This window comes from Quercus robur, chromosome 5, assembly GCF_932294415.1.
Source record: "Quercus robur chromosome 5, dhQueRobu3.1, whole genome shotgun sequence".
Taxonomy (NCBI): domain Eukaryota; kingdom Viridiplantae; phylum Streptophyta; class Magnoliopsida; order Fagales; family Fagaceae; genus Quercus; species Quercus robur.
Window position 1 is genome coordinate 48,943,943 of NC_065538.1, and position 72,089 is coordinate 49,016,031.

Here is a 72,089-nt window from a genome sequence, read left to right on the forward strand (position 1 = left end):
AATACGAAGAGTCAGTTTTTCCAAAAACAGGGCTGGCTGGCGACTTGACCTCGCGACTTGACTGAGTCGCGAGTTTAAGTCGCGAGCTAACTTAATGGCCAGTCTGGATTTTTGTCGTGTAGTGCTCCAGGTGGCATGACTGTTCAGCTCCCCTGCATGCTCTGCACGTGAGCAACTTTTAGCGGCTTGCAAGCCGCGAGCCACCCGCGAGTCCTAGCCGCGAGTCTCTGCTTCACTGCACTGTCTTGAGCATTTCTTCACACTCTCTCACACACTACCCTTACATGATTCCCACCTAAATACAAGGTTTCTAAGTGCTATATTACAAGCAAATTTGTCATGGAATAAAGCCAACACATGGTTGATTAAATTCAACCTTACATGAAGAATTCAGAGGACAAAATCTTATGTGAGTAGACTTTAGCTAAAAGTTCCTGTTTCATATTAGTTTGTACATCCATGAGATAAATTTGTTATCATGCACAATGCAGATGAAGATAGAAGACATTCTATCAAGGTTTCTGCAAGTGACAGAAACTGATCCAACATACTTAAGATATATAATTCTTAACTTCATCATAGCTGGAAAAGACACAACAGCAACCACAATTGCTTGGTTTATTTACATGGTCTGCAAGCATCCTGCTGTGCAGTCAAAAATTGCAAAAGAAGTGAAGGAACCTACTGCATGTCTTTTCTTCATTATTTCCTCTTTAAGACCAAAATGTGCCATGTGTGTGGTTCCAGAGTAATGGTTCACCAAAATTTTTCAATACCTAGAATCACAATATTCTTCCTTTTACTGCAAAGTAACACTACATATTCATTGGTTGTTAACTAATAAGGGCATGTACATTGCCACAATTAGTTTCCCAAATGTCTGAGAGCAGTTTCCTAGTAGGTTCCCACTTATTTGACATGATTCCCCCAAATGTAATTCTAAACCTTAAATTTCCTTGCTTACAGGATGCAAATTAAGATATACTTTTCTAATGATACTCTAACAGATGGATACAGTGTGAACAAAGGAGATATGGTGGCTTACCAACCTTACGCAATGGGTAGGATGAAATTCATATGGGGTGATGACACTGAGGAATTCAGACCAGAGAGATTGCTCAATGAAGAGGGAATATTCCAGCCTGAGAGCCCTTTCAAGTTCACAGCCTTCCAGGTTAGTGTTGGGACATATTGCATTTCTACTTTTTCATGCTTTAGGCTTTAATTTTTGTGGCTAACATTGAATTGTCTTTGAAGTAACGTAAACATGTAGCTGTACAAATTTATTGCAAAATTACATATATACAATTTTCCTTTGATGCAAAGTCACCTCTAGTGTAGAAAGTTAAAAGTCTGTTGTCTTCTTGTTGGCCGGAGAAACCAAATTAAATTTCTACTGGTTTACAGGCGGGGCCACAAATTTGTGTAGGAAAAGAGCTTGCCTAGAGGCAAATGAAGATCTTCTTGGCTATCCTGTTAGGCTGTTTCGAGTTTAAAATGCCTAACGAAAATAGAACTGTCAATTACAGGACAATGATTAATCTTCACATAGATGGAGGTCTCGAAATTGGAGCCTTCCACAGGCGTGGAAAGTAGCATGGTATCTTATGAGTGTGGAAATAAATACCATCTGACAGATATATAGATTCTTTTTATTCAAAATATTTATTGTTTAATGGCAATTCTCTATTGCCAAAGTCCCTAAAAGGGAAAAGGTGTATTGTAATGTACAAAGAATGATGTAAGACTTTTTATGTGATTATATATCCTATGATCAATGAGTCTAAGCTTGCCATTATAAATAAAGAACTGTACAAATTATCAAGGCGCACTATTTCTAGAACAATTAGGTAAACAACCATTTCACTATATTCTACCCCCAATTAACTGGTTGAGTGAAAATAATAAACATAGAGGTAACATCTCTTTTTGAATTAAATACGTTAGAAACAAAGATCTACCAAGCAGCTATCTAAATTTGAATGCTTGAAACAGCTGAAACTAAAACTCTTTTCAATTCTCAATGCATCTGTTTGGCTGCATTGAACTAAAATAGAATAACGCTAAATCATTGGCTTCAAATAATTGTTCAACATCTATAGTTTTGCATGTAACTACAAATAATAATAAAAATCTTTTTATTGAAATCTTGCTTGATTATAATCTTATATTTCTCAACAAGACTAAGACTTAAAATCCAGAATTCCAATAACAAAAGCACACAAAAACCTCTCTATCTAATAGATCAGAAAATAGAAAATCAAAATTTTTGTATATAAAATCAGAATTTTTGTTTTTCTTCAAAGGTTTCAGTTTTATATATATATATATATATATATATCTACTTAAAGTACCATGATAAACTAGGCAATAACCCACACATTGTAAAGGATACGTTATTTAGACAATATTTGTTTCAAATTTTTGGAAAATGGAAGAAGGAAAATGGAGAGGAAGAGGAAAAATGAGATTTTTCAATTGTTTGGTTGGAGTGAAAAGAGATAGAGGAAAGAAATGAGGGTGGATAGAGTTTTTTCCCTGAGCCAACAATTATTTTTCCTCACAAATTCAAATTGAAAAATGATTTAGATCAAAATGAGAAGGTGAATAAGTTTTTTTTCTAAATTGTATGTATTTGTTTGCAAGTTTAACGAGAACATTCCATGAGGAAAAAATAGAAGAAAAAAAAAAGATTTCATTTGAAATGAGCTGGCATTTAACAGGCAGCTTACTAACAAATATGAATGGGAGGGGTTTTTTTGAATGTTTCATAATGTTAGAAGTACATATCAAAATTTTGATACTTTAGGGGACAGATACTTACCTCAAATTTAATGGTGTAATCTACAAATTTGTCATTTCCTAATTAATATTATTGGCAAAATTAAAAATTTTCTTTTATAAATTAAAACTCTAACAACCATTGTTTCTTGCACACATGGTGTTTGCACAAATATTAATTGTCTCGAGAAAAAATAATCCTTAATTGATTCAAAAATAATAATTAATTAATTTGAACACTTTTAAGATTATAATTTCAGTTTTTTTTTTTTAATTGACTATCCATCATAAATTTTATATTAACTAATGAAGAATTTAATAAACTTGGTTATTCTTAAATTAACATGACACTAGATTAATCTTTATAAGAGTTATATAGTAATTAAAAATATGGTGTTTATGACATCATAAAGAGCACATTCTCCCAAAAAAAAAAAAAACGCTCACACACACATATACACATTTTTCTTCTTTTAGCTAACTCCAAATGATAATTTACAAAAGTAATGTTCAAAAAGTGGCATGATAATAACTTAATTTTGCATATTTTATATTGTAGGGGCCTTGGGCCCAAAAGTTCATTATTTATCCATATATTGGGCCTGTGGCCCAAGCCGAGAACGAGGATCAACCCGAGGAGGAGATTGCACTGATAAATAAAAGGTGGGGTTTGGTCATAATAGCTCCGGAGAGTGTGCCGAGGATGAAAACTTCCTCGACTAGACTTGGCCGAGGTCTTGGAAGATGGTTTGACAGCAAGGATGACAACCCCTGAGATTCAGTTGGGGTGGACAAGCATTGCAGAGATATAAGATAAGGATGAGCCCTAAAATATCTGGGGAGAAAGCTACTACCTCCGCATTAAATGCACTGCAGCTAATCCCCTGACCGCATTAATGTAGAAGTGATACCTAAACAGTGTATTTCAGCCTTACAGCTACTACATGAGGACTTATTGGAAGGGCTAATGGGACAAGTATCAGCCCAAACCATCTAGCATACAGGTGGAAGGTGGAGATGAAAAGGAGAAGTATAGAAGAAGAAGGAGAAAACAAGATGAAGGATCAAAAAATTGAGAGAAGAGATACTGGAGCAATCCATAATCAAACTTGTAACGTTATCTAAGAGCATTATATAAGAACCATTGTCTATTGGGAATTAATTATTCTGGGGTGGGTTGGCCATTTATTTTTCCCTTTTTTCATTTGGCTATAGGAAATGAAGGAAGAAAACTGGAAAAAGGAGAGGAAAATATGTTTTTGGACGTTGTTGGGGAGTGGGGTGGGGGTCAAATAAGAATTCATGTTTCTTTAGTCTAGGCGTGCAAATGAGTAGGTCATCTTGTTACTTTGTTGTATGTAGCTATTGTACACGATTCAATGATAAACGATATTTTCCCTTTCACATATGGCATGATTGTTTTAGTTATGGTCCTGGTAGTGGTGATGTCACTATAACCTGGTAAGAAATTGAGCGACGATGCTGGGCCATAATACACCTTGTGTTCTTAAATCTCATATGCAGTTTTTCATTGTGAACAATTCGTTAACAATGTCATAGCCTTAGTTGTATTTTTCAGATGAATAACATTTTGTGATTAAGTTTTGTTTGGTTCATGATTTATGCAAGTTACTTGGTAATTGGTATCTGGACTGATTGGTTTTCTTTCATGATCTTTCTTTTTATTTTATTTGTAAATGGTTGTCTTTCATGATTTGTTTGTTCATTTGTGCGGTTTGTTATTTTGGAATGACCCAGTTGTGGTAAACATATATTTAGGTAACTGGTTATGAGTGTTAGAGATAATGTGCAAATGGTGAAGACAAAGCACAAGGAATCTTTGAAATCTAAGAATAAAGAGGAAGACGAAGTCTAACGGCTACTTCTCCAACGGTAACTTAAATGGACTCAAAACGGTGTCGTGTGGTTTAATGATTGTTAGTAAAACGATGCGTTCCAGTAAAGAAGGAAACACACGTTAGTGAAACAGTGCGTTTTCAGTAAACACAAACGTCACCATTTTAACACTATCTTCCTCACAAATTCAAGCTTCCAGGTTCAAGACTTACTTTGTTCTTCCCAGAACTCAAGGTAGAGGGAAGTTATAGACTTGATCATAACTGCCTTCCTTGATTATCGAAGATGGTTATTTGGGTTGTTACAATACAGTTAGGATTGATCTTCTAGAAGATTTAGTCATGTATGTATTCTCAGGCTCTATAAATAAGAGCTCTGTGTTATGTATTGTTCTCTGAGCTTGGATAATCAATTTTACTCATTTCCAGAAACTCTCTCTCTCTCTCTCTCTCTCATTTTCTGTTATTGATTCTTCCATTGTTAAACACTTCTGAGCTCAAAATCTTTCATGGTATCAGAGCTCTAGATCCATGGCTTCAATTGCACCTACAGAATCTTCTCAATTTACTTCGATTCCATCATCCTCTACTCACACAACTCCATCTCCATCTCCATCTCCGTTACTGTTACTCTCCAACATGTCAAACCTAATGTCTATCATGTTGGATTACACCAACTACATACCATGGAAACACCAGCTAATCATGATACTGGAAGCATACCCGTTGATTGAGCACATTGTTGGTACAACTCTAAAACCATCTCCTTTTGTACTTGATGCTATAGGAAATCCAACTTTAGTTGTGAATCCTAAATTTCAATCTTGGATTATCAAAGATAAGGCCTTTTTCTCTTTGATCAATTCCACTCTCACTCCTCAAGTTTTCTCACTTGTTGTTGGGATCACAAACTCAAGGGAGGTCTGGAATACTCTTGAACAGAGGTTCACCTCCACATCAAGGGCTAACATACTAAATCTTAAACTTGAGCTTCAAAGCCTCAAGAAAGGAAATGATTCAATGAATAGCTTTTTGTAGAAGATTAAAGTTGCTCATGACAAGCTTCTTGCAGTTGGAGTGGTTGTTGACAATGAAGAATTGATTTGCATTGTTCTTAGAGGACTCCCTAGGGATTTTGCTCACTTCTGTTCTGCAATCCGCACTGGAAGTGATCCTATCTCCTATGAGCAACTAGCTATAATGTTGCAAAGTGAAGAACAAGCAATCATGGAGCACTCAAATTCAATTCCTCACTCTTTGGCCATGTTTTCATCTAATAGCAAATCAAATGGCAATTCTCAGAATCCATCTCAAAATCATGGATCTGGAAGAGGAAGGGGCAGAAACTACTCTAATAGAGGAAGAGGTGGAGGTAGATTCAACTCCAATGGAGGTCAACAGTTCATCTTTCAGACACCTCAAGGTTTTTCCCCTCATAATAATCAAAATTCAACATATCATAGTCATACACCTGCTCATGTTCTTAAGGCTGATCGACCTACATGTTAGATCTGTTGGAAATTTGGACATTCTGCCTTGGACTGTTACCACAATGAATTTTGCTTATCATGGAAAGAATCCCCTAGCTAAACTAGCTGCCATGGCTAGTGCTACTAATGTTGCTATTGCTAATAATCAAGATCCTTGGTTGGCTAACTCTGGCACATCAGATCATCTTACTGCCAATCTTAGCAACCTTGCAACTCAATCTCAATACAAAGGATCTGAACAAGTCACTGTGGGCAATGGTCAGGCTCTACCAATCAACCATATAGGTAATACTACCCTTCCCACTAAATATCACAATTTCATTCTTAAAGATGTTTTACATGTCCCTAGGATAGTCATGAATCTCCTTTCTGTTCACAAATTTTGCCTTCACAATAATTGCTCTTGTCACTTTGATGCAAATGAATTGAAAATTCAGGATATACCTACGGGGAGACTCCTCTACAGGGGCTTGAGTAAAAATGGAGTCTATCCAATTTACTCAAGGAACTTCCTCAAGCCAACTGCCTTCCACTCTACTTCAGTCTCACCATCTCCTCAATCTGCTCAATCTTCTTGTTTTCCTACTGCTTTACATGTAAATAAGGTTAATAATTGGCTGCTGTGGCATCATAGGCTAGGGCACCCTAGTAATAAAGTGCTTACCATAGCACTTTCTTCAGTTGATGCATCTTGTATCTTACCAATCACTGATTCTGTTACACATTGTAAGTCTCAATGGCAAAATGCATCAATTATCTTTTGATAAATCTGGTTTTAAAGTTTCTAAACCTCTTGAATTGATTTACTCTGATGTTTGGGGTCCAGCACCCACCACCTCTATTAATGATTTTCAGTATTATGTTCTTTTGTTAATGATTACTCCAAATTTAGCTGGCTTTTCCTTTTAAAATTCAAGTCTGATGTGTTTGAAGTTTTAAATACTTTAAAGCTACAATAGAAAATCAACTTGACTCCAAAATAAAAATTCTGAGGTGGTGAATTTACTTCAAATGTGTTTAAAAGATTTTGTTCCTCAAATGGTATTATCCAGCATCTTACCTGTCGTCATACACCTCAGCAAAATGGGGTAGCTGAGAGGAAACACAAGCATTTGGTTAAATGTGCTTTAACTATGTTATCACATTCTCAATGACCACCCTCATACTGGTCCTATGCCATATCCACAGCAGCTCATATTATCAACAGACTTCCTACACCCAATCTTAACAATCAAACTCCTTGGGAATTGTTATTCCTCACCAAACCTGACATTTCCCATCTGAAGACCTTTGGCTGTGTTTGTTTTCCTTTACTTAAACCATACAATTCCAACAAACTTCAACCCTACACCACTTCTTGCATCTTTCTTGGTTACCCTCCTTATACTAAAGGTTACATTTGTTTAAACCCTATTACCTCCCGGATTTATATCTCCAGGCATGTCTTATTCAATGAACATGACTTTTTTCCCTCCTTGACTTTATCTTCTAATCCCACTGCACCACATACTGCACAGTCTTCTACATTTTCTTTTCTCTTTCCTGTGTCAGATACCACTGTTACACCCTCATCCATCCCATCTCAACCTCCCTTTCCTACACCTACATCTATCACTGTTACTCCTATTCCTACTGAACCTGTGTCTACACTAGTACCTACATCAATTCCTGACCCAGTATCTGCACAAGTTACTGCATCAGTCTCTACCCAGTCCCTACACCAGTCATTGCCCCAGTTATTGCACATGTTACTGCATCTGGCCCTAATCCCTCTATATCACAACCTACTCCCTCCTTATTCATTCGTACACCTATTCCTCCTGTATACCCTCTTGCTCCACAAATGGCTTTTACGTTTCAGGCTCCTTCTGTTACCAACACACATTCTATGGTTACAAGGTCTAAGGTTGGTACTTTTAAGCCAAAGGCACTTGTTGCTTAGGCAATTACTGATGAGCCTCAGTCAGTGGTCAAGCCTGCAAAGCTCTCCAAGCCTTCTTCTAAGGCCCTCAAGCCTGACTATACCTTGACTGAACCTCCCTCCAATAAGGTTGCAATCCAATTTCCTCAGTGGTGTGTTGCCATGGATGAGGAGTTTGTTGCCTTACAAAGACAAGGGACTTGGTCTTTAGTCCCTCCTTCTCCTTCTCAGAATGTTGTTGGTTGCAAGTGGGTCTTCAAACTTAAACTCAACAGTGATGGCAGCATCAATACGTATAAGGCTAGATTGGTTGCCAAGGGCTTTCATCAACAATATGGTGTGGATTTTGAGGAAACCTTCAGCCCTGTCATTAAACCTCCCATAGTTAGAATCATTCTTTCACTTGCTGTTCAATTTGACTGGCCTTTAAGACAATTGGATGTTAGGAATGCCTTTCTTCATGGTCATTTGAGGGAAGAGGTGTATATGGTGCAGCCTCCTGGGTATGTTGACCCTTCTTGTCCAAACTATGTATGCAGACTTTGGAAGTCTCTCTATGGGCTTAAATAGGCACCTAGGGTCTAGTTTGAGAGGTTTTCAACCCAACTATTGCACATGGGGTTTCAAGCTTCTCTTGTTGATTCCTCCCTATTCATCCTTCATCATGGCAATCTTGTGGTTTATCTCTTGGTCTATGTGGATGACATTATCATCACTGGCAACAATCCCAAGTTCTTAGACTTTTTGGTAGCTCAACTTAGTCAGGCTTTTGAGCTTAAAGATTTAGGTCCCCTTCACTATTTTCTTGGCCTTCAAATCACCAGATCGTCTAAGGGTTTGTTCCTTACTCAAACAAAATATGCTCAAGACTTGCTTCTCAAACTCCAAATGCAGTCTTCTAAACCTGCAAGATCTTCTCGTGCTCCTCATCTCAGATTGGTGCCCAATGAGGGCTCTTTGCTCTCTAATCCACATGAATATCGAAGTCTGGTTGGTTCACTCCATTATTTGACTTTCACCAGACTTGATTTGAGTTTTGCTGTACATCAAGTTTGTCAGTTTATGTCCTTTCCTACGAATGTTCATCTTACTGCTGCAAAACGCATCCTTAGATACATCACTGGCACTCTCAATTTTGGTATTCTCCTTCAACCTGGTCCTATCTCTCTCTCTGCCTTCTCTGACTCAGACTGGGCAGGTGATCCTTTTGATAGATGATCTACCACTGGTTTCATTGCCTATCTTGAGTACAACCCTATTACCTGAAGTGCTAAGAAGCAAGACACAGTGTCCAGATCTTCTACTGAATCTGAGTACTGTGCCTTGGCTTCTACAGCTGCTGAACTGTGCTGGCTTTGACAGGTGTTCAAAGATCTGGGCATTTTTCTTCCCACTGCTCCCAAGCTTTGGTGTGATAATGTATCTGCCTTGGCAATTGCATCTAATCCTGTCTTCCACGCCCGCACCAAACATTTGGAGGTTGATTACCATTTTGTTCGTGAGAGGGTTTTGCCTAGGGATCTTCAAGTGAAATATATTGCTACTGGGGATCAACTCGCTGACATTTTCACTAAAAGTCTCTCTACCTCTCAATTTGTTTATCTCAGGTCCAAAATCATGGTGTCTGTTGACCCCATGGTTTTGAGGGGGGATGTTAGAGATAATGTGCAAATGGTGAAGACAGAGCACAAGGAATCTTTGAAATCTGAGAATAAAGAGGAAGACGAAGTCTAATGGCTACTTCTCCAACGGTAACTTAAATGGACTCAAAACGGTGTTGTGTGGTTTAATGATTGTTAGTAAAACGGTGCGTTCCAGTAAAGAAGGAAACACACGTTAGTGAAATGGTGCGTTTTCAGTAAACACAAACGTCACCGTTTTGACACTATCTTCCTCACAGATTCAAGCTTCCAGGTTCAAGACTCACCCTGTTCTTCCCAGAACTCAAGGTAGAGGGAAGTTACAGACTTGATCATAACTGCCTTCCTTGATTATCGAAGATGGTTATTTGGGTTGTTACAATATAGTTAGGATTGATCTTCTAGAAGATTTAGTCTTGTATGTATTCTCAGGCTCTATAAATAAGAGCTCTGTGTTATGTATTGCTCTTTGAGCTTGGATAATCAATTTTACTCATTTCCAGAAACTCTCTTTTACCTTTTCTCTCTCTCTCTCTCTCTCTCTCATTTTCTGTTATTGATTCTTCGCCATTGTTAAACACTTCTAAGCTCAAAATCTTTCAATGAGATCAAGATTCTAAGGTTTATAAATTCACGATTTTACATAGATGTTTATGATTGTAGGACGCTGGATATATAGCGGTGGGCTACATGTGATGAAAAGCATATGGATGTGGTTAAGGGTGTTTTTGGGGCCTTTATTAGCCAATTGTATATAGGGCGTCAAACGACGCCGCATTAGCAGGTTTTCTCACTTTGCCGCAGTCATATTTGTTAGTGGGGGCAAAATTTAGGCAGAATAGTTTAGTTGCGTTATATTAGGTTTCTTAATTAAATAAAACATAAACAGCATCTTGTTTTCCTAAGACAATTAAATTCAATACAATTGTGATTGAATTTAATTGGGAATTTTAATGAATACTTAAGTTTTATTATTTTTAGGGAAATACTTGTTTTATACAAGTCTCTCTAAATATTAAAAAAAAATATAAAAAAAATAAAGAGTTGCAATTTTGAGCTTGGAAATCGTGACTCAAGTCATTATTTTTGTGCAACTTTCTCGACTGTGAAAGTGTATACAACAAGTGTGTAATAAATACTATACCTTATGGAAGTGTTGTTAAAATCACACTTAACTAGAGTTAGTAAATGAACAAAACTATTTATAAATAACTCGAGCTCAATTTAAGAAAAAAACTTGTTTGTGTTCATTTGTCTAGTTCAAGCCCAACTTTAAGCTTGATTATAAAATGAGTTAAGCTCAAACATAAGTATGTGTATTTGTGGACAAGCCAGTGAACATAAGGGCAAGGGCTTGAATTAATTATATATTAAACTATATACTTATACATATACTTGTCTAAAAATATATTTATATAGACTTGAAATAAGATTGTATAAAGTTGTAAATTGGTTCATATGATATAAAATCATTATTTGTAGTTTATTCATAGCATAAACAATCTATTTGTAGTAAAACTTTATAGATTTGTGAAAGGGTAAAATATTTTAGTCGTGGTTTTACTTAATGTATGAAAATATATAAACCAATCATGTAACTCGTGAACAAGTTCGAACTTGATCAACAAGTAAATGAACCAAACTTGAACATATAATTTAATTTGGTGATGAGCTCGAGCTCGGCTTGTGTTTGAAATAAAATTAAATTAACAAGTCTGAACTTTTAATACTCGAATCTACTTGTTTACAATCCTATACTCAGCTCAAAAGATTAGGCTTAAAGTAAACCTCCATTTAATGAAGCATGGTTTATGATCTCTTTTCAAGTGTTTCTTTTTTGGTTTAGTTAATGGGTGCTCTTAAGACATTTGTTAATAAACCATTTTAGAAAAGTTTTAATACCAATTTTATGAAAAATATATAATAAAAAAATGTCAAAAAATTTAGTTGCTTTTCTCTTTTCCTATGAAAAATTTCTAAAAATATTTCACAAATTAGTACCTTGAGAATTTGTTAAATTTCCCCCTTCTTTTTTGGTGTTTTTTTTTTCAAAGAATCACAACAAGTGTTAAGTTGCATAAAAAGTAGTAAATTTTTGTTAGCGGATTGTAGTACTTTTTCTCCCTAAAGTATTTCTATTTCGAGAGATTATTTGTAGCATAAAATTTTCCATACTACATATATGGTATTAATGGAATTTAAAAATGGCATGATTTAAATTGATAGGAATTTTAGTCCATCCAGTATAAATTTATATTTTTAAAGAATTAAGATATTAGATACCATAGAGGTAAAAGAACTAAAACAACTATGGTATTATTGAGGTAATGATATAGTGATGATGGTGGTGGTGACAAAGGTGGATGGTAGTGGTGATGATAGTGTACAATGGTAATGGTGATGGCAATGGGTGGCTATGAAATTTGGAGTGGTAGCACTGTTATGGTGTTGGTTGTGGCAAAGATTATAAACTATAGTAATGGTAGGTGGTATGAGAATGATAATGTTATAATTTAGAAAGTGACATATTCCCATGAAATTCGAGTTTGGAATTTGGATACTTGGGATTTTTAAAGTAACTCTTAAAATTACAACTTTAGCAAAGTGACACTTCAAAATTTTTAATTGAAACAAAATATTAATATTTATCACTCATTATTAAATAATTTAATCATTTGTAGAAAATTAACTCAATTCTAAACTTTTTTTTTTTAGATAACCTCTCTCTCTCTCTCTCTCTCTCTCTCTCTCTCTCTCTCTCCTAAGTGATTCTACAAGTTAAAGTGAACTTTTGTAGAGATAGATAAAAACTTCATCAAGATTATACCTTAATTTTCCCATCTCTTTTGAAACTTAAACCCTAATTTTATTCATTCTACTTAGGAGGGATTACACTTTTCTACCATAAATTAAATTATATTTTACACTTTTTCCCTTAAACAATCGAAATGCACAATTGACTTCCTAAGTTATAATTTTGTAACACTTCACCCCATGCTATGAAATTTAGTATTAAACAAACCAATTTACCTCTCACTCCAAAACAAATGAGTAAGTTGGTCTTTTAATACTTCAATCCATTAGACTATTAACACCAAAATAGATGGTAGAGAGTTAAGTGTTATAGTATTATAATTTTGGGAGATGAATCACGCATTTCAATAATTCATTGGGTATGTAAAATGAAATATAGTTTAGAGTAGAAGAATGTAATTTATACTCATGGATTCTCTATGTGTCAAACATTTACTGAAATCATAGACTTATTGAATTTAAGATTTGAACTTTATTTTTCTTTTAATTTTAATTTTCATAAAAGACAATTCATTATTGGTACAACATATGAGATAATCCATTCTCCATCAAACACAAAAATTAATTGAAAACCAAAGACATAGGAATAGTAATTTGCTCTTAGAATCTAGAGACGACACTAAAAATGGGTGGCAGTCGGAGGTACGACTTTCAAAATAGTAACGAGTTAATCAAAGGTAAAGAGTCTTAGGTCTTTGTCACCTGGTTTCTACTTCAGGATAAGCCAAAGTCTTTTTCCCCTTGTCTTGCGAGTTAAAAAGCCTTTGAATGATAAGGTTCTAATTCAATGTTCTAAATGGGTTTTTGAGACCCATATTGTCCAACAAGAGTGTCTTGTTGCTGTTGCTTTTTATGCCTAGTCTTTGCAAATACATATAGTATGCTTTTTTGTTTATCGAAAAACTTACATTGATAAACTCTATCTAGTTATTTGAGATTAGAAAGTTTAGGAGTGCAACATTTTCACAACACTTTTATTTTGAGTTATATTATTATTATTATTATTATTATTATTATTATTATTATTGTGGGTGCCCGAGGACCAAAGAGGAAGCTGAGGAGTTGCACCATTGACCCGAGGACCGAGGATGAAGTCGAAAGGTCGCAACATTGACTTGATGATACTACAAGCCACGGGCCTAAGGGAGGAAGCCACCCGAGGAGAAGAAGAAATGAGTCTTGGTACTCTATGGTACTCTAAGTGGAAGCTAGAATTTGAAGAGAGTGGAAGTCTGTAGGTAGTAGGGAAGCTGTTGGCCTGATGTAGCCTGTTGCATCTGCATTAAATGGTAGACAACAGTTTTATCAGCCGCATTAATGGGGAAGTGACCTGAACATTGTAAGCTATAGCTAAGCAGGTCTTTTCCACCACCTGCTTCAGATGTGAAAGGTAACAAGTGTCACAAAAGGAGGGAGGTGAAGTAGAAATGGAGGGTGAAGATGCAATGAAGGGAGATGTATATAAGAAAGGGAGTGAGAGCATTATAGGGGGGATCGAAAAAAGGAAGGAGAGAGAAAAGAAACAGAAGAAAAGACACTAGGAAGAAGAAAGTGAACAGGACCAATCTTGTATGATATAGTCTCCCCGGGAGCACCTAGAGAGAACCCTGTATTTATTTGTTTCTAAACAATAAAAAACGAGATTCCTCCTTGTACATGTCCTCGAGCAGAGCCCATTGTTGTTGTTCTTTCTCACCTCTTACAAATTTTATTGACTTGGGCGAAGTTTGAGAAGCATAACCCATTACTCCTAGTGGGCTTGGGCTCCAAATCTTCGGGCTCCTACAATTATTATTATTATTATTTTGACCTACGATAATTTAACATCTTAGCTTCTAGTGAGATTTTATTGTGCATGTAAAAGAACAAATATGAGATAAATGTTTAAGATTTAATAACTTTACATTTTAGAATTATTTATTTATTTTAAGAGAAATTAAGAAATTTATTAGGCTTATTTACAGCTTTAACTTAAGAAGTTCATTTAGCTTATTTACAATATTTTAAGTATACTTTTGCCGAATGTATTTTATAAATACAATATAAACTTATGAAAATAAACTCTTCTAGACTGCCATTGCTATTAGCCAAACTATACTTTATGATGACATAATAGCTTATACTAGAGCATTTGCATCATGAGGAAGCATATAATAGAAAAATGTGTTAAATAACTAAATTTTCACATTCAAATCCTAAAATCACCCACATCAATCAAGATAAAAATGTATAAATTAGCAAAATTACTAATGTAAACTTGTAAATATACACAGTTGTAGGGCCAGAAGACTTATGACCCAGCCCACTTCCCATTAGGACCCAGGGCTCATGCCGAGGAGTGTAGTTACTGAGGACAAGTGGCGAAAGACCGAATGGCCTAGAGATGCAGCCGAGGACGACCCTGTCCTCGGCATTCCAAGACTTCAAAGGGAAGGGCAGTATGTCGTCAAAGGCGGCCTCCAAAGCGCCCCTAGAAGATAAGGCGAGTAGAATGGGACCTATATGGGGGTACGGAGTGGGAGTGGTTCAAAAAAAAAAGGTCACCTCCGCATTAAATGCGCCCACAAATCTCCTGGCCATATTGATGGGAAAAGACCCCTGAACAGTGCGGCTTCGATTATTGCAACTAACATAAAATAGGGGGAACCGGCTGATGGGACAGGTACTCGAATAGATACCTGCCTGATCAACAGATGGAGGGTCAGGATCAATTGAGAAAGGCTATATAATGTAAAGGCTTATGCACCAAAAAGAAGGGAGGCTGGGAAAAAAGGCCAAGAACCAAAGCCTCCTAGGCCATGTCGAAGAGAAAGACTCCTCGAGCGAACATGGTTTAATTTTGTATGAACACCATGACTAATCACCATTCGGTGACCAAGGCCTAGCCTTTCAAGCCCACGTTCTACAAATTTTATTGTTTGGGCCTTTTAACGTACGAACCCAACATCATTTTGGGGTCGTTATAAATTGAGTCCTTACAATTGGCGTTGTCCGTGGGAAGGGCTTGTGTGTTGGCACAGACGGTGGATCGAGAAAGTCCCTCCACCATTTCCAACGGCCCGTTGTTGTGCCTTAATATAAAGTTCCACTAGGGGCTACGCTTCGAAGCACCGGTGGCACGGGCAGTTCTTGGGGCTTCCAACGTCAAATCAACGTCCCACACCTTGGCCAAGGGGCTGGTCCCCCCAACTACTTAAAAGAAATCTAAGTTTTGGACAGAACCAAGGTATTGCATGGTTCTCAGACTCAAACCTATGGGGAAACCAACTACTTAATGAAAATATCTAAGTTTTAGACAGAACCAAGGTATTGTATGGTCCTCGGACTCAAACTTATGGGGAAACCAACTACTTAAAGAAAATATCTAAGTTTTAGACAGAACCAAGGTATTGTATGGTTCTTGGACTCAAACCTATGGGGAAACCAACTACTTTATGAAAATATCTAAGTTTTGGACAGAACCAAGATACTGCGTCTGCATGGTCCTCGAACTCGAACCTATGGGGAAACCAACTACTTAAAGGAGATCTAGATACCAGGCTTGGCTTAACAATATGCATGACATCTCGGATGATGCCTATATCTCCCCAGAAGTGTGTTCAGGCACAAATTCAACGTCCTATGGGCGCGGGTAAGTTAGAATTCTGGGATATGATCCCAAATATATCATATGCACAACCATTCATACATGTTAAGATAACTAATTCAAAAATCAGGAGATCTGCAACAATAGTAAGCATCAGCAAGGGCAACTAACATACAATTTAAAGGAAGAAAAAAATTTCATATATGTGGTTAATAAGTTCAAACTGCAGTCAAACTATAAAGTTTTCAAAACAAAAGAGAAACTAGTTAAAAAGTTAAACTGGAAACAAATACGAAGATTGGCCAGGGCTGCTACTTCTTCAATGTCGTTTTGTCCACATCCTCGGAAGGCAGAGCAGGACTAGCCTTAGGGCCCTGGGAGACATCCCCTTCTTGGGAAGGCTGAGTAGGGTCGGTTTCGATGCTCTTGGGGATCTCAGTAAGGGGAATTACCTGTAGGGGCTGAACAAGGATGGCTGGCTCCTCGACATCAGGGATCAGAGCGCTGACCGTAGGCTCGACACCCTCTTTGGGCATCTCGGGATTCATACCTCCAGGTGCTTCCGTCGCATCATGAGGCTCTCCTCCTTCAATCAACTCGCCAAGAGGGACGATGACCTCTGCAGCTTCTGACTGAGTAACCCCTGCCTCGTGTTAATCGCTCATAGCCTCGAAGTTGGCGGAGGTGGTCTCACGGATGGCTGGAGGATAAAATATGCTCTCCGCCTTCCACAAGTTAGACGAAGCATCCACCCCAGCTCGTTTTAAGGCCTCTTCCCAAACCTGGGAGCAGTATAGTCTACATACTCTAGGAATTTGAGCTTTAAGGAAGGCCTGGGTTTCAGCCATCCTCGTCTCGTAACCCTCCTCTTTGGCCTTGTCCCTAGCAGCTTCGGCCTCGTTTCTGGCAAACTCGGCCTCCTACTTGGCCCTCACGGCTTCGTCCCGGGCAAACTCCGCCACGCCCTTAGCATTCTCTACCATGATTAGTTTCTTCTTTAAATCACTGATCTGCTCATTGGCTATTTGCAATTGCTCCTCGACATCGAGTAGGCGCTTTGTCTGTTCCTCGGCCTGCTTTTGGGCACCAGTTAAACCTGCCAAGGCACTATCCCTCTCTTGGGTAGTCTCTTTTAAGTTCTCCCTAGCCTTTACGAGGTCAGCCTCGGAAGCTTTGAGGGTCCGCGCAGCATCTATGTGTTTGGTGCGTTCATCCTCGGCGGCCTTACTCTGCCCCTTCACTTCATCCTCCATCCTATAGGTGGCTTGGATAGCCTGCCAATAGAGACAAGTATATTATGAATGAAAGTCTGGGAGCAAGAATTGATAGAGCCTTAGGTTTCAAGAGTCTTACCATACCTAGGTACCTCTTCACGCTAAGGCAAACCTCCTGCATCCTCATGTTCTTTAACTCTTCCACATCAGTATCCCTCTCTCGGGTAGCCTCCTTTAAGTTCTCCCTAGCCTTTGCGAGGTCAGCCTCGGAAGCTTTGAGGGTCTGCGCAGCATCTATGCGTTTGGTGTGTTCATCCTCGGCGGCCTTACTCTGCCCCTTCACTTCATCCTTCATCCTATAGGTGGCCTGGATAGCCTGCCAATGGAGACAAGTATATTATGAATGAAAGTCTGGGAGCCAGAATTGATAGAGCCTTAGGTTTCAAGAGTCTTACATTACCTAGGTACCTCTTCACGCTAAGGCAAACCTCCTGCATCCTCATGTTCTTTAACTCTTCCATATCAGTGGGGAGCAGCATGGTTCTCCCTAATGCATCGGCCACATAACTGCCATCACTGTCTCCAAGGTCCCTCATTGGGGCGGGAAGCCAAGCACTCGACGCGGATTGGGCTTCGATCCCTTTTCCCCTTGCTTTGGGTGGATTGGGCTTCAATTCCTTTCCCTTTACTTTGGTGCCCAATCTTTAACTGTTTCGGAGCTCGTGGGGCTTCGTCCCTTTCCTGTGAGGATTGGGATTTTCCCCCATTCATGGGCTCCTTACCCTTGGGGCTCCTCTTTCTCTTTGAGTCAGTGGGCTCCGGCCGAGGAGGTAGAGTTGATTGGGGAGGAGCAGGAAGTTTGGGGCGGGGAGATTGTGGCTGCGACTTAGTAGAGGAAGACCTAGTCTGTACGGGCTAAAGCTGAGACGGGGGAGTTGGAGCATTGGATTGCAGTTTTTCCTGTGTACCCTTCCCCGGTTGACCCTCGATGAGGTCGAATAAGCTGGCCGGGGGCTTTCTCTTAAGACCCATCTCGGCTCGAGAGGATGTTCCCACTGACAACAGTTTCGCTTCGCACAAGTTTGGGTCACCTAGATCACCAGAAGGATTCTCAGATGGGTCGGCTTGGTCAAATGCCCTAAAACCCTCCTCGGATAGACCTAGATTACCTTCGTCCTCCGCTGTGTGATGAGAGGACGAAGAGCCCACCAATGGGATGCCCTCTGGGATAGGAGATCCTTCGGAGATCAAAAACCCTTGTTTGACTACGGTAATTTTTGGAAGCCGAGGACGGTTAGCGCTAATCACGTGCTTTGAGTCGGCAAATGACTTCTGAATGGGATCGTACCCTAAGATTTTGTGAGCGGCTCTGACTTGACCATCCTCTTCATTTACAAAAACTGCCGCTTGAAGAACAGTTTCCAAATCAACCCGGTTAACCAGATGAAACTGTCGGTGAAAGGTGTTTGGATCTGTAAAAAAAAAAAAAAAAAGGCATGTACATGGTTAGTAACCGAACCGCATCAAATTAAAACGGCGCAAAAGATTGGCACCCTTCTACTCTCCATACCCCACCTGGTTCTCCCTCCACCATCGGGCATGGAAGGCCATCATGCCATTCCCCGAATACGATAAGAAAGTCCTTGTTCAATCCCTTGTTGGAGTCGGGGAGGCACTGGATTAGCCAAACCCTATCGTCTCTCGTCTTCATGTAGTAGGATTTGCCCTTCAAATTTTGGAGATTGTAGCACCAATTTACATCATGAAGGGTTAGTCTTAGCCCCATTTTCTCGTTTAAGGCATCCACACAACCCAGAATCCTAAACACATTGGCAGCGCACTGGGTGGGAGCTAATCAGAAATGCCTAAGGTAACTCTTCATTACTGGTCCCATAGGGATTCTCATCCCCCCCTCTACGAAGGCGAGAATGGGAATTACCACCTCTCCCGTCCTTCTCAGAAGATGCCACTCCCTCATCTTACAGTGCCTCAAACTCACGTTGGGGGGAATCCTATAATTGGCGATGAACTTTTCCATCGCCTCTTCAGTATCAACCAATTTTCTCAATCTCAATTTAACCATCTCTAAGAGTTGCTAAGTAAACTCAGTGGATGACGGGAGAAGGAAAGGAACAAGAGAAAAATAAACCCAGAAAAGAAAAAGCACGAGTTAATGAAGGCAAAGAACTTACAGAAAAGAGGAAAGGTGCCTCGGACAGGCTTTTTGTGCTAGAGATAGACTTGAATTTGGATGAAAGTTTGGATGAACCCAAGGTATACGTGCTAGAACTCTTAAGTGCAAAAGTGAAAAGACAAATCAGTTCCAAAAATCATTTATACCTCCCATCGAAAGTAACTGCATGAATTTTCCCACCCATAAAGGCAAGGAAATCTCCACCGTTAGATCACCATCGCGCCGTTGAACGTGGGAAGCACAGAGCCGCCCGCATTCAATAAGGACACGTTTCACCTTCCAAAGGCCCTAGGAACGTGTCTCAGGCAAACGAAGAGTCTCGGGAACCGATAGGTGACAAGGATTGACAAGCTTTGACGGAGGCCTGATGTCATCAAAACCCTCCTATCCGGCCGAGGATCCGAACAGTAGGATTTTGAGGGGTTATTGTGGGGCCAGAAGACTTATGACCCCGCCCACTTCCCATTAGGACCCAGGGCCCGTGCCGAAGAGTGTAGTTGCCGAGGACAAGTGGCGAAAGACCGAATGGCCTAGAGATGCAGCCGAGGACGACCCTGTCCTCGGCATCCCAAGACTTCAAAGGGAAGGATAGTATGTCGTCAAAGGCGGCCTCTAAAGCGCCCCCAGGAGATAAGGCGAGTAGAATGAGACCTACATGGGGGTACGGAGTGGGAGTGGTTCAAGGAAAAGACGTCACCTCCGCATTAAATGCACCCACAAACGTCCTGGCCATATTGATGGGAAAAGACCCCTGAATAGTGCGGCTTCGGTTATTGCAACTAACATAAAGTAGGGGGAACCGGCTAATAGGACAGGTACTCGAATAGATACCTGCCTGATCAACAGATGGAGGGTCAGGATCAATCGAGAAAGACTATATAATGTAAAGGCTTATGCGCCAAAAAGAAGGGAGGTTGGGAAAAAAGGCCAAGAACCAGAGTCTCCCAGGCCGTGTCGAGGAGAAAGACTCCTCGAGTGAACATGGTTTAATTCTGTATGAACATCATGACTAATCACCGTTCGGTGACTAAGGCCTAGCCTTTCAAACCCACGCTCTACAAATTTTATTGTTTGGGCCTTTTAACGTATGAGCCCAACATCATTTTGGGGTCGTTACAAATTGAGTCCTTACAACAGTTATTGTAGAATTGTATATTATTTTTTTTCTCTCACCTCTTGTCTCATCAAATTCCTCTCTCTTTCTCTCCTTCTCTTTATGAAGATAATAATAAATAAAGAATGAATAATGATTATTTAAATAAAATAAAATAAAATGTATAATAGATAATTTGATGTAAGTGCTTTTGAAAAGTGGTCATATGAAAAAAAAAAGGGTACTAATGCAAAAATAAACATAAATTTTTGCTAAAACTGATGCATACCCAAACCCTTTAAAATGTATATAGTTATAATAGAAACTAGCCTCATCACACATGCTCCGCAGGTGTGACAAGACTCTTTTTTATTTTGAGATTAATCTGATTTTTTAATTTAAATTTATCTATTGTTAGCAAGATTACACAGGAAGAAATTTTTAAAAAACTAAAATTTAGAATTTGAAAAGAAGTAAACTAGGTTTAGTGCCGGCTAGTTTTTAGGAAAAAATATATCAAACGTACATGAGATATATTTAAATAGAGGATATGTGCTAATTTTTAGAAAAATTTTCTCAGGTATTTTTTTTTTTTTTAATTTTGTAGATTACAATTTTAACCTTATTTTTTATTTTTTAAAAACAAAGATTATCTAATTAAATTATGGATATTTTTAACTTTTTTTTTTTAGATTATAACTAACTTTCTAAATCCTTTTAAGAGCACCCACAGTAGATGTGAGATATGTGCCAAATGCTAAATATTTGGCACATATCCCACACCAAACCCATTTTAAGCCCAATTATCAGATGTGGGATATGTTATATTTTTTGCAACATTAAACAGTACCGTGACAAATTTGCCACGGTACGGAACAAATGTGGTATAATATTTATTGATTGTTTATTTCTCTCTCTCTCATCTCTCCGTCGGTCTCAGCTCTCTCAAACCCAATCCTCTCCTCTCTCTCTCACCCCAATCCTCACTGCTCTTTCACACCCACGCCGACGATCACTTCCACGCCGACGCCGATCTCTCTCTAACAATGGTTTTTCTATTTTTTTTTTTTTTTTTTTGGCTGTGGTTTGATGGGTTCGGTTCCGATGGAGGTGGGTGGGTTCGGATGGGCTAGGCTATGGGTCGGCGATGTTGGTGTGGGTCTGTTGTGTGGGTCGGCGATGACGGTGACGACGATGAAGATAGTGGGTTTGGAGTCTGGGTTATGAAGGTTTTGGGTTTAGAAGTGGGTGTGGGTGAGGGTGTGGAGGCGGTGGGTTTGTTGGGGTTTGTGTTTGAGGTGGTGGTGGTGGGGCTTCCGATTTGGTGTTGGTGGGCTATGGGTTGTGGGTCAAGGTTTTGGGTCGGCGGCATTGTGGGTCGAGGTTGGTTGCGGCAGCGCTGTGGTTTTGGTCTGGTGGTTACTTGAATTGTTTGTTAATGGGTTGGTTGGGGTTTGATGGGTTGGGTGGTTACTTGAGTTTGTTTGTTTGATGGGTTTGGGTTTAGAAGTGGTTGTGGGTGAGGGTGTGGAGGCGGTGGGTTTGTCGGGGTTTGTTTGTTGCGGCAGCGCTGGATTTGTTTGTTGCGGCAGCGCTGGATTTGTTTGGGTTGGATTTTGGCTTGAATTTGTTTGGGTTGGGATTTGGCTGGGGTTTGCTTTGAGTTGTGTTTTTGGTTGCGGAGGATGTGGGGGTTGTGTGGTGGTGGCTGTTAGTTGTTGGCAGAGAGCTGTTGGTTATGTTGATCGGTAGTAAATATTATTTTAATAGGTAGTAAATATTATTTTAATGTATAAAATTGAATTATAGAACATCTGATAAATGAGATGTTGTAAAATAATGTGGTAAAATAATAAAGTAAACATTTAATATGGTAAAATGACATAATATTTAAAACATCTGTTACGGATGATCTAATATAAGGAGATTACGTAATCAATCCAACTTTTTTTCTACAGGCAAATGTTACACAAATATATATATATATATATATATATATATATATATATATTGGGTAGAAATGTGTTACTCAATTTCGTACAATGAAAGGTCCTGGGCATAAAAAAAAAAAAAATAATAATAATAATAATAATAAAAATAAAAATATATTCTAAGAACACTAGTGAAGAGTAAAGATAGATAAAAAAAAGCTTGATAAGGTTCCTGTCATCTTTCCTAAAAACGAAATCCTAGGGAAGCAAACTTCATCATCATTCATCAATCATCATAATTCAAACCCTCATAGCTACAGCCTACACATATCAATCAAACCCCCAATCCTCAACCGCAACAACCATGCCCGTTTTCAAAACCCCATTCAACGGATACTCCGTAAAATTCAGCCCATTCTACGAGTCCCGCCTCGCCGTAGCCACCGCCCAAAACTTCGGCATCCTCGGCAACGGCCGCGTCCACATCCTCGACCTCCCTCCCACTCCTTCCTCCCCTTTCGTTGAGCTCGCCTCCTTCGACACCGCCGACGGCGTCTACGACGTCGCCTGGTCCGAATCTCACGACTCCCTCCTCGTCGCCGCCGTAGCCGACGGCTCTCTCAAGATCTACGACCTCTCTCTTCCCCCTACCTCCAACCCTATCCGCTCCCTCCACGAACACTCTCGCGAGGTCCAGTCCGTCGACTACAACCCCGTCCGCCGCGACTCCTTCATCTCCTCCTCCTGGGACGACTCGATCAAGCTCTGGACTCTCGATCGGCCAACCTCGATTCGTAGCTTCCAAGAACACGCGTACTGCGTTTACGCCGCCGTGTGGAACCCTCGCCACGCCGACGTCTTCGCCTCGGCCTCCGGCGACTGCACGCTGCGCGTGTGGGACGTGCGCGAGCCCGGTTCGACGATGGTGGTCGCCGCTCACGAGTTTGAGATTCTGTCTTGCGATTGGAACAAGTACGACGACTGTGTTATTGCCACAGCCTCTGTTGACAAGTCTGTTAGGGTTTGGGACATTCGGACTTACAGGACTCCGTTGGCGGTGCTTAACGGCCATGGCTACGCCGTCAGGAAGGTGAAATTCTCGCCTCACAATCGGAGCTTCTTGATGTCGTGCTCTTACGACATGACCGTGTGCGCGTGGGATTACATGGTGGAGGACGCGCGCATTGGGCAGTACGGTCACCACACGGAGTTCGCGGTCGGGGTCGACATGAGCGTGCTCGTCGAAGGCTTGATCGCCAGTACCGGTTGGGACGAGCTTGTTTATGTTTGGCAGTATGGAACTGACCCCAGAGCTCCCTAATACAAGGGTAGTCTTTTTTTCTTTCTTTGTTTTTTCTTCTTTTCATACGAATTTGTTATATTCTTCATGATTTTTAGATGAGAGTAGCTATTTATGTCACTATGTTGTTGTGTCTGTTGCGGTGTAATTGTTAGAAAAAAAAAAAAAAAAAAATCTGTGGATGTTCTTCATGAATAACTTACTGAGTGAATAATCCCTGTTTGTATATCAGTTGCTCTGAATAAAACAAAAGGCTCAAGTACTTTGGTGCTTCCATGAATTCCATGTTATGTCTCTATATTTTGTACATCGTATGCAAGTGTGAGACTGATATATTTGGATATTTTTTGAATTTTTTATGGTTGAGGGAAAATCATATGCATTGGTAGAATCTACACTGCATTGCATTGCTTGGTAAAGTGTCTTTAGTGTTACTACCATACTTTTTTTGGTGGCTTGTTAGGGTACAGAGTGCTAAAGGTTGCAATATGTGAAGATTCTCCTTGTAGACCCTTTGTTGACTATCTTGTTTTCTATTCAGAAAGAACCAAATTTAATAAATTATTAAGTGATATGAGACTGCTTTTTATGTGATTTTTTAAGGAAAGATTGTCTTTGGATGTTGAAAATTAACATGAGGGGTTCCTCATTTAATTATGTAGAGCTGTTCTTGTCCTTGTGTGAGTGCAATGGTTGTAAATTTTAGGAACTTTCCTGATGTACATTCTTACTATGGAAAACTCATTTAGGCCTATATTATATGAAATTCTATGCCTTTCTTCTGTAAGATGAAAGTAAATTGCATTTATGGGGGTGTAGCATAAAAGTTTCTAGTGACTTGTTGAAATTGGTACTCATGGACTCATGGTGCAAGCAACAACCATGGGTGACAAATTTTATTTTTATTTTATTGGAGTCGTGTCCTTGATAGAATTGCAATATTACAGATATCAGCTGATTGCAGAAGTCCTACTCTTTTAATGAACTATTTAAAAATCAATCTCCATTCTCTATAATGATTTGCTTTAGAGACAGCTAAGCATTGTGTTTAGTATTATCTCACTTGAGGTTCTTGCAACAAATCATTTGTCACTTGAATTGCAATACTTTTTGGGTTTGTGTCTCTTCTAGTTCTAGGGGTGCATTGGTGGATTGTGTGTGTGTGTGTGTGTGTGTGTGAGAGAGAGAGAGAGAGAGAGAGAGAGAGAGAGACTTGTAGTGCTAGGAGATATAACTAAAAACCTCTGTAGGTTTCGTGTGCTTCACACCAAAATGCAATTACTGCAAAATTTTCAATTGTCACCCAGCAGATCTACCTATTTCTTTTGATCTCTTGAACGTGAAGTCAGAAAAGTGGGGGAAAAGAATTAGGAAACTTAGGAAAGTCATTTGATTTGATCCCCATGACCCAAACCTATTATTGGATCTTAGGTTCTCTTCTCTCAAGTTTTGTTTCAAAGCTCCTGGCACATGTTCTGTTTAGCTGTTATGTTTTATTCCTTTTCTGTAGTATAGGTTATCAGGTGTATTTATTCATGTCATGGTGTTCCACTATATTATAGCTGTCAAACCATCTCTATTGTGTCATCCCTCTTCCAGTCCCTGCAAAGCTGGTAGTCTATAAGCTTTCTGACGTTTTGCCAGAGGAGATGCACAAATCCTTGAAGGACATCTGATCTCTACACTCTACAGTGCAGAAGCTCTACTCTATCTTTGTGAGGCAATCATAACCATTTCCAAAATTTTAGTTTGATTGGGATGCTTTGGAAATAAAACTGGAAACTGGAGAGAAGGAATGGTCTGTCTTTTGGGTTTGTCTTGAGGTTAGTGGACATCTTTGCCCAATATCTCAGACGATGGACTGCAGGATGAAGTTGATTTTTTTGCTTATACTTAATGTAAATTTCAAAAGGTTGCAATATTGATCAAACCTATTATTTTACTTCTTAGGTTTTGGCTCCTGGTTCACAATCTCTTGACCCATGGTCTCTTAGGAAGTCCTTGGAATATCAACTAAGCTACATGTTGGTAAGGCTCACATTCATGATCCATTCAATTGAATGAAAGCTTTTACGATTAACAATTTGTTACTTAATGATATTTGGAGAGCTTCCTCATGACCCTAGCTTGTTGGTTGGGAGTCAATGCCTGCTGAAGTATAATATTCTAGTTGTTCCTAAAGAAATGTTGCTGTATCTTCTTTTGAGTACCCTAGAAATAAAAAAGAAAAGTAAAGGGAAGCTCTTACATGCTGTTACTTGGACTGGTTATGATAGATTGAGGTGTAATTGTGGCGGGTTAAGGTTTGCTAGGATTTGTGGATCCAGGGTTCAGAGTAGTAGAATTTAGGGCTCAAAATTGGCTCTAGAGAGTATTTAGAGTTTTATGGTCTTGACAGGTAAGAGTAAAGGCTTGACACGGGATCGTAAGAAAAAAGGAAAAGAGGGAAGTTTATAGTATTTGAGTTGTATGAACAATACCCATGGCTATAAATAGTACCACGAGATAGGGAATAATAAAAGAGCGAAAAAAAAATAAAAAACCTAACGTGTCTCAATGCTAAAAAGTGAAAACACTCCATTTATATTATTAGTAAATTGTATTTTATTTTAAGTTTTAGTAGTTAAGTAGGTTAATAACTTAATATATCACTTTCCTAGAGTCAATGTTTTTTTAATCAATAATCAGGATTTTTTTAAAGTCAATTAAAATTAGGGTTTCTTAAGTCAACTAGAATTAAGGTAAGTCAGAGTCTATATAAGAACAATATTAAGCACAATATTAGTCCTATCTCCTGTGGAAACTGCTTACAAGTTTACAATTTGATTGATTAATAAAATCTCTCTTAAAATTTTTTAATTGATTAATAAAATTTCTTCTTTTTTATTTTTATTTTAATACGGTGTTGAATTGGTGCTTTGTTCAAAACTAAGTAAATAAATGACCAATAATTGGAAGCACCAAAACCTCCACATATGATTTTCTTATTTTTAGGCCTCCGCATCTTATTAGAGCATTCCCTTCAAAACCCATTAAAAATGTAAAATGCATTCTCAAATACACAAAATCAACCAGCGTCCGGGAATGCAAAATACAAAAAAAATTACAACTTGCTATACCGTAGTATTCCTATTGTAGCAACTTCTATTTCATTTTTATCTATTTTTTATTCACTCTTTTATCTCTCTCTCTCTCTCTCTCTCTCTCTCTCTCTCTCAAATGAAAGATGGGGTGGGTTGGTCAAAGGTGGAAAACAACTTACGGTGGTAGTGTTTTGGTCAAAGGTGGTGCAGCGGTGGGTTTAGTTGTGAGGTGAGGCTCCTCTCCAGTTTAACAACCTCCTATTTTCTCCCATTTTAAATAGGATGGATGACATGTGGCATATGGTCAATCCAATGGTTATAAATAAAAGAAAATCACGTACAAATTTTCTCACTTTCTTTCTTTGTCTCATTCTTTCTCTCATAATTTCTTCACTTCAACAACTCCCAGTTCGGCAGTCCCAACTCCCAAATTATAAAAATTAAGTCTTCCTTTCTCTCTTCTACGGTTCTATACCTACATAGATTTCTCCTCATAATTTTCTCTCTCCATCACTTTCTCATTCCTCCTTTTATTTGCCTCTCTCAGCACTTTGCCTACAAAACCTAAATGGTTTGGCCCATAGATTTAAGGTATCAAATACTCAACTAAATCGATTAAAAGGAATTATAATCATTTGATTATGCTAGTAGGAATCCATGTTTGGATTATGGTCTGAAGGGGGCTAAAATTCTGATAGCTTATTGTTTTTATTCTTAAAAATTTTAATTGTCTTGTTCCTGAGGAAAAGACAAAATCAATTATTTTCTCTTCTTTTTCAATTTTTCTCGGCCACCAAATAGATTAAGGAATGGGGAAAAAAACAATTGTTGGGGTTATTGTTGAACAATTGAGCAAATGGGTATTTGAAAAAGTGTAGGAAAAGAGTCAAATAGACAAGATGGAATCCGTTCAAAAAAAAATTGAAGGGTGCACAAGAGAAAAAGATGAGAAAGAAGAAAATGGGATCTCACCAACAAATATCATGATTGTGCTGCAAAACCTCTTATTGTTCTTATAGAAAAATAAGGAAGACTTGATTTTCGGAGTTGGGATTTGGGACTGTCGAACTGGGAGGGGTTGAACCTTTGAAGAGAGAAGAAATGATGAGAGAGAGAGATATGGAGAAAGTGAGAAAAATCGGTGTTTGATATAAATATATATATATATATATATATATATATATATTAACCATTGAATTGCCTTTATACCACGTGTCACTCATCCTATTTAAAATAGGAGAAAATAGGAGACTAATAAACTGAAGAGGAGCCTCACTCTTAGTCGTGGGTTGTTGCTAGTGTTCGTATTGTTGATGTGGTTAGAAAATGGATTATTTTAATGGGATAGATTGTAAAATAAAGAATGAAATGTATGATGTATTATTAAGTGAGAATGTAAAATAGATAAAATGGTATTTTGGAGAGACAAAATGCATATTGTTTGCATTTTCCATATGGGAATACTTTTAGTGTGTACTAACTAATAAGGGTGTGCACTGGTCGAATTGGACGGGTGGAGGGCAATATTTTTAACTAAACTGTTAATGGCGGGTTGAGAAAATTCCAATCCACTACTAACTCACTAATCTATAAATCCAGTGGGTCGGTTACAAATCTTAACGGTTTCAACTTAGTGGATTAAACGGGTTAGATAGGTTGACAAATTCAATTAACTAAATGAAATTATGTTAATTAAATTGGATAATTTTTTTTCTCCCTCAAATAAGAAAAAAGAAGAAGAAAAAATTGCAAAACAATTACAAATACTACATTATTTTTTTTTATTAAAATGACTAAAAACTTTATCACATTGAAAATAAAAACATCTTAGAATATGAAATTAGACATGTACATAGAGTAAGAATAATAACAAAATCTTAGAGAGAGTGGCTAGAGTTTATTAAGGGAGAGAAATGTGAAAATAAAAAAATAAAAAGAAAGGGCAAGAAATAAGAGAAATAAAGTAGATGAATATGTAAGCGAGAGTTTTGTAACATGACAAAGCATGTATATATATAGGCAGGCGGGTCGGGTTATGGCGGGTCAGAAATATCTTAACTCATTACTCAACTCAACCCACTAAATTATCTATCTAACCCACTTGACCCGACCCGACCCGTCTCACTTAATGGACCTGCATGAATTGGTCGAGTTGGTTCAGGTCAAGCAGGTTGGCAAGTTAGATGGGTTTTTTTGCATAGCCCTACTAACTAGTAGTGCTTCCACCTTTGAGAAGTTTTTATTTTTATATTTAACCAAACCAATTAAAAAAAAGAAAACATACGAGTAATATTACATGGCCAAGTCATGGAGAAAGAATTTAATTTGAAGAATTCTTTTGTAAATGTGTAGAGCAAAACATCAGCCCAAGGAGAAACATATGTATTCTAAGTAGAAAAAATAGAAGTTGATTATCATGCTTATGAGAAGATATCTCATGAAACCCCTCTCACAACAACTAAGACCCATATTTGTGAGACCCACATGTAGTGTTAGGGAGATGTCTCCTAAGATAATCTTCCCATGTTAATAGCTTTATTTTATGGTTTAGAATCATCTGTCCCTGTAAAATATGATAAAACATTTCTTATGCCCGATTTATAAAGTGGACCTTTCATAGCCATTTGGGTTTTATGTTTGTGGGGCCTATAATCTTGTATGGATTGTATAAGATAATTTTCAGTATCATGATTTATGAGGATGTGAATGGATTGGGTTAGGTTAGGTTGGTTTGAGATTTTCTTCAGCCCAATGCATCTTTTCTCAAATTCCATAAATTGAGAAATTTCCAATCTAAATGAACACATGGTACTAAAAACCAACCAAACTTAATCCACATTAATCAGGTTGAAATGAGTTGAGTTGGATTTCTTATACTTTATAAAAATATTTGATTTCATTTAATAGTTTAAATCCATCATTCAATAATAGAATTGGGCTTGGTACTTCAACTTAGTTGAAACTAAGTTTTAAAACATCAAAATAAATCAAGCTAATAAATTTAAACTAAGACCCAATATATATATATATATATATATATATAAATTATTAATTTCATAGGTTGTGTGGAGATATTTAAGTTGAAATCTTTCTATCCCAACTTGGACGTCAAAAAAAAAAAACTTGTTAAGACCCAACCCACCCCAAACTATCAATCCACCACGAAGAATAGACCTAAGAAGTTGGGTTAGGTTGGGTTGGAACGAGTTTATCAAGTTGGTGAGTTGAATGTGTAAAAGGTAGAAGACAATTATCAGTTATCACATTCCTGAAAGGGGTAAATGGAGATTAAAAAAAAGCGTTGATCATGACTAGCTTGAGAACCTCTTTTGGCAGGTGGCAGCAGCGGCACCACTTTTTGTACTTCCTAGCATAGCATATCTTTATCTATTACCTTGCATGCGGTGCCATTCTCACTCCTTGAATTGCCTCTCTCCTCTCTGGCCACCAGTTCCCACTAACTGTTATCTTTTTCTTCACCTTCACAGGCCCGAACAGATTCTCTCTCTCTCTTAGTAAGCAACCACTTTTTCCTACTATGAATCTTTATCTTCAACCTCTTAGGTACTGACAGATAAACCCCATACCCCATACTCTATTTATGAGAATGCAAGCCGGTCTTTTGTCCTCATCTTAGCCTAATTAGGATAGTACAAAGATACGGGTTGAGCGCAAGTTTAGAAAATATTAACTTGATGAACAATATGACCTATAGGACTTTTAAAGGTTTAAGTTGTATTAACAACGTAAACTTACATTATAGACTCACAAAATATGTATAAATATAAGTTTACATTGCTAATACAATGTAAACTAAGAATTTTCCTAACCGACAATATATTAACAATACATCCCAAATAGATTTAGCTAGGCAAATTCTTTATACAACAGTGAGACGACTTAAAAGGAGAAGCAAATTTAGCCATGGCATGGGCTAAAGCATTTGCTTCTCTTTTAACCCAGCAAAATCTACAAGAAACAGACTTCTACCAACAACAATGTTGCTAATCAAGTTTGAGATGATCCAAGGACAAACAGTAGCCCCATAAAACAGGTCTTAGCATATCTCTCTCTCTCTCTCTCTATCTATATATATATATATATATATAGAATTTTTTTACAGCCAAAACAATTTTCTTGCCTTGCCTCTTCCCCAGCCACATGGGGGATATATAGGTAGTACGATGCCAATGAAGAAATTGTAGTACCAGACTACCAGGTGAAAAAAGCCTATATAGCACATTGAAGAATGTTATTCCTTAATTTGTTTAGAACAGTGTGTATATGGTGACATAATTGGTCAAATTTTTAATCTACTTGAATCTATATTCACATATCAAATAAAGAATTGGTTGCACATATAGTACTTGTATTACAAATAAGTAGTGGAACCATAGATTACACATACCATAAAATTTCACACGGCTAACATGAATTTTCTACATCGTGCTTCTAAGTCCAATCATGAAGTGAAAGAACTTTATAAGAATTCCTTAGCCTAAGCATTTCTTTGGCTGGAATAAAGTATTTGAAAGCGGACTTGCCTGGGTCCAGTGCACCGCACCGAATACATTGTTCCGCTGGAATGCTGTAACCAGACACTGGACCAAGTTTTGTTCTTCCAGAACATAGTACTGGAAACAGCAGCCAAGTTCTGGACAGAAGAAATGGAGGTGGATCCATCACAAAAAGGTTCATGAAAAACAAAAATATGGGTCAATATCAACATGAGATCCCCTCCTGACAACTGGCAGATCATTGTACCTTGATTTGGTGTATGAATCTTTATCTTCTACCTTACAGGTTCCTCCTCCTGTCTTCCTCATCTCTCTGAGGCCACCAGTTCCCACTAACTGTATCCTTTTCTCCATCTCCATAGGTTTGCGCATATTCTCTCTCTATTTTTTTTTTGGTAAGTGATGTCTCTCTGAATAAGCCACCACTTATTTAGATAATGAATCTTCTAGCATGGGTATACTCCTCTCTTGCTCTATGCCTCTACCTATGAGAATGCTGGTTTTTTTTTTTTTTCATCGTTGTCTTCAGTCCTACACCACATAATAAAAGATATATTCATCATCCCCACCAGTTGGCGTTTTTGAATGGTTGAATCTTTTCTTTTCATCCGCAAAACTTTGCCATTTGTAAGTACAACCTATTTTCCCACTGTATATAAGACAATAGTTGAGGTTTCTTTCACCACCCCAAAGCCATTCTTTTTCTCTCTTACAAGCAAAGTCCATGTCAAAATGGCTGCACTTAACCATGTCCATTTCCACGACTTACCAGATTTAATTCTCTTCAATATATTCTCCTTAGTTACTGACACTCGTACCCGCAATGCCATTTCTCTTGTATGCCTCAAATGGCACCTGCTAGAGCGATCTACTCGCACTTCCCTTGCTCTCCGGGGCAACATTCGCGACCTCTTCCTTCTGCCAACTTGTTTCCAAGCTGTAACCAATCTTGACCTCTCTTTGCTCTCCCCTTGGGGCCATCCACTCTTGAATTACTCATCCCCTAACTCAATACTATTTGCTCAACATTTTCGCCAAGCCTTCCCTTCCGTTGTTTCTCTTACAATATACGCTCGAAACCCTTCAATTCTCTATCTTTTTGCTCCTCAATGGCCTAATCTTCGCCATGCTAAGCTCATACGTTGGCATCAACGTTTGTCTATTCCTCTTGGTTTTGATTTCCTCCCACTGTTTGAGCATTGCCTTTCACTTTCTTCTCTTGATCTCTCTCATTTCTATTGCTGGACAGAAGATCTTCCTCCTTCACTTAAAACCTACCCTAAAGTTGCAGCTTCTATCTCCTATCTCAATATCCTTATTACCTATTCTTACGCTGAGGGATACAAGTCCCATGAGCTCCTTGCCATTACATCTGCCTGCCCGAATCTCCGTCAGTTTCTGGCAACTTGTTTATTTGACCACAGATTCGTTGGGTTTGTTGGGGATGAAACTTTGTTATCTCTTGCTTCGAATTGTCCTCGTCTTTCTCTTCTTCACCTTGTAGATGCTACTTCGTTGTCAAACGCCAGGGCGAACCCTGATGATGAGGGGTACGCCACTGAAGACGCTAGAATCAGCCATGCAACGCTCGTGGGCCTTTGTACTGGATTACCACTGCTTGAGGAGTTGATTCTTGATGTTTGTCACAATGTTAGAGATACCGGATCAGCATTGGAAGTACTTAATTCCAAGTGCCCGCGGCTTAAATCTTTGAAGCTGGGACATTTCCATGGGATTTGCAGGGGACTAGATTCACAGCTAAATGGGATTGCACTATGTTCCAGGTTGGAATCCCTGTCTATCAAGAACTCTGCTGATTTAACCGATTCTAGCTTGATAGCTATCTCACTTGGCTGCCCGAGACTGACCAAGTTTGTGGTGCATGGTTGCAAAAGGATTACAGAGATAGGGTTCAGAAAGTTTTCTTCCATCCTTAAGAGAACTTTAATTGATGTGGAAATCTCTTGCTGTAAGCATCTCAATGCTGTGTGTTCCTTACGTGCACTAGAACCAGTTCGAGGCCAAATACAACAATTACACATAGATTGTGTATGGGAAAGTGTCCAACGATTAGAAGGGGATCTGAATCAAATTGCTGGAAACAAATCTATCCAACAAGAAAAGCGTCTGGACAATAAGTTCTCTTCAAGGACATGGGCAAGGTTGCATTATCTTTCGCTTTGGATTTCTGTTGGGGAGCTTCTGAGTCCATTGACTTCATCAGTGGGCTTAAATGACTGTCCTGTACTAGAAGAGATACAAATACGAATCGAAGGTGACTGCAGGCAGCAATCATGGCCTTCCATGCATGCATTTGAACTGAGCTCCCTTGAGTGTTATCCTAGGCTCTCAAAGATGAAACTGGATTGTGGAGGTACTATTGGTTATGCTCTTACTGCTCCTTATGGGTATGCGGATTTAAGCCTGTGGGAGCGATTTTATCTTAAGGGGGTCGGGAATTTGAACCTCACTGAGCTTGATTATTGGCCTCCACAGGACACAGAGATTAATCATAGAGCTCTCTCTCTACCAGCAGCAGGATTGCTTGCACAATGTGGGACACTCAGAAAGCTTTTTATTCATGGAACGGCTAGCGAACACTTGATGATGTTTCTCTTGAAAATACCAACTCTCAGGGATGTACAGCTAAGAGAAGATTACTATCCTGCTTCAGAAAATGATTTCAGCACCGAAATCCGAGTGAGCTCGTGTTGTCGATTTGAGGACGCCCTCAATAGGCGTAAGATCCCTGACTGAAAATTGGGAGTCAAATCTTCTCATAGCGTAGACATACATTCATAAAAAAATAGCTAACTAAATAGAAATGGTTATTCCATTTCAGTGAACCAATGTACCTTACTGGTTTAGAAATTACGAACATGTAAAAATTTAACTTTATATATACAAGTCAAATAAGGATCTTTTAACTCTCAACTACCAAATTTGCGCTTTCTTTTCTTCTTAGAATAAAAATATAGTGCATATACTTTCTAAATGCAAAATTGAAAAAAAAAAGAAGGTTTTGTTTTTGGAAAAATTAAAAAAAGCTTCTACTAAAGAGGCTTAATTATCTATTTCTAAAAACAAGTATCTTAAATATGGATTAGTTTAATACGAGTAATAAGATAAAAAAATAATAATAATAATAATAATAATACATCAGTCACATAAATGTAATACGATTTTTTTAAAAAAAAATTCTTAAGGGCAAGTAAAAATTTATAAATAAATTCTTGTTTTTATTAAAAAAAAGAGTAGGGAATTTTTTAAATCTAGGAGGTGGCTCCCTTCCCTTTGCCCCTGATTTTATATCTTGGTACCCTTTGTGGACAAGCAATCAGCTATATTTACACCCTTAAAGCAGGCAAGAAGTATTTTTTATTTATTTGTAGGAAAGTACTTATTTTTTTTAATTGAGAGAGAGTATGAAATATTAATTACGTAAAATGAATTTTATAGCTCAAATCCTTTCATTCTCAACTATCCATATTAAAAAAAAAAAAAAACTTAATGTCCTGAGCCTGGTGAACGAACCGAGCAAGGAATATACCTACTATTCACAGTGCAATATCAACTTGGTTTTCCGGCGAAGTATAAACAGATAGGCTTAATCTTATATCATTCCAAGTTGTAGTATAAAAATAGTTCGCAGTAAGGAAGCCAAGTTACTTTATATCTTTCACTGCAAATCGCTGCTCCAAAAGCTTAAAAACTAAAGAGTGCCATTAAAGTGTATCAATTGTCATGCCAAAGAATTAGGGAGTCCCATTTTCCCACGTTACTCTGTAAGAAAGGTCTAGGAACATGTCACAGGCAAGGAATCTTCCTTCATCCTCATGTACTTTCTTGGAGAGCTGTTATCACTTATCACCCCAAGCTTTTTTGTAGATATTGTTCCACCCATCCAATCCAAATGTAAATTGTGTAAGATTCTAATCATATATAGCTCATGTACTGCGGCTTTATTCCATTTCTTCACTTTCAGTCCTATCTAACCCTTCCTTTTTGTGACCACAAAAAGCATCCCAAAGCTACTTTGGTGTCCATAACTTTATCATATGTGCCCAGTAGCTTTAGTCATGAATCAAATATGAGCTTTGCAACAGGACGCGTACACCGGTACACGAGACTGCAATAGCTGCATGATTGGGCATGAGGACACACGAATGCAGGGCATAGTTGCATTATTATTTATCTGATCAGTTTGCATATACTTAGGAGGTGGAAATAAAGTACAAGACCAATGTCTATTATGCACACCGTACACACATGCCGTTTTTGCACAAAATGTTTTAAAATGTTTTTGTTACACTTTGCACCCTTGTTAGTTTTATTGTTAAATTAGATAGAAATTAATAGCACATGACTTACATATGATTTTTACTTAGGTAGCACAATATTTAAAGACCAAAACACTCTTTTCACAAACAATTAAAAACAATTTTTTTTTTCCTTCCTAGTGCGTACAGGTACACAGCTCTCTCTCTCTTTCCCAAGGTTTTTTCCACTTTTTGGACTGCACCCTTTGAATGGCTTTTTCCAAGCACCACCACACATTGACTGTTATCACCACCACCATATCCTATTGCAGCAACAGTTGAAGTTCTCGCGCCTCCAGCCCAAGAATTTTCAGCAGTTATCGCACCTCCAGCCCAAGAATTTGGAAACTAATTGATGACACAACATTCCATACAACAATTCAAACAAAAAAAATACTATTCTGTACAATATTCCACAAACAATCATCGTTTCTTCTATATAAAAATTTTTATTAAAAGAACAGTCATAATTTAACAATTCCAAAAAGCTACAAAACAATAAAGCTCTACCTACCCAACCCACCTTTTGACAATAATACACCATCAAAAATCCCAACCATTATCATGTCCAAGCTAGTATGGGCAAAGATTTGAGGACTAAATTCGTACTTCAAGAATAGAATTCTTGAGATTCGTTGCTGTTACTTTGTCAAAACATAATTTAAGATTCTGCTTAAATTTCCTGTTTGAATTTCTACAATGGCATTTACAAGGCTTTTCTTACTTGGCACCTACTGTCCTGTTTTCTTCAACATCTTTTGCTGTTGTAGGTTTGTTACTTGTGTCAAATCAAATTTGTTTCAACGGAGTTGGGGTTTCGACTGAGTGAGACCTGATAAAACACTTTTTCTTGCTCCAAAAACACAGAGACTGAGTTGGGGTATCAATTTGGAATTTACGGTTTCCTTTGTGAAAAGCAAGAGTGTAAGAGAGTGATTTAAGAAGTTGCAATTTGGGGCTTTCGTCGAGGTGGTGGAGCAGTGTTGTTGCGGTGGAGTGGAAATTTTTTTTGATTTGGGGATTTAGGGTTACAGACTAAGGGTTTTGATTTGGGGAAAGAGAGAAATCTGAACCTGTACACGCGACAGATGAAGAGTTGAAAAAAAAAAAAAAAAAAAATACTTTTGTTTTAATTGTTTGTGAAAAAGGGTGTTTTGGTCTTTAACATTGTACTATCTAAACAAAAATAATATGTAAGTTATATGATATCAATTTCTGTCTAACTTAATCCTAAAATTAACATTAGTGTGCAAAGTGTAATAAGAGTCATAGTTTAGGGTGCAAAATGTGCATTCGAATAGTTTATGGTGTAAAGTGTAATTTGGTGTATAGTTTAGGGTGGTAAAGTGTAATTTCCCTTAGTATGTGTAAGAGACATTTTCCAAAGTTGAATAGGTTATTTGAAGATTTTTTTTTTCTTATGTAATATGTAGACATTCTATTTGTACCCATCTATAACATAGATTCTCGACTCCAACTACGTACAAAGCAATATAGAGTATCGTGATCATGATATCCTAAACAGTTGCGGCTAAAAAGGATAGAACAATGAGGCTTCAAGGAAACTATGTGAGCATGTGTACATAATTGTTGGGCCATATGTAGGTGTGGTAATTCGTGTTCGCGGGTCAGGTTCGTGTCGTGTCAGCCATGAATATTCGGTTATATGAGTTGACCCGAACCCGACCTGTTTAGTAAACGTGTTAGGAATCCTCAACTCGAACATGACCTGTTTATTAAACAGGTCGACTCGACCCGACACGTTTATCTCGTTTAATTTACAAGTCATGTAAAAGTCAATACAAATGATCCATTTAATAATCTATTTGATTAATAAGTCATACCAAACCTATATAATTTTTATCAATTCCCATATATCTAAAATTAAAATACAATTACAACTATAAATATAGTAATAAACATGTAAAAACAACTATTAATTAAGCAATAATATCAAAATAACTAATAATTTTATAAGCTAAACGGGTCAGACGGGTTAACATATTGAACACGAACACAACTCGTTTATTAAACAAGTTAGCCATGTCAACCCGAATATGACCCGAACCCATTTAGACTCAACACATAACCTATTTATAAACGGGTTAGTCATGTTGAATTCACGGGTCGTGTCAGATTTTGCCACCCCTAGTCATATGCAGGGTCGTTTCATGCATATGCACCCAGCAACTATAAACCCTAAAAGCCAATTTTTTTTTATTATAAAAAATAAAATAAAATTAAAAAAAAAAACTATCATTACAGAAGATAATTGAAGGATAATAATGTCATTTTCTCCAAGAAGTCAAAGAATATTTAATGTAGGAGACCACTATGACTAATAAATTTTACAACAAACTAATAAATTTTCAAGAAATGCAGGTGGGTGCATGATAATAAAAATAAGAAGATTACACTGTAAATCCCAAAGCTCTAATTTATAAAACTCAACTCCAGCTTTTCCCATTGATCTTCAAGTTTAGGAAGAGTTTGATGAGCTCCTTGATTGTCGAACTAAATCTGGACACAGGTGGCAAATCCAAACTCAACTTTTCCATCACACACACACTCACACACACACACAAAGGAAGAGAAACAAGTGCACTTTCTTTTCTTCGATGGCCAGCCTTGCTAACAAAAAACCTTGAGAAAATACCAAGCATTTTTGTTTTATTACTCAAACTAATAAATCAAATATTTGACATTCATAATCTTTAAAAAACTGATCTTTAATAAACTAATAAATCACAATATTTGTCATCCATGATCTTTAACAAACTAATAAATCACAATATTTGATGTACATAATCATCAAAGTATATCCATCATAATCATCAAAGAATACCAAAAAGATTGATCTCTAATCTTTAACAAACCATAAAAAATAAAAACAAAAAAAAAAAAAAAAAAAACCCTCACTGACACAAATGCCTTACAAGCTACAGCATCTCATCTACCTCACAATGGCAGTATTATCTATCTCTTTCTTGATCTCTCATAGCCTTTTCCAATCACTATTTCACCATAAGGGGTTTGTACACACACACACACACACAAAAAGTGTGACATATTTGAATCACTTATTTAGGTTGTTGGTGGGTAGATAGAAAACTGAAGTGCATTGAAGTGAAAAGAGTCTGTGGTATTGAAGAGGAGAGGGTCTGGGTTGATGGTACTGAAGAGCTAAACTGATCTTCTCTCCCAAGATTCGCATGGCCTAGGCTGAAGGGACAGGAAAAAATCAAAAATATTGCTGTTGTAAACGATACTGTATTGGGCAAAACCATGGTTTTAAAAATCGGACCGAACCAGACCAGATCAGCCAGTCCGATCAAGAACCGAGCACTAATTCAGTCCGGTTATGACTAAAAACCGGAAATCATCCAAAAATTGGAAGTAATCGAGAACCGGCTGGTTCAATAGTAAAAACTGAGTACTGGTATGGTTGAACCGATTATTGGCTAGTTGTGTTGAAACCTAAAACTACGTTGTTTTTGACATTTTTGCCCAACCTAAAACTACGTCGTTTTGGGCAAACCTAAAATCTCTAAGTCTCTAACCCTAAGAGCATCCACAGCAGTGGAGCTAAAAATTTAGCTTTTTAGCTCCACCAAAAGTTACTTTATCTATTTTACTATACACATGCTGCAGTAGTGGATCTATTTTAGCTTTCAACACAATAAAATAATATAAATATCACAATAAAATAATATATCCTCTACAATAAAATAATATATCCCACTACCCAAAAAACATCTACAGCACCAACCACAACCACCTCTACCATCAGCCACAGCCACAACCACACCCACCACCACCACCACCACCACAACCACTACTCTACTTTGGCAACCACAACACAACATCAGAAGAAAAAAAAAAAAAAAAAAAAAAAAAAAAAAAAAAAAAAAAAAAAAAAACAAAAAACAAAACAAAAAAAACAAAAAAAACAAAAACAAAAACAAAAACAAAACCACAACCACAATCACAACCCCATCACCACCAGTCACCACAAACCACCAGCCATGACAACCACAAATAACCCACTGCCACTACCACAACCACAACCACAAAACTGATAGCCAAAATCCACAAAACCCACTGCCAAAGCCAAAATCAACCACCACCACCACAGCCACCAAACCCATATGAAAATACATACATATATATAATAAAAAAATAAAAAACTCAATCACAACAAAGAGAATAGAGAGATGGGTGGCAGAGACGGAGAAAGATTGAGAGATAGAGTAGAGGAAAAATGAGATAGCAGAGAGATAGGGGTAGAGAACGAAGAGATCAATCAGCATTGTTGGCGCTAGGTAGGGGCTTAGGTCGGCGTAGTTGGCGCTGGGCAGAGGCTTGGGTCGGTGTTGTTAGCAGTGAGTGGAGGAATTAAAGCTGGGAAGAAATGAAGAGTGTTGAGGACCGACTAAGGGGAGAGAGGAGCAACGGGTAGAAATGGGGAAGGAGGAGAAAGAAAAAATAAATAAAATATTCTAATCATAGTGTGAACACAAAATAAAATAATTTTTTTTTAACCTTTTAGCTACAGTGCACATCTATCTTTAGATGTGCACTATAGCTGAGAAGCAAAAATTTTTGCTTATAACTCCACTACTATACTCTTCTTTTGTGATTAGTGGTGCAAAAAAATAGCAATATAGCTATTTAGCACCACTGCTATGAGTGCTCTAGCAGCCTCACACTCATGCCTCTCTTAGTCTTACACTTTCCCTCACCTTCACTACCTCGCGCCTCTCTCAGTCTCTCTCAAACTCTCACTCTTAGCGGCACTCTCAATTTTTTTTTCTTCTCACGATATCTCAAACTCAGGCCTTCACTTCCTCTGCTTTGCTTCTCATCTTCTCTATGCTTCATACTTCGGTGGTCAAGGCTCTGCCTCTCAACCTCTCACTCTCTGCTTCTTATCTTTTCTCTTGGCTTCATCGGGTAACTAAACACTAGTATTAAATCTCTCTGACTTTCATTAAACTCTCATTCTTTCTTTTCTTGGTATTATTTTATTTTTTATTTGAATCTCTCTGACTCTCTCAGTCTCTTTATCTCATTGTTTGCAGTCAGGTTCTCCATTCTTGTTCTTTGCCTTCAAATTTTCAATCAATTCAGTCCACTACACTGGTAACTTCTATCATCAATTATTCTTTCAATTATTAGTATTTAATGAATTATAGAGCATTATAGCTTAGCATGACATTTTAGTTTATTTGTGATTTTGTGTATGTTGTGTATCTTTGTATACATTGGTGGATTTATGTTGTGTATGTTGTGGATTTACAAAGCATTTGTAAATTATAGTTTATAAAGTATTATTTGTGTATGTTGTGTTGATGAATTTATTTGTTGATCGGATGGTTACTGCCAGTCTGAAATTGTTGAATGGAATGGAGTCAGCCTCTGTACAATTGGGTCTAATGATAATACTTCATCTATGAAAGCAAAATGTGATCCTACATGGGATCATATAACTGAAGAGTTGAAAGACGGAAAAGGTAGTTATAAATGCATACATTGTGGGAAAGTTTATAAAGGAGAGGGCACCAATAGGATGAAAACACATCTAGTTGAAATTAAAGGTGATGTGGCAGCATGTAAAGGTGTACCTTGTGATGTTAGGTTTCAAATGGGGTGGAAAATTTGAAGGAAATTTCTAAGTCTAAAGAAAAAGAAAAACAAGATCAAGAAGCATTTAATTATTCACCATTAGAGGAATCACTAGAATTTGAAGATGTCCAAGAAGTTACACTTAGTGGTATGAGTAGGAGTTTAGGTAGGGGAAATAGAAGTGGTCCTAGTAGTCTGCCACCAAGATCCAATCTTGGCAAGAGAAAGGTTGGTGACATTGGCAATTACTTCGCTCCTAGAATAACATTGGGAGCTCAACCTTCTATTAAAAGTGTGTTCGCTTGCAAAGAAAAGAAGAGGAGGTTTGATGTGGCTGTAGCAAGATGGATGTTTAATGCTTGCATTCCAATTAATGTTGTGAATTCTAGTTATTATCAATCTATGTTGAATGCTGTAGTTGCTTATGGTCTTGGATATAAAGGCCTAAATTATCATGTGCCTTTGTTGAGAGAAGCAAAAAGAGAAGTCTAGTTGATTGTTGATTCTCATCATTTGTATTGGGTTGACACTGGTTGTACAATAATGGTTGATGGGTGGATTGATATTAGGCATAGAACATTGATCAATTTCTTTGTCTATTGTCCTAAAGGAATTATTTTTATATGTTCTATTGATTGCTTCCTACTTAGTTAAGGATGCTATTACTTTGAGTAACTTGTTTGATGAAATTGTTACTTGGGTTAGTCCTACAATAGTACATTTGGTTACTAAAAATGCTGCAAATTATGTAGTTGCAAGAAGAATTTTGTGTATAAAATATAGGAATATTAGTTGGTCACCTTGTATAGCACATTGTCTGAACCTAATTTTATAAGATATTGGGAAGATGGATCATGTAGATAAACTTGTCAAGCGTGCATCCAAGATCACAATGTTCATCTATAACCATGTGGCTTTGCAAGTTTGGTTAAGGACTAGAAAAAATTGGACGGAAATCGTGCATCTAGGGCCAACTAGATTTGCTACTACTTTTATTACCTTAGGGAGCCTTATGGAACATAAGCATAACTTACAGGCATTGGTGATTAGCAAATTTTATGTTAAATCAAGATATGCAAAAGATAAGAAAGCAAAAGCAGTGTTGAAAATCATTCTTGACAATCAATTTTGGAATGATTGTCACATAATTGTGCATATTATGTCACCATTGATTCATTTATTACACATTCTTGATTCTGATGAAAAGCCAACTATGAGATATGTTTGTGATGGCATGAATAGAGCAATTGATGGAATAAAAAAAAAAAAATTTCAAGGACAAGAAGAGATTATGGGAGCCTTATGTTAATATTATCAAGGATCATTGGGATACTCAATTCTATAGAGATATTCATGTTGCAACTTATTGGTTGAATCCTGCATTCCAATATAACCCATCCACTCCTAATAAGAGGCCAGAGACATAATCTACTATGACAGATATTATTGAATCAAAAGTTTCATGTGGTCAAATCAAGTTGGTGGAGGAATTAAAGCTATTTTGAGAGTGTGACAAACTTTTGGAACTCAACTTGCTCAAGAATCAGCCAAGACATCTTAACCGGGTAAGATATTGTTTGCTTTAGCTAATAATAAAATGAAAATATTATTTAAAGAGTATAGCTCTTTTTAGTTTTTTGGGAATAAGTATAGCTTTGTTTATTGATTCATTGTATCTTTGTTTTGTGTTGAATATGGAACTTAAATTGTTGTCTCTTTGAGATTTAAGCGGAATTGGAGTGTTTTTGAACAAATACATACCAAAAAGAGAAATAGATTGGAGCATCAACAACTTAATGATCTTGTGTATGTTCATTATAACTACCAATTGAAAGAAAGGTATATAGATCTTGTTCAATTATTCAAATACTACTAGCACTCTTTCTTTCTTTTATTTTAAAATTTTAATACATAGTTGGTTACTAATCATTCATATTTTCATCTTATGATATAGAGTCAAATGGAAGAAGTTCAATTTTCATCCTATTGATTATGCAAGTATCGATAAAACTGAATTTTGGGTAGTGGAAGATAAGTAACCTCCATTTCTTAATCATGAGAAGTTAGAGAATGCTTTATATGAAGAGGGAGCTTATCCAATCGAAGAAGGGTCTTCTAGCCATGTACAAGGAGGTTAGCTTATAACAAAAAATTTTAATTCTTTGCCTAGTTACATATTTCAATTAGACTATTTATGATTTATGAGAAATGATTATTAGAATTTTTCTTTCATTTATTGTTCTTTGGTTTTGGAATTTGTATAGATATGGACAATGAAGTGATTGAGGATGATGACATTAATTTGGAATCATTTGGTGATGAACATGATGCTCCTCCCAGATTTATAGATAAAAATTATCCTATTGAAGTTGAAGATGAAGAAAATGAGGATGAGGATGAAGATAAAGATGCTAGTGGTGGAGCATTTGGTTCATATGATGATATTGAATGTTCAAATAGTGTGTAAAACACCTTGAACATTTAGACCTCCAAATTACAAATTACCAATTCAAGCTTATTATCAAACAATATATGTGCGGAATATGAAAATAAGCTAAAATAGCATTGATAAAACAATCTAAACCAAATAAAATCACAACCACAGCAGAAATTAAATGGCAAAGATTAAGGGAAGATAGATGCAAACACAAAGACAACACAGCGATGTGTTATCGAAGAGGAAACTGAAGTCCTCGGTGTAAAACCTCTCCGCCGTCCTCCAAGCGATCAATAATCCACTAGAGAATGAAGTTGGAATACATGAACAGCAGAAGACCCTCCAAGCCTAATCTACCCAGTATACCTAAGCCCTCTAAGCTTCTTGCTCCAACAAGGTTATGCCGAACCTTTGTCTTCTCCAGCTTACCGGATTCCGCTATAGCCCATAGCATCAACCAATATCAATTGGTCATTTCCTAACTGCTACCCAAGCACCAAATAACATTCTCACAGCTATGGGTATCGTGAGAAAAGGACTTGGCTAAACGTACCTCTTAAGGATCAAAGATGTATCAATGGAGAGGATGAGAGTAGAGGAATTTGGAGAATCAAAGGGTAAATTGTGGATGAGGCAATCTTATTTTTCTCTCAAAATTCTCTCTTTAAGCTCTTTACAATATGTGGGTATAAGGGGTATTTATATTGGTGTGTGTTTGGAATGCGAAATGTTAGTTTTTCCCAAACAGAGTGGTCTGGCGACTTGACTGAGTCACGAGTTTGAGTCTCGAGCTAACTGCCTGGCTAGACTAGAAGTTTTGTTCTGTAGTGCTCCAGCTGGCGTGACTCTTCAGGTCCTCTACATGCTTCACACGTGTGCCAACTTTGGCGACTTGCTAGCCATGAGCCAGTCGCAAGATCTAGTCACGAGGCCCTACTGAGTGCACACTCTTGAGCATTTCTTCACACTCTCTCACACACTACTCTTACATGATTCCCACCTAAATACAGAGTTTCTAAATTCTAAATTACAAGCAAATTTGGCACGAAATAAAGCCCACAAGATGGTTAATTAAATTCAACCTTACAAATATTAATTTCAATTATCTTTATTACAATTGAGGCTTGCGTTGTTATTAAATGAACCTTAAAACTTAGTAGTTCTTTGTATGAAACTTTTTTGTTATTTGGATGTAATAAACTTATTTATTTAGTTCTCTATTTGAAACTTATTTGTTATTTGGATGTAATGAACTTATTTATTTAGTTATCTGTTTGAAACTTATTTGCTATTTGGATGTAATGAACTTATTTGTTTGGTTCTCTGTTTGAAACTTATTTCCTATTTGTATGTAATGAAATTATTTATTTGGTTTTGTTGAAGTTTATTATGTTAAGGATTATTATTTTGTAATATTATTATGTTAAATTCTTTAAAAAGATGTTATATACTTATATGTTTTTTTAAGTAAACATATTTATTACTTGTTAGTTTTAGTATATTAAAAAATTATTAGTTATTTATATAATTTAAGAAAATATTAACTAAATTATTTATAACGTCATTGGTTGGACTACCGATTGGACTTCTGTCCGATTAGAGAATTGGTAACCAATCTCTTTTCCGATTCTTTCACCATACCGGTTTTTAAAACTATGGGCAAAACTCTCACTAAATGGGAACGCAGGAAAAATAAGTTGGCTTTTTTACACAGTTCATGGGCCCACATTAACAGTGCAATGAGACCCACTTGAAGAAAAATGCATAGTGTTTTTTTTCCAGAACGCACACTAAGTACCCATTTGGATAGCATGTTTTCCCTTTAAGTTTTCGTTTGGCATTTTCGTTTGGCATTTTGGTACGTGGGACCTAGCAGCTACAATAGCATCCATAAACACCTAAGACTTGAAGAAAAATGCATAGCGTTTTTTTTCTTGAATGCACCATTTCAATTAAAATCCTCCATGCGTGTATTATTCATGACCCACATCTATTGGAGACACACATAAGCTGAACGGTGCGTTTTGGTATTACACCCATCATCACCCACGAAATAGTGGCAGAGGATCACAAATGCCGATGCGTTGGATTCTCGTTTGCAGCAGCTACTTCCTCGAAACATCATTCTGATTTTGAAAAGACTAATGTGCTAGAAATGGAATTAATGCAGGTGAATGCTCCATCCTCCTCTGAAATGAATTGCACCTACCCACCGTCCTCCTCTGAAATGAATTGCTCCTACCCACCATACTCCAAAAAAACTATCAAAACAGAGGAAACATGGTAACAAACAAACCCACCCTCTGTGCTTCCTTTGCTCGAGCCCACCTCCTCTCCGCTTAGGACGTCGTTGCCGCCACTGTTGGTCTCTGCATTTATCTGTAATTTGTATCTAACTTCTCATACTCTCCAATCTGTTGGTGTGTGGTTGTTTTGTTTTCCATGAAATTAATCTGTGGTTTTTGTATTCAACATTTGTGTGTGGTTTTTGTGTTTTCCATGACACTAGTATGTGGGTTTCTCTTCCTACCTATGTTGTATTTGGACTATGTGAGTTTAATTTGCATTTTGCATGTGGCCATGTGTAACCAATTATGATATGCATACGAATTGTTCGTCGAAATGTCTTAATGAGTATAGAATTTTGTTGTAGCAAAAATGGGTAAGGGGAAATTGAAGGATGCTGGTAATGAAGTGAGAACTAGGTGGAAAGATCCAACAAAACTAAAAGCTTTTTGTGATTTGTGTGCTACTCAAGTCCTAGATGGCAAGAGGAGTGGAGGATATTTGAGAAAGGAAGGGGTTGATGCAGTGATTTAAGCAGTTGGGTGAAATGGGAAAAGTGGTGACTCACATGCAGTTTAAAACTAAATGGGATCATCTGAGAAAACAGTGGAAGACTTGGAAGGAGGTTTATAAGTGTGAGATTGGGTTGGGTTATGATCTTGTAACTGGGAAGATTGAGGCCAATGATGAGTGGTGGACCCGAAAGCTTGAGGTTAGTTCACTTTACATAATTGTGAAAAACTCAACTGTCTATAACTATATTGTGTTCTAACTACTAGTTCTACACATCTAGGCTTGTCCCAATGCATCAATCTTTAAAAACAAAGGTTTGCCGAATGTTGAGTCCATGAAAATCATGTTTGAAGGCACGGTTGCAATGGGAAAAAATGCATTCTGCACGAATGGTGAAATACCAAAGGAATGCATCAAAGGGTCAGGGGACTCCACTAATAGCAAAGAACTTGTTGACCCCCAATGTCAACCCTCTGCGAATGTTGACCTAATGGAGGTTGAAGGCCCATCATTGTCGAGGGCAGGACCAGCAATGAATAAGGGAAAGGCTTGGCAAGCGGTGTCCACCTTTTCAAGGGAATTTGCAAGAAACCAAGAAAAAAGCATTCAGTTGTGCAAGAGATGCCCGACTCTTTAAAGAACATCTCAGATGTTATTGTTGAAAGTAGAAGTGTAAGTACTCGTACACCATTTGCTTCCATAGTAGCTACTAAGGTTCAAGCAGTTATAGACATAGCATTGACTCTTCCTGGGGTGCAATTGGGTGATCGCCTTCATATGTTTAGCACTTGCTTCTTCATGGGAAACCAAGAGGCTAGGTACATGTTTGCAACACAACGCCATCAAAAGGAGATCCAGCTGAAGTGGCTAGAGATGCAGTACCAAATGAACCCTCAGTTTCATTTCTGAAGGAAAGGGGATTATCTTGATAGTGTTGCTTGGGCTTGGTGTTGTAGTAATTGGATTTTCTTTATGTACTTATTGCACTTTTTTTATTTTTTATTTTTATTGGCAAAAACAATGCTTACCATGGGTGTGTATGTAATTGTTCGGTACTCTTTCTATTGTAATAGTAATTAACAATGGGCATTCATCCTCTTTCGTTTTGCTCACTATTTATTAACCTATTCACATAAGCACATATTCAGTTTTTCTGTGGCATGCTACATATTCAGATGTTAAATATCATTATATCTTTTGGCTTTTCTAGATGTTTCACCAGTTTTACCTTTCAATATTAGAATATAGATGTCAATCAAATATAGGAAACATTAGGCATTTGATGATTTCAAATTTTGATAACATTAGGTATCTGAAATCCTCAAATATAGCTGAATATTGGATTTGACCCATCATTTGGTTTATCATTATTCTTTGAATTTGATGTGGCTAGGCTTATACTAATTTGTTGAACCAAATTGTGTATTGACTCATTAATTATATTTTTTTTTTCAACTCAAGTTGTTTCATATGAATATATGATTTTTGATGAATAAACTTCGTTACATGTGGTGGTACTAGATCTGAGTACTGGTAATATACATAAAGGTTTTTCCACAAAATGTTTCTAGATTGTTTTGAGACCACTAGGTTATTGTTCTAATTTTATTGTTTTTAATGTTTTATTTTGTATTATATATATATATATATTTTTTTTTTTTTTTTTTTTGCAAATTTGAAATTTCCTTTTTTTACCCCACAGTGTTGGTTTGAGATTTTCATTGCATATCCATTTGAACATGTTACCTCCATACTTGTAAACATATCAAAGCAGGAAGTAGCAAGGATACTTTTACTAGACCCTAACTGAGGGCTTTTGAAGCAAACTGATTCAAGTAGATAGTTTGATTCAAGTAGTCCATTGAGAAAGAAAGGGGTATGTTCCATAGAAATGACTAAATTTTTACTAGACAACTTTTGAAATGGAATGTGTTATTTTTTTTTATTTTTTTAACTTTTAGCATGCATATTAGGAAGTATATATTCTCCTTTTGATTAGTTACAGTTAACAATGGAAGAAGCAGGAACTAGAAAATGAATATCCTCAGTTTTTGCAAAGTGCCAAGTAGCATTTAATTTCTCTAAGTATATAATAGTTACAACAAATCATGACCCCCTAAAACTCTTGGATTCTATATAAGCAAACTTGTCTTCTTCTTCTTCTTCTTCTTCTTTTTTTTTTTTTTTTTTTTTTTTTTAATCTTGTACTTTGAAGTTGTGAATGATCCCACGGATGCTACACTTTGGTGGTTGTCTTCTTTTGTAATGGTAAAGTCTTTGTGGTAATTTCCGCAATTTCTTGTGTTCCTTGTAATTCCTTCCTTGAACGTCACAAAATCTGCTAAGAGCCTTCAAAATTCAGCTAGCTAGGGATTCTGATTTGATTTCCTTTTGTTTTGATCAAGTTACCTCCTTGAAGAACTCTATTTGGCCAAGCATATCAGAATCAACTAGTGCATGTGTTATTACAACAAAAAATGATTTAACCCTAAGAGACTTTAATACCTAATCATGCAAATAAATTATATCAAATTAGCATTTATATATGTGAAATTGAAAATTTAATAACATTGAGTCTAATGATTGATGGAACGATATATTAGACTTAAGATGAAAATGATGGCTTCCAAGAAAAAAGAAGAGGAAAGGAAAAACCCCATTATTGGTGCCAATTAAATGATGAAAATTATATCCTCTCCAAAGATGCGAGCAAAACTGATGAGATGTGAATTAAGCATCAAGTGAGACAATCTTTAACTTGGTAATTGAAGAAGGACGAGTTACCAGGATATGTGCAAGTGTAAATCTTGATATGTTATCAACTAAATGTGTCCAGGCATTAATGTGTGTATAGTAAGTTATCAACTTAATTTCTTAAATAGGTAAACTTCAACACCAATGCTTTCACACTTTTTTTTTTCACAAATTAGATTAGAGTTCAAAATTAAAAGAAATGGCCTTGGAGTCCACTTTATACCTTTGGCCTTGTATTCCTTAAAAAAGTTGGACTATATTATGTGGCTTATAAGCTCTACAAATGCCCAAATTATATGCATCTATGACACGCAAAGAAAGAGTTGCGCCACAATAAAATAATTAGTCCTAAGAGTGTTTTATGTTAGATACTCAAATAAATCCTCTAGCAGGTTGACTTTTTAATAAGGCAATAACTTATTTCCAGAATTACTGTTTGATCTTATCTGAGCAATATCATTAGAATACATGTTTTGAATTAGAGTACAAATATTATGTAATTATGAAATAAACCAAAGATAATATTCTTAGGTCTGATCCCTCTTGAAGGGAATTTTGCAAGATTGCAACAAGTGACTATTTAAGTGCTTGAGAATGCTCTCTAGATTGATTTGGAGGTAAATTAATCCTTTATATGCATCTTGTTCATAAAAAATATACGTTGGTTCCAGGAAGACAACTAGCACACTTTTTATGGGTCCATCTAAGTTGTACCATGTGATATAATGCATGTTTAGTTGGTTGAAAATTATTTTATGACTGTTTGATGTCCCGAGTATTATGTTGTTCAAAATAATTTCTTATGATGCCATTTGTCTTTGACAACCACTGAGAATGTACCAATTTGATAGGTCAAGAATGTATTGACCCGTTGTGATGAATTAATTGATTGATTAGCCAAGTTTATTAATTATTCAAATTAACATGCAATGTATGTGATAGCACAAACAAATCACCAATTAAACTAAGTATACAGCGGAAAATAAATTGACATAGTGATTTGTTTACAAATGAGAAAAACCTACACAGCAAAAACCCCAACAAATGATTTTAAGGTCACCACTCCCAAGAATCCACTATTATCAAAACAAGCGGTTACAAGTAAAGGAATCCCAGTACCTTATACCAACCTACAGTTGAACCCTTATCCCAATACCCAATTGGACTTGTTCTATAGTGACAATCTCTCCTTTTAATGCACGGCTCCCAATACATGACTAACCAATTGCGCGGATCCCAATACGTGACTTCAATCACCAATTAGAGAAGGTTGTTGACTGCAAAGTTCTTCAGTTCATCACACGATGAATATCAAGAAGTTCCTTGGTTACAAAACCCTATGGTGCACAAACACAACAACTTCTTCACAAGAAAGATGAACTAGGATAAATTCTGTCTCCGGGCACAATTTGCTTGAACAAACTTTGCTCAACACTTGTGTAACTTGTGTCACTTTTGATGGCCCTTAAAATAATCCTTTTATATGTCTAGGGTTGTGAGAAAAGAAAACCTAAACATATAACCACAGATTGGATGAAAAATATAACAGAAAATCTGAATTTCATAAACCTTGACAGATATCCTATCTGTCGAGCTACTGTCGAGCCATGGGCTGGAACAGCTCTTTAAGGCTCGATAGATGCTAGCTATCAAGTTTTAATGAACACCACTTTTCACACTCGAAACTTGGACAGACTTACCTGGCTTTAACAGTTGAACTTGAAACCTTGTTTCTTGAAGTATTAAACACATCCTAGATCTACCCAAATACAAGTAAAGTGCATTTTGTCAAAGGATTAGCTAATTACATAAAATAGTAACATATGTTCCTAACAAGTGAATCACATATGTCCTAACAATCTCCCCCTTTGGCAATCCGTGACAAAACCGCAACTAACAAATGAGATATGAGAGAAGTCATAAATCACTCAACTCATATTCACTTGTTGAATACAATAAAATCTATCCTAACACAAACTCTTGAAAAACTTTGCAAAAAGAGAGTCAATGGCAAGAAAGACTTTGACAACCTGTATTTTTGAAACACTTTAAACAAAACTCATCACGGCATCTTAGTGTGAAACAGAAATAATAAATTGCATACATAATATAAGAAACATGTATATAAAGAAAGAAAAGAAACAACACATGGAGAGATAAGTGAAAAGAAAAACATATATCACTAAATAAGGAATATAAGAACAACGTATGTCAATAATTGTCACAAGACCCATGAACAAGAATAATGTATCTCAAATAGAAAGAAAAGAAAAAAAAATACATCAGATCCTCACTACATCCCTCATATAAAGACTCCCCCTGTTAAAAATCTCCTATACTAACCCTCCCCTTAACTAAGACTACTCTCTTTGTCATGAGTGACAAAGGGTAAGAGTGTCAAGTAGACATCTCATCAGTGCCGGAAGAGCTAACATCTCCATCCTCATCATCATCATCGTTATTAGAACCATCATCGTCCTCGGATGTCTCAGATGCCTCGGGAGGAGGAGAGGGAGACTCTACAAAGCCACCAAGGTGAGCCTGCCATCTAGCAATACGGCCAACACGGGTGTTCACCTGATACAACTCAGTAGAGAGTGTATCAAGGCGAGCATCCATGTACTGAAGTTGCACCATGATTGGATCTAGAGTCACACCTCCTGCTAAAGTAGAGGGAGCGGAGGTGGATGGAGCTGAAGGAGTGGGAGGAGATGCCGTACTGGAACGCCTCAAACAAAACTGCGCCTCGCTACGTTTAACGGTACCAGCATCTTTAGCACCCATGACATGGAATGGCTCAGAAGAAGGAAAAGGAACATCAAAATGGCATAAAAGCCTCATGATAGTTGAAGGGAAGATGAACTTATCACGAGTAGCCGAATCCCTATACACATCTATAAGAGAAAGAATGAAATGAAAGGGAAAGTCTATACTAAGGTTCTTTAAAAGAGAAAGCAAAAACCGAGCACGAGGCTCTATAATAGAGTTATAGTGAGAGAGAGTATGAAGTACAAAAGTCATGACCATGTTAAGAAAATGAAGGCATTTAGCAAAGCCCGAACAAGAAGTAAACTGATGATCCCCCCAATCAGATGGACGCTCACAGAAGGCAAAAATGAGCTCATCTTTAGACACGATCTTAAAATGATCACAACTAGGGTAGTCAGGATACTCTACCCTAGGGACACGGAGCACATCGGAGACAATCTCCGATGTGACAATAATGCACGTACCTCGAACGCGAGTTATGAAATGAGGTACTGAAAAGTTGAATCCATGCATGTTAGAGTAGAACTCCTGGATCAACACAAATGGACATGTGACCGGGACATCAAATAGTGACTCCTAACCCCGACTGTAGATGATAGTGGGAAGGTCAATGTTAAAGAAGTCCAATAAGACGACATGGCATTCCGAATGAATGCCTCGTCGGGAAAAGTTCTCAAAGAAGTCCGATCTGGCCTTCTCATCATGGAACCGGATAGAGAAAAGGGTAGTGTTAGTAGAAGAAGATGCCTCGAAACGAAGAAGATTTTGAGACGGAGCAAATTTACGTTTGGGTGCCATAGAAGTAGACTAATGTAAATGGAGAGAGGGAGAGAGAGAAAGGAGACAATCAGAAAAATCCCAAGCAATTCAAATATATCAAGATATATTGAAAAGAAAGAACGTATGCATGAGAATGCATAAACATGTGATATGCAATAGAAAAAGCATCATGGGCTCAGCCCATTCCAAACCTTCTAGCACACAAGCAAATAACAGATATAGCACACATCTAAATGCATGAAAATACAGTTATAATGCTCATGAGATGCAATGCATGAAGTTTTTAAGATCAAATCTTCAAAACCCATCCCAAATATTTTGCAAAAACCTCTTTGATTTTGAAAAACCCCAAACTTTTCAAAAATCCCAAAAACTTAGGTTAAAAAGCATGAAATGTATGAAAATGAGGGATTTAGACACCTACCAAGAGAAGAAAACTTGATTAGGGTCTTGGAATCCTTTAGAAAGAGGTTTAAGGTGAGAAAGAGAGGTTTTGGGAGGTGAAAAGGTTGAAGAGATTGAGAGAAATCAAGAGAGATGAGATCTGAATCACGAGTGCCCCTTATATAGCACCTCAGTAATTCTCGACAGATCAAGAGGTGTCGAGGATCTGTCGAGCTTTAAAGGGTTCGATAGAAGCTGCTATCGAGCATGTGTCCAAGGCAATTTGAAGCTCGATGGATCAAGGTTTTTGTCGAGGAGCTATCGAGGGGACAGAAGGTTCCTCGATTGATCCACCTATCTGTTGAGAGATATTGATATTACGATAAAAAGAAATTGAAGAGCTCGATAGATAAGCCAAGTGTCGAGAGGTGTCGAGGAGCTGTCGAGATTGCTTAAAAACAGTTTTTCAAGAAGAGAAAAACACAGATTTGAATGCAATCAAACATGCAACTTAACCAAGGATCCAAACAACATTTTAAACTCTCGAAAACATCTTTCAACAAAAAAATGTTAAGCATTTTGATCCCAAAACACACACACACACACTAAACAAGTTTAACCAATTTTATATTTCAAAAACAAGTCAAGACAGTTTAGTGAGCATACATTAATACATGTAAACCTTGTGATGGCCAAATCACATTGTACCTGCACATGTATCAAAAGTAGCAAAGAATATTGCATGTTATGTGTGAAAAACATCACAAGATTACATAAGTGTCTACATGTTATGATGATTTGAGATATGAGAAAATCACTTTAACTCACACATAATCATAACTGTTTGATGGGGTCTATCACCTTCGAGGTACATCCTATAACTCCCATATCTCCTAAAATACACGCTTGCAATCATATTTCAAGCATTTTATTCTTTTTTGCTTTTTATTTTATTTGCATATTTTTCTTTTTAAGCATATCATGCATGGAAATATAAGAGAGAGAAAACAAATACCCAATTATGTTAAGGATTTGACATTCCATTTTTATTATGCCGAAGCATACAAATGTCATTTCATGATTGGTGGGCAACAGTGGTGAGATGGTTATTTATGCCTTTCTCTTCATGGGATTCAAAATCTGGTGAAGTGGATATATCTGCAAAATCTTCCACAACACTAAGAGTACCAGGAGTACTTGAAGATGCGGGCTCTTATTCAACAATTTCTTGAACTTCCTTTGGTTCAAGAGGAAGAATTTCTTTGGGGAATTCCTCACTAACTTTCTCAGAACCAGAATCTAAAGACTCATCCATAACAACATTCATTGTTTCCATTACCTTCATGATTCTTTTGTTGTATACCCGATAAGTCTTGCTTGTAGAGGAGTATCCTAGAAATATTCCTTCATTGCTTTAGGAGTCAAATTTTCCCACATTCTCTCCATCCTTGAGAATAAAACATGTACTTCCAAAAAATTTTGAAGTACATCACATTTGGCTTTCTTCCTTTCCATAACTCATATGGAGTCTTCTTGGTACCAGGTCTAAAGTACACCCTATTAACCGTATAACATGCAATGTTAACAGCTTCTCCCCACAAGTTTCTAGCCACATCCTTATTATGCAACATGGCTCTAGCCATCCATGTTCTTTCTTTCTACTACACCATTCTACTGAGGAGTAATAGGAGCAGAGAATTCTTGAGATATACCTGATCTTGTGCAAAAGGACTTCGTATATGAGTTCTCGAATTCTTTACCATGATCACTTCAAATTCGATCAATTTCAGGTTCTTTTCATTCTGCAATCTTGTGCACAATACTTCAATGTGCTCAGGAGCATCCGACTTGGATCGTAGGAGGATAACCCAAGTGTACCTAGTGAAGTCGTCTACAACAACCACGATGTATCTCTTACCACCAAGAGACTCGGTTCTAGTTGGACCCATAAGATCCAGATGTAGAAACTCCAATGGTCTAGATTTAGCAGATGTCTAAATGCCCAGATGCTTAGCTTTCGTCTATTTCTCAAGCTGACATGGTCTACAAACCACATTGCTTATTCTATTAAGCTTTGGTATCCCCAAGACTAATTCATGCTTAGATACAATAGAGAGATGTTTATAACTAGCATGTCCCATCCGTTGGTGCCATAGATCTTCATTTGGTAAACAAATGCTCTTGCACACAATATCAGCATCAAGAACCAATCCATAACAACTGTCTAGAGTGCGAACACCACTTATGAGTTTCTTTCTTGACTCATCCATTACAAGACACTTTCCTTTGAGAATAGCACCATGAAATCTTGATCACATATCTGACTTATGCTCAACAGGTTCACTCTTAGACCTTCTACATATAGAACATTTGCAATGTTCGGCAGTCCAGGTAGAGAGATGATTCCCTTTCCTTTAATCTGTGATTTGCTCCCATCACCAAAAGTGACATTGCCACCTTTCTTAGACTCGAAAACCTTGAAGAGAGATCGGTCTCCAGTCATGTGTCTTAAGCAACCACTGTCAAGGTACCATAAACATGTGTCCATAACCTTAAATGCAGACTTCATCATAAAACACACTTCGTGCTTAGTTGATAGATCAGTGGGAATAGTGTTTTCTCTCATCTACGTTTTATCAGCTAAACCTTTAATTTTCACTCTTCTCAGACGAACTCCTTCACACATTTTCATTCGGAGACAGTCTAGTTTTTCTTGGTCAACTTGAGATCTTTTCCAATAGTCATCATAATAGAATTCAAATAACTTTTAAACTTGTAGCTTCTGATACACTCAAACAAGCAGAGATTAAAAAAATAAGATGTATTTGAAAGCAAGGATCTCTTCAAGCTGGTTGTAGCCATGACAACAAGGGTCAATGGATCACATAACAAAGATTAACCCTAATTAGATTGTGCCTGCTCTGATACCACTTGATAGGCCAAGAATGTATTGACCCTTTATGATGAATTAATTGATTAATTAGTCAAGTTTATTAATTAATCAAATTAACATGCAATGTACGTGATAGCACAAACAAATCACCAATTAGACTAAGTATGCAGTGGAAAATAAATTGACACGGTGATTTGTTTACGAATGGGGAAAACCTACACGGCAAAAAACCCACCGGGTGATTTTAAGGTCACCACTCCTGAGAATTCACTATTATCAAAACAAGCGATTATATGTAAAGGAATCCTAATACTTTATACCAACCTACAGTTGAACCCTTACCTCAATACCCAATTGGATTTGTTCTCTAGTGACAATCTCCCTTTTTAATGAACGGCTCTTAAAGCGTGACTAACCAATTGCATAGATCCCAATATGCGACTTCAATCACTAACTAGAGAAGGTTGTTGGCTACAAAGTTCTTCAGTTCATCACACGATGAATATCAAGAAACTCCTTGGTTACAAAACCCTACGATGCACAAACACAGCAGCTTCTTCATAAGAAAGATGAACTAGGGCAAATTTTGTCTCCAGTCACAATTTGCTTGAACAAACTTTGCTCAACACTTGTGCAACTTGTGTCACCTTTGATGGCCCTTAAAATAATCCTTTTATATGTCTAGGGTTGTGAAAAAAGAAAACTCAAACATATAATCACAGATTGGATGAAAAAAGAACAGAAAATCTGAATTTCATAAACCTCGACAGATACACTATCTGTCGAGCTGTTGTCAAGTCACGGGTTGGAACAGCTCTTCAAGGCTCGATAGATGCCAGCTGTGGAGCTTTAATGAATAGCACTTTTCACACTTGAATCTTGGACAGACTTGCGTGGCTTTAACACTTGAACTTGAAACCTTATTTCTTGAAGTATTAAACACATCCTAGATCTATCCAAATATAAGTAAAGTGCGTTTTGTCAAAGGATTAGCCAATTACATAAAATAGTGACATATGTTCCTAACAAGTGAATCACATATGTCCTAACACAATTGCTTATGATCTTTACAATTGCTATATTTTGTGGAAATCTCAACAATAATGGAATTGAATGGATATATTATAAAGGAATGGAATGGAATATGGTGAATTGTTTATAGGGGGTCTTTAGATGTAACAAGATTGGCTGATTAAGTTATACTGTGTTTGCTTTGGCTTTTGATGAGGTGTATCTCCAACCTTTGAAATTTTCACCTTAGCCAATCTGTTAGAAAGTCTACAATAAAAAAATATTCCGCATTTTGAAATGCTTGAATTTTTTATCTCCAAATATATTTTAGATATGAAAATTGTTGTTGGTCTGTGTAGCTCAAATTGTATCTGCATGACATGTAGATTGACATAAAGCACCATTCCAAAATAGTTATACCCCTCTGCCATAGATTATCCTTTGTCAAAATCCTCTTTAGAGTTGCACACCATAGTTTTCCCTTCACGGGTACTGTTCACACAGCCCCTAAACAACCCTTGCTTCTCTCTAATTCTTCTTCTTTCCTACCCTAAACCCACCATAACTAAACATAGACAAATCCCTAGTTTGTCCTACATCATTGTGTAACAAAGCTTTGTGTGGCCACGTTTGAGCATCCAACATGAATGCCTATTCAACCAAATTAAGCTTTAATAATCCTCTGCTAAGCAGCTTATGTGAAGTAAGATTTTTTTTTAAAAAAATTTTGCCTACAGGTTTCTGGAACTATTCGCAATTGTTGTTTCGAAGTTGAGAGTCAGCTACAAAATTTACTTATAATATCAGACTTTCTTTGGCCAACTTTGCTTCTACCGGTTGCTGGCAACAAGGTAATTTCTCTCTCTTTTCCTTTTTTTTTTTTGTAATTGTTGGTGTTCTCTGTCATTTTTATGCATAGAGTAGCCTTTTGGTGTATATATCATTCTTACTTATATAAAAAAAAAAAAAAAAAAAAAAAGAGGTAATTTCTCGAAATTGTTGTGGTATTGCTTTATATCCAATTGACTGGTGAATATGTGTATATTGGTCAGATAAGGCATTTCTAAATCTTCCAAAAGGTCTCAAATTAGGCCATTGGTACCAGTGTCTTTGGCTTTCCACAGACAGAAAAAGAAAGAAGTCTCAAGGTATTATGACAATTTCAACTGTTTAAGCTATTGATGTAAGTAAAGTTTGCATCTACAAAGATCTACCATGCTCTTGTATAATGTTCTAAAAAATGATACTATTTCTAAATAATCAAAAAAAGTATCAAATTCTAACTTGAATCCACATTGGTAATTATATGAATTACTTGTCCATTAGCTGCTCTCGAGGAGGAGTTAGGGGAAGAACTCCATTGTACTTGCCTCTCCAATCAACTTGACCACCAACATACTTGTTTTGCTAAATCCAATCACAAGAGCATCTGATTTTGTTGGCACAAAACAAGCTTTCTGTGACTTGGCAAGACCAACATCCGTTATCTTATGCTCCTATAGAAAGAACTCAGGTATGCTCCTATAGAAAGAACTCAGGTGTGCGTGTGTTGCTGATAGGGGGTGCATGTGTTGCTGATAGGGTATGCGTGTGTAGCTGATGAGGTGGGTTATGTCAGTGCTGCTAGAGTGTACAATGTAATTGTGCTATAGATGGTGTTGTAATTGCCTAGTTGGCATTGTGTACTTATACTTTAGTGTATATATACTTGTATTGGAGGTGTGGCTACATTAGCATTGTATTGTACTAGAATTAGTACAATGGAGTTAGTTAGTTAGGATGAGTTGGATGGCTTAGCTAGCAAGGTGGTTACACAGCTGGCTTAGGAACATAGTTAGGAAGTTGGGTATTGGACTGATGTGCTATCAGGGTATTAAACTGGGAAGGGTATTGTAGAATGAATGAACTTGATTGGTATTTCTTTCTATTCTCTATCAATGGTTGTTTCACTTTCTTTGCTACTTCTCTTTGTTTCTTCTTATGCTTAGCCAGAATTGCTACATTATGCTGAACTGATTCAAATTTCATTTGTGCAGGTAAAAGTTAAATGCACTAGTTCCCAGCCAACAAAAGGATGGATTTGCTAAACAACTTATCTAATTCCCAGCACCAGTGAGTTTCTATATTTTCCCCTCTAGATTTGAATATATAATTTACCAATCCAAACCAAATTTAAGTGGGGTATTTTTTTTTTTTTTTGGGTGTTTGGCAGCTAGTTGATTAGCATAGCCATCAGATCATGGAAGCACATGACAATGAATTCAATTCAAACACTCTGCTTGCATGAGTTGATGAGGCTACTTTATAGTTATAGACATTAGACTGCTGCCTAGGCTTTAGGACTATTAATTTATTGGTACCGCCATAATTTAAGCCTAGTACTAATAAAGGTTCAATATAGTTTAACAACTTGTTTTTAGCCTACATATTGTAGTATCACTCCAGATTTTGTACATGCAATTAAAGTCGGTAACATATACAGGGACGCAGACTTTGAGATAAGCGACGACATTGTACTCGCAACATATTTAGTTGGGTGTGCAAGTGTCATAACTTATGTGGAGACCTATATGAACAAAGTACTAATGCATACAAATATACAAACAGGGTATGAATGGGTATAGTATATTTTAAATGGAAATGAGCAAAACTGTCGCAATGTCTTTAGACTATCAAGCCATGTGTTTCGACAATTGTGTAATACATTACGCACTTAGTATGGATATGACGGTACCAAAAGATCTTGCCTGGAAGAGTTTGTGGCAATGATATTGGTGGTACTTAGTAATGGCATGGGTAACAAAATGATACAGGATAGATTTCAACATTCGAGTGAGATAGTGCATTGACACATGGCCACAGTAGTTACATTGTTAGCCACCGTTATGACAGCAGACATTATCAAGTCTGCTGATCCTACATTTCGTAATGTGCCATCACATATTCGCAATTCAAAATGATATTGGCCACATTTCAAGGTACTCTGTGAAATTGGTATCTTAACTTGATTTTATTCAATTTATCTTTATGATTATACCATGTATTTCATTTCACATTGTATTTTTGTGGCAATGGTTAGGGTTACATTGGTGCGATTAATGGGGTTTACATCCCTGTGGTCTTACCAGTTGATGAGCAACACCCATACAGAGGAAGGAAAGGGATCAAAACAACAAATTGCATGTGCACATGTGATTTTGACATGAAATTTACATTTGTGTGTGTTGGATAGGAAGGGTTAGTGCATGACACAAGAATCTTTTTAAGTTGCCTCAATAATGAGAGTGACAACTTCCAAAAACCTCCAGCTGGTTTGTAAATATACAGTTTAATTACAGTATTAAAATATGTATTACGTAGTGAAAAGCTAATGTAATAAACGTGTTCGTTTGCAAAAAAGTATTATCTTGTTGATTCAGGGTATCCTATGAAGAGAGGGTTCCTTGCACCATATAAGAAGGAGATGTACCACATCCCCAATTTTCAGCAAGGTGGAGAGCTGCATTGTCTAGAGGAGAAATTTAATTATCTCCATTCATCACTTCGTTCAGTCGTAGAACGAACTTTTGGAGTTTGGAAGAATAGATGGAGAATTTTGAGAAGTATGCCACCCTTTTATATACGCACTCAAAATCGTATCATTATTGCTACAATGGTTCTTCACAATTTTATTAAAGCACATGAAAACAATGACATTGAACGTGGGCATTATGCACGGGGAACATATGGAAGTAGCAAGGGAGGTCATTACGATGGAATGGCACATGTGATCTCAATCTTGGACGAAGCTAAGATGAAAGAGGTTTAGAACAATATCACAACATCGATATGTAGGATGCATCCATCGTAGTTCTTAAGTTGTTGCGGAAGTTATATTCCCCTTAATTGATTATGGTGACTATTATTTTTGTCACAATAGAAATTAGTGTGGCTGAAAATACCATTAACATTATGGTAATTTTTTTGTGAGGACCATAACTGATGGTTCACAAACTTCAATGTAATACCATTTTGTTTTATGGTGATTTTTTGTTGGTAAGCAGAACTGATGGCTCATAAAACTTGATTGTAATACCTTTGATTTATGAATTTGTATATATCGTTACATGTGAAACTCATCAGTATTGCAACAATAGATTTCAAGCTTATAGGGGACTTCTGAATAGACTCCAATCTTATCTGAACAAGAGATAAACTCAATGAATTTTAAGATTGCAACAATAATCTGCTAGGAATTTTAAAAAAATAAAAATAAAGAAAACAAAACCTACCCTCAATTTGTTTTAAAGACACCAAGAACCCTAACTATCAATTGTTGGCAAAGTGTATATAGATAAATAAATATAATATATATATATATATATATATATATATGTATGTATGTATGTATATATAGACACACATATACAACAACAGAACTTACAATCTCCATCAACTTGGCCATTAACATTATCTTCATCAAACATCTCCACATTGTTTTAAGAAGTACAACTACATACATATCATAAATTGTTACTTACAATACAGAATAAGTTATACAATTAACATAGAAAAAAAAAATGTAATAATACAAGTCTGTATTATTACATACATACATATCCCATTATGGCAAACACCTCTACCTGATTTCAACTTCCCTAAACCTACTAGATAAGATAAGCAATACTACAAACATGACTCAGGAGACTACTAAAACTATTGTTAACTTCTTTGTTTTCTCTTTAGAAATCATGTGTGCAACCTTGGCTCTTTCAGCCTTTCATTTTGCAACTCGCTCCATTTCCAATGCTACATCTGTCAGGGTGTGTGCTTGCTTCAACTCTTCATTAGCAACTTCCACTGCATGCTCCAATTACTTGAATTTGGCTATAACTATAGGTGTTGTTACTACACCACGCGTACAACAAATGCTGGTGTCTAACCACTTGAAGAACTTGCATGCACGGTCATCATCCTGCACAATAAAATACAGCACAAAAACAGAAGTACAACGAATTGGTTCTTTAATGAACAACATAAATATTTTGCCAATATTTGGATATGGTACTTATTGGCGACCGATAGAAACAAGTATAAAACCTCCTACCAAATGTATAAAGTTTCAGGGAAGTCCTAATGATGCAGTTGTCAAAATGGCCATCAGAATTGGAGAGATAGTTACTCGTTTCCAACATTGGCATATTTTTCTCTTGAAAAAGAAAAATAGAGGATAAGGTGCATATGTTAGTATTCAATAAAACTGAAGAAATAAGAAAGCTAAATAACATCAACCTAATAAGCAATCTCATTGGTAACAAGTTAAACTGCTAGTTTGCTGCTTAATTTGAAGATAGCAATATCTGCTTCAAAAAACAAAAACAAAAACAAAAGGTAGCACAATCAGCTAGGGTCCAAAGAGAATATTTATTAAAATGGGATTAAGACTTTAAACTACTATACACAATTGGATAGGATAAAATATAAGTTTGAACTTTTGGAGACTGCTCGCATTCTAATTGGTGAGTTATTTATCTTTTTATGCAAATTGTAAGTGTGATGTTTATTTTACATTTGGATTGCATGTTTAATCCCCTTTCATTGAACTTTCACAGGATTGCTGATACAAATATTTACAATTGGAACAACAATTTCTCTTATCAGGAACATGTCTCCTCCCAAAAGGGCCTCTTAACCGTTTCTTACCTAGAACAAACTCTCCATGTCAACGGCTAAAATAATTTTTCATTTTACTTTTTTTATTATTAGCCTGTTGAGCCCCATAATTAGAATGAATATTTCATTTCATAGCTTATGCTCAAGGTACTAGCATAGTCAACTTAGGGGTGTCCACGCAAACCGAAGACCCGTCGGAACTGACCTGTCATGGTCAAGCTGACACCTCCGACGGGTCGGCGACGGGTCTCAAGCCATTAGAACCGACTCTGGCGGGTCGAGTGGCGAGTTTCATCCTCAAAAACCTGAGCCACTCGACCCGCCTGACAAAAACTCAAAGAACGATGAAAATCCCATAGATCTGGCGACAATCTGACGCTTCTCAGCTCTGATCCGGCCACATTTGGGCTTCCTTCACTCAGATCAGCTCAAATCCGGCCAAGATTTAGTTTCTTCCTTACTTAGATATGCTTAATTCTGGCGAATCCAACCCAGATCTACTAAAACTCGACCAAAAATCTGGTAAGCCCGACTCCAACTCGGCCAAATCTTGGCCAAATTTTCATAGATTCAAAGGAATCTCGCCCAACTCTCATTAGATTTGGCCAGATCTAACAAGATCCGGCCAGATTTCGACCAAAAACTAGCGAATTGGAAAACTCGAAACTGACCGATTTACACTTGAAAACCGATACGACCCGACCCAGTTGATCTGAAACTTCCGACGGGTCAGTTGCGGGTCAAAATCTTCCCCACCCGATAATGTCGGGTCGAGTCGGGGTTGGGCACAAACCTGACCTGTGAACACCCCTAAGTCAACTAATCTGAATCCTATTGGTAGGTAATGGGATAAACCCTTAATAAGTAAGGTCATACACTTGTGTGGGAATAGTAGTAGGTTTAAGTACCCTAGGCCATGGGCCAAGTGTAGCTCCTATCTTGATAACGGGCTAAAACATCTTAAATTGTCCAGCGGACCAATTCCTCTTCATTGTGTTTATCCTTGATTCCATTTTGTTTTTGGCCTAAGAGCTTAATGGAAAATGGTAGTGGTGGCAGTATAGCCATCAAGGTCAAGTTAAAGCACTTTGTTGTTCAGGATTACTATATTAGGGACTCTGTCAACAGTTCAATTTAAGATATATTTAATGCTTTATTATTCAAAATCCTAAAAGCATTATGCACCTAGGGGGAATATGACAGTGATTGCAATTGCAAGCAACCAACCTTGGTTTCACCTTGTTGCAAGGTATGGTACTTGTTACCTAGAGATCTCAATATGAATACAAGTTAAATACAAGTTAAATGTTGAAAAGCTCTTTGATAGTAATAATCATGATGATGCTAGGACTATTTTACTTAACTAATGAAGTTGGAATATTTTGGGACCAAGAGCAGAGCTAGCCAGGAAACAAAAATGTATATGTTTCAGGTTCAGGATGTAATAATGACTTTAGCTCCATTGTATTGGTTAACATATTTTAGGGACCTCCTGTTATATTTACTAGTGACGTGTGTGTAGCCCTAATAGATTCTAGGAAAAGGTTTCAATTATGCCACCATTGTATTGTCAAAGTCTATTTATTAGCAACTACATTGCACCATAAGAACATGGCACCAATTGGCACTATCCTAGCAATTTGTAATTGGCACATTATTATCAACAATTGGCGTTATCCTTGCAAGCTATTAACTTAATCTATCATCAATTTACAAAAATCTCCCATCTCTTTTCAAATTTTATTTGAACTTTACTCTCCCACGAGTTCCTTGCACCATTGGAATTATGCAATCATTCCAAATTCACCATTAATAAATAATAGAGTGAAGAGAAATTCATGGTAAAATGGTGGGATACATTCAAAATTGCTAGAGTAGTCAATTGTATTCAACAACCACCAACTTCCCAAGCGAACAATCTCAAATTTTGATTCAAAGATCAAATATTCAATCAGAATTTTACCAAACATTCTCCAAGAAAGTGGTAAAGTAAAAACCGAAGGGTGCCCTCTCTCAGCTTAGTGGAGAAAATGACAAAACAATAACCAAGAAAGTTCAAGTGCAGCACCTAGAAACTGAACCCCCGACTAGGCTATAGATTCACATTCACAACATCCAATTTACTATTACTGACTGATTGACTATTAGCAATTCAATCAATCAAAACGTGGCCTAAAGATCAAAACTTTGTAAAAAGGCAAAGTAACTAATAAATAAAAAGGACTAAACTTGCACTCTATCAAATCAAATGAACTAAAATCCAGCAAATGAAAAGAAACCCATTAACAAGAACTGAAATTCGAACAAAACAGGATAGAAAATAATGATTCTCTTTTTTTTTTTTTTTTTTTTTTTTTTTTTTTTTGCTTCTGGTTTTTGAGCTTAGGCTAATTTAGCTTCTCTTTCATGTGTGTCCCAGTTCCCAACTACCATTCATTTCAAGTTTCAAGGAGTATTTTCATGGGTGGGAGAGGAGTGAAATTAGGGAAGAAGGTGAAATGGGTTTATGGAAGGAAGAGTACACCAGAGGGAACCCGATCTTCGTTGGTGTCAGACTAGGTTGTCTTCCTCATGGATTTCTCGTCTAAGCTCTTTGCCAGTTTCGAACTAAATTGTCTTCCTTGTGGATTTCTCTGGTGGGCGTGGACTTCTCTTCTCGAAGACACGGGTGTTAGGGTGAAAAAAAAAAAAAAAAAAAAAAAAAAAAAAAAAAAAAAAGCGACCTTTAAATACTTTCAACTGAGCTACAGTAGTCGGACCCAAAAATAATCAGCTCGCGTTTTTCAATTATTTGCTACAGTGTTTTCTGTTTTCAACAAAATCAGTGATATCCAAACGAACCCTAAATATGTGTTTTCTCTTACTTGGTTTTGCTATTTGGTTCATTCCTTCACTAAGACAAGGGTTCCTTCATTTTTAAAATCTGCATTTCTCTCTTTGCTTCTAAAATAGGTTCATTAAGATTATGTTGAATTGTGCAATGTGAAATATAGGGTTCTGTCAAGATGATGAGTATGCATGTATGACCTGTGGGTGCATGCACATGCTTAACACTTACATACGCAACATTATGCCATGCCTACACACCCCTAGCACCAAAATATTGCAAACCCTAGATCTAGGGCATCTAGCGTAAAAAATGCATGATGTCTTTGTCACCTGTTTGCTTCTTTAAAATCTTCTTATACTCCTTTTAATGCATGAATTAGATGGGAACCAAATTACTAATTGAAAGTGGCCTCTGGATCCATTAGATAAGGATAACTATTAGGTGCCTAATTTTGAACTCAAAAGTCTGATTAAGTTGGACATTCGTATAGGGTCAAAAGCAATTCTTGGACCTAAACCTAGTGGTGATGGTGAATCCATTCTCCCCCTAAACCCTGAGTTATTGGTGTATTTATGGATCTAACTATCTAAGTGTAGGACAGATCTACACTGGGTTGCTTTAAAAAAGATCCATTCAAATGGAAAACGTGATGACATTCATGAGTCACCCCTTAGAGCACTCACAGTGGGGAGTTTGGGGACTTCACCGCGGAAATAGAGTTATACTTGGACATACCATTAGGTCACTATCAAATAAGGTTTCACTAAAGGAGCCCAAAATAGCACACATAGGCACACGAAACAAATTGTATATCCCGATAGTGTTGGCCAAAACCATGGACTCCACTTGAGGCATCAAGTTACAAACCCTTAACGCTATTGTTGGAGGATTTTAATATTAAATAATTAAAATGAATAAATGTTATAACATAAATGTAAAGATGTGGGAGTGAATATGGAAGATAAGGAGTTAGTGAAAATGTTTAATCCCACATTGAAAAGGAGAGAGACTATTTTATTATTTTTAATTGTGGTGATTAATGGGCTAACATGAATTGTTTCAGATATTGGGTTAGATACGTGTGCAAGTGGAGGTATCAAAGAAGGGTGTTCTTTCTGGTGGAGCTTTGGGCTTGAGCACTTTGTGCAGAAGTTGTTCTAGCGATACAACACTTGTTGGGCTGTTGTATCCTGGGGGAAACAAGTCAGAGAAGGTTTGCACCGGTTACAAAACAAGAATCCATCAAAAGTTCCTACCGGTGAGATCAGTGAGGAAGAATATAGTCTCCATCAAGAAAAAATAGATAAGTATACAAAAGATGAATATAATTGTTGCTCTTATCTTTTGAATTGTCTTGTCGATCATTTTTATGATTATTATGATACAACTTATAATTCTGCTAAGAAAATTTGGAAAGCTTTACAAAGCAAGTATGATACCGAGGAGGCGGGTGCAAAGAAGTATGCTACTAGTAGATTTTTCCGTTACCAAATGGTGGATAGAAAATCGGTGGTGGATCAAGCACAAGACTTTCAAATGATCATGGCAGAATTGAGATCTGAAGGCATAAAGATTGGAGACAATTTGATGGTAGCTGGCATAATTGATAAAGAAAAAACTGTTATGCTTGGTGACTCTAGCAAATCCAAGGTTCTTGAGAGTGGTAAGGTTGAATTGAAATTCACTTCTAGACGCGTGCTAACATTGAAAGATGTTCTTTACACTCCATCCATGAGGAAGAATTAGATGTCAAGTTTTTTGCTTAACAAGGCTGGCTTCAAGCAAACTAAGGAATTTGATAATTATGTAATCACTAAAAAGGGATTATTTGTGGGCAAGGGTTATGCTTGTGATGGAATGTTTAAATTGAATGTTGAGAATAATAAAGCATATACCAGTTTAGTTTATATGCTTTCTTCTATTAATTTTTGGCATGCTCGTTTATGTCATATAAATAGTAGATATGTGGGAATCATGAGTAGTTTAGGATTAATTCCAAGACTGTCAAAAGATTTTGAAAAATGTGAAACTTGTAGTCAAGCTAAGATTACAAAAAAGCCTCGTAAAAGTGTTGTAAGAAATACCAAATTGCTTGAGTTAATTCACTCCGATTTATGTGAATTTGAGGGAATTTTAACTCTTGGAGGAAATAAATATATTATCAATTTTATTGATGATTTCTCAAAATATACAACTATTTATTTGTTGAAAAATAAAAGTGATGCTTTTGAAAAATTTCAAGATTTTTTAAAAGAAGTTAAAAATCAAATCGGTAGAAAAATAAAAAGAATAAGAAGTGATAGAGGTCGTGAGAATGAATCAAGTGCATTCAACTCATTTGTTCAGTCTTTGAAAATTATCCATGAAACTACTGCACCATATTCACCTGCTTCTAATGGTGTGGCTGAAAGAAAAAATAAACTTTAATTGAGTTAACAAATACCATGTTAATTGAATCTGGTGAACCTTTACATTTTTGGAGTGAAGCTATTTTAACTACATGTCATGTTTTGAATAGGATGCCACATAAAAAGTCACACACCACACCTTTTGAGATGTGGAAAGAAAATAAGCCAAATTTGGGATATTTGAGAGTACGGGGTTGTCTTGCTTATGTAAGGCTTACTGACCCTAAAATGCCTAAATTAGGTATAAAAGCTACTACCTGTACTTTTCTTGGTTATGCGATTAATAGTGCAGCCTATAGATTTTTTGATCTTGAAAACAAAATAATTTTTGAATCTGGTGATGCAATTTTTCACGAAGAAAAATTTCCTTTTAAATTGAAAAATAGTGGGGGTGAAGAAAATATTTTGTCACAACCTAGTTCTTCTACTTCACATTTACAAAATCAAGAAAATTTTGAAATGGAACCTAGAAGGAGTAAAAGAGCTAGAGTTGAAAAGGATTTTGGTCCTGATTATTATGTTTTTAACATTGAGGAAAATCCCCAAAATTTAAAAGAGGCTTTAACATCACCTGATGCTATATTTTGGAAAGAGGCTGTAAATGATGAGATGGAATCTCTAATTTCTAACAGAACTTGAAAATTAGTAGATATTCCATCGGCTTGTAAGACCATAGGTTGTAAATGGGTCCTTAGAAAAAAGTTGAAACCGGATGGATCAATAAATAAGTTTAAAGCTAGACTTGTTGCAAAAGGCTTTAAACAAACAGCTGATCTTGATTTCTTTGATACATTTTCTCCGGTAACAAGAATTACATCTATTAGATTGTTAATTGCTATTGCTGCAATTTTTGATTTGAAAATTCATCAAATAGATGTAAAAACTGCTTTTTTAAATGGGGACCTAGAGGAAGAGATTTATATGGATCAACCTGAAGGCTTTGTAAAGCCTGGACAAGAAAGCAAAGTATGTAAGCTAATTAAATCCCTATATGGCTTAAAACAAGCACCTAAGCAATGGCATGAAAAGTTTGATTCCTGCATGATTGAGAATGGTTATAAATCAAATGAATGTGATAAATGTATTTATTCTAAATCATGGAATAATATACATGTTATTATTAGCCTCTATGTGGATGATATGTTGATTTTTGGCTTAAATATGCATGTTATAAATGAGACAAAAAATATGCTTAAAAGCCATTTTGATATGAAAGATCTTGGTCAGGCTAATTTTATTTTGGGCATGAAAATTACAAAAGCATGTGATGGAATATATCTTGATCAATCACATTATGCTGAGAAAATATTGAGAAAATATAATTTTCATGATCACAAAAGTGTAGCTACTCCTTTTGATTCTAGTAGGGGTGTGCAGAAAACCCACCGACCCACCAAACCCGACCCAACCCGACCCGACCCACCGGGTTGGGTCAGTTTTTAAGGCTTGGTGGGTTGGGTTGGGTTACCAAAAAAATTATTATAGTGGGTCGGGTTGGGTTTGGGTCATAAAATTACAAACCCGCCAAACCCAACCCGACCCACCCATATTTAATATATATTTAAAATATATTTTATATTTAATAATTTTTTTTAAAAAAAAATCAATTGTAGGGCACTTATATATATATATATATACATATATATTTAAATATATATTATATATTTAATAATTTGCATTTTCTCAATTCCTTCTAGTAATACTAATTTTATATATATATATATAATATATTATATAATTAATAAATTTTTTTAAATAACCAATTTTTCCTATCCTATATAAAAGCCAATTAGTTCACACAAATTCTAATAAATTACTATTGTTGTTTAGTCATTAGTGTTGAGCCTTCAAGGAGTTACATTGATACTAATCTTTAGGATTTTTTAATATATTAATATTTATATTTTTTTTCTACTCAATTTAATAATAAATAAAAAATTGTCAAACCCATGGGTTCAACCTGACCCAACCCGACCCACGTGAGTTGGGTTGGGTTGGGTTGAATTTATGTGATGGGTTGGGTTGGGTTGAATTTTTTTTGACCCACCATGGTGGGTTAGGTCAAAAAATTCCCTCAACCCGACCCAATCCGACCCATGCACACCCCTAGATTCTAGTGTTCATTTATTTCCTGTGAATAATGATGATGAGATTTTTAATCAAAAGGATTATGCTAGTATCATTGGTAGTTTGCGTTATGCTACTGATTGTACTAGACTTGACATTGCATATGCAGTAGGAGTGCTTAGCAGATTTACTAGCATGCCTAGTAAAGATCATTGGCTAGCTATTGAGAGAGTCATGAGATATTTAATTGGTAGCAAAAAGTTATGGCTTATTTTATAAAAAGTACCCTGCTGTGATTGAAGCTTTTAGTGATGCCGATTGGAATACTTTATCAGATGATTCTCTCTCTACCACTAGTTATATTTTTACCTTAGGTAGTGGTGCTATTTGTTGGAAATCTAAAAAGCAAACAATAATTACTAATTCAATAATGGAAGTTGAATTAATAGCATTAGCTTCAACCAGTGAAGAGGCAAATTGGCTTAGAGATTTGTTTTATGAAGTTCCACTTTGGGAAAAGCCAATTCCACCTATATTAATTCATTGTGATAGCATTGCCGCAATTGGTAAAGTTAAAAACCGTTACTACAACAGTAAATCTAGACCTATAAGAAGAAAGCACAGTACCGTGTGATCTTATTTAAGTAGTGGCATCATAATTGTGGATTATATTAAATCTAATGACAATCTTGTAGATCCATTTACCAAGGCTTTGGCAAAAGATAGGGTCTGGAATATATCGAGGGGGATGGGACTAAAGTCCATAGAATCATGAGCCATGTATAAGGATACCCAACCCAAGGACCAGAGATCCTAAGAATTGGGTTCAATGGGAAAAACGAATCATACGATGGTTGTAAGATATGCACAATTTATTTATTTTTAATTATTTATTTTGTAAATAATTTTTTAATTGTTCATCCCATGATGTAAGTGCATTTATCCTGTAATGTGGAGAGGTTGAGTAAAAAACTCTTAATGAAATTTGTAGCTCGTATGAGTGGGGTGTCAGAATTACAGGAGCACCCTTGACAAAATTTCACCTATATAAGTGTGGGGGTGGGGCCGTTCCCTATGAGATTTGGACTTAATCTCAAATACACTCATGAAACCGGGATCAGCACACGGCCATAAAGTGCTAGCTATAAAAGCTTATGTCAACACCCGGGCTGTTATGTGTAAGCAGTGACGCTTAATTTCCCTAAAGCAGTCCTAGTTCAAGTCGAAGACCACTACGACTCTGGAGTTAAGATTGCTGTTTTACTAAGTGAAGGTTCAATGCAGAGCACATCTTCATGATGCATAGTGACCCATATTTGCCTGGTAATCTCTCTTTAACTAAAATTTAATATTAAAATGAGTGGGGGATTGTTGGAGCATTTTAATATTAAATAGTTAAAATGAATAAATGTAAAGATGTAGGAGTAAATCTGGAAGATAAGGAATTAGTGAAAATGTTTAATCCCACATTGAAAAGGAGAGAGACTATTTTATTCTTTTTAATTGTGGTGATTAATGTGCTAACATGAATTGTCTCAGATATTGAGCTAGATACGTGCGCAATGGGAAGATGAAGAGTGATGGTATCAAAAATGAAAATGAATCAGCCTTTTGGATCCTCCTAGTTAACAGCCCATTCAGAATAATCACCATATCCGTTGGTGAGTAAATGGCCCGAATTAATACCCCATTTTTATTATGGAAATGAAAAGCCATTAACCTACTTAATGGACTATCCATTTGGGCCTTTTCATTCTTTAGAAACTCCTTATCTCACCATTAATTGAGTAACTCCAGCTCATCAGATTAATATCCAACAATTAATCTTGTAACACCCACTACATCAAAATAATGGACCTAATTAATCAAAATAAATTGGGTATTAATTTCGTGAGACCCATTGAGCCTATAAATAGACTCATTCATACACAATCCAAGTTA

At 36.7% G+C, this 72,089-nt stretch overlaps 4 protein-coding genes and 1 long non-coding RNA gene across 8 annotated transcripts; 4 read left to right on the forward strand and 1 right to left on the reverse strand.

Moving 5' to 3' along the window:
* Nucleotides 1-17,008: 17,008 nt before the first annotated feature.
* LOC126728300 (uncharacterized) lies at nucleotides 17,009-17,898 on the reverse strand. Its single transcript, XM_050434149.1, has 3 exons — nucleotides 17,791-17,898; nucleotides 17,475-17,678; nucleotides 17,009-17,362 (listed from the first exon to the last, which is right to left on the reverse strand). The coding sequence occupies exons 1-3, from the start codon at nucleotides 17,896-17,898 to the stop codon at nucleotides 17,009-17,011; spliced, it is 666 nt and encodes a 221-aa protein (XP_050290106.1).
* A 4,807-nt stretch (nucleotides 17,899-22,705) lies between these two features.
* LOC126726198 (peroxisome biogenesis protein 7) lies at nucleotides 22,706-26,077 on the forward strand. 4 transcript variants are annotated; one of them, XR_007655743.1, is made up of 3 exons: nucleotides 22,706-23,848; nucleotides 25,465-25,643; nucleotides 25,771-26,077. XR_007655743.1 is itself a non-coding variant. In XM_050431394.1 (2 exons), exon 1 carries the CDS (start codon nucleotides 22,885-22,887, stop codon nucleotides 23,839-23,841), a length of 957 nt encoding a protein of 318 aa, XP_050287351.1. In that variant the 5' UTR covers nucleotides 22,706-22,884; the 3' UTR covers nucleotides 23,842-23,848; nucleotides 25,771-26,077. The 4 variants fall into 4 exon arrangements, 2 of the variants coding, with proteins under 2 accessions (XP_050287351.1, XP_050287352.1); XR_007655744.1 differs by having other exon boundaries at nucleotides 25,513-25,643; XM_050431394.1 differs by lacking the exon at nucleotides 25,465-25,643.
* Nucleotides 26,078-32,003: 5,926 nt separating this feature from the next.
* Nucleotides 32,004-34,268, forward strand: LOC126726200 (F-box/LRR-repeat MAX2 homolog A-like). Its single transcript, XM_050431396.1, has one exon. It carries the CDS (start codon nucleotides 32,006-32,008, stop codon nucleotides 34,175-34,177), a length of 2,172 nt encoding a protein of 723 aa, XP_050287353.1. The 5' UTR covers nucleotides 32,004-32,005; the 3' UTR covers nucleotides 34,178-34,268.
* Nucleotides 34,269-46,459: 12,191 nt separating this feature from the next.
* LOC126728301 (uncharacterized) lies at nucleotides 46,460-47,509 on the forward strand. Its single transcript, XM_050434150.1, has 4 exons — nucleotides 46,460-46,612; nucleotides 46,695-46,799; nucleotides 46,881-47,096; nucleotides 47,177-47,509. Exons 1-4 carry the CDS (start codon nucleotides 46,460-46,462, stop codon nucleotides 47,507-47,509), a joined length of 807 nt encoding a protein of 268 aa, XP_050290107.1.
* A 15,129-nt stretch (nucleotides 47,510-62,638) lies between these two features.
* LOC126729097 (uncharacterized) lies at nucleotides 62,639-62,908 on the forward strand. Its single transcript, XR_007656499.1, has 2 exons — nucleotides 62,639-62,689; nucleotides 62,783-62,908. It is a non-coding gene; the product is annotated as an uncharacterized LOC126729097 (long non-coding RNA).
* The last annotated feature ends 9,181 nt before the right edge of the window (nucleotides 62,909-72,089 follow it).

Coding starts and splice junctions, on each gene's coding strand:
- LOC126726200 (XM_050431396.1), top strand. CDS start 32,006: ATGGTTGAATCTTTTCTTTTCATCCGCAAAACTTTGCCATTTGTAAGT.
- LOC126728301 (XM_050434150.1), top strand. CDS start 46,460: ATGGGTAAGGGGAAATTGAAGGATGCTGGTAATGAAGTGAGAACTAGG. Junction 46,800..46,880: donor GGTGGACCCGAAAGCTTGAG/GTTAGTTCACTT, acceptor CTACACATCTAG/GCTTGTCCCAATGCATCAAT. Junction 47,097..47,176: donor CGAATGTTGACCTAATGGAG/GTTGAAGGCCCA, acceptor CACCTTTTCAAG/GGAATTTGCAAGAAACCAAG.
- LOC126726198 (XM_050431394.1), top strand. CDS start 22,885: ATGCCCGTTTTCAAAACCCCATTCAACGGATACTCCGTAAAATTCAGC.
- LOC126728300 (XM_050434149.1), bottom strand. CDS start 17,898: ATGAGGGACCTTGGAGACAGTGATGGCAGTTATGTGGCCGATGCATTA. Junction 17,679..17,790: donor AGAACATGAGGATGCAGGAG/GTTTGCCTTAGC, acceptor CTCCATTGGCAG/GCTATCCAGGCCACCTATAG. Junction 17,363..17,474: donor AGAACATGAGGATGCAGGAG/GTTTGCCTTAGC, acceptor CTCTATTGGCAG/GCTATCCAAGCCACCTATAG.